The 70,562-nt window shown below is 35.6% G+C and overlaps 8 protein-coding genes and 1 pseudogene across 10 annotated transcripts in view; 3 read left to right on the top strand and 6 right to left on the bottom strand.

Moving 5' to 3' along the window:
• LOC145619397 (root phototropism protein 3-like) overlaps positions 1-1,541 on the bottom strand; it is a 3,732-nt gene extending 2,191 nt beyond the window's left edge. The window contains exons 1-3 of the mRNA XM_081674080.1: positions 1,024-1,541; positions 795-864; positions 1-31 (exon numbers count right to left, since the gene is read on the bottom strand). The exon at positions 1-31 is cut by the window's left edge and continues 1,283 nt beyond it. Coding sequence (XP_081530206.1) covers positions 1-31; positions 795-864; positions 1,024-1,136 — 214 coding nt within the window. The 5' untranslated portion in view covers positions 1,137-1,541. The remainder of the gene's footprint in view (positions 32-794; positions 865-1,023) is intronic.
• A 3,509-nt stretch (positions 1,542-5,050) lies between these two features.
• Positions 5,051-8,067, bottom strand: LOC145620159 (uncharacterized). Its single transcript, XM_081674794.1, has 3 exons — positions 7,307-8,067; positions 6,620-6,932; positions 5,051-5,452 (listed from the first exon to the last, which is right to left on the bottom strand). Exons 1-3 carry the CDS (start codon positions 8,065-8,067, stop codon positions 5,051-5,053), a joined length of 1,476 nt encoding a protein of 491 aa, XP_081530920.1.
• Positions 8,068-13,595: 5,528 nt separating this feature from the next.
• On the bottom strand, positions 13,596-18,249 carry LOC145620500 (serine/threonine-protein kinase PEPKR2-like). Its single transcript, XM_081675186.1, has 5 exons — positions 18,130-18,249; positions 17,934-18,010; positions 16,777-17,816; positions 16,083-16,379; positions 13,596-14,242 (listed from the first exon to the last, which is right to left on the bottom strand). Exons 3-5 carry the CDS (start codon positions 17,516-17,518, stop codon positions 13,869-13,871), a joined length of 1,413 nt encoding a protein of 470 aa, XP_081531312.1. The 5' UTR covers positions 17,519-17,816; positions 17,934-18,010; positions 18,130-18,249; the 3' UTR covers positions 13,596-13,868.
• A 4,077-nt stretch (positions 18,250-22,326) lies between these two features.
• Positions 22,327-26,306, bottom strand: LOC145620832 (pentatricopeptide repeat-containing protein At5g09450, mitochondrial-like). The gene is made up of 3 exons (XM_081675550.1): positions 26,174-26,306; positions 25,805-26,093; positions 22,327-23,448 (listed from the first exon to the last, which is right to left on the bottom strand). The coding sequence occupies exons 1-3, from the start codon at positions 26,206-26,208 to the stop codon at positions 22,552-22,554; spliced, it is 1,221 nt and encodes a 406-aa protein (XP_081531676.1). The 5' UTR covers positions 26,209-26,306; the 3' UTR covers positions 22,327-22,551.
• Positions 26,307-26,638: 332 nt separating this feature from the next.
• On the bottom strand, positions 26,639-32,072 carry LOC145620674 (putative CRM domain-containing protein At3g25440, chloroplastic). Its single transcript, XM_081675380.1, has 5 exons — positions 31,875-32,072; positions 30,678-30,987; positions 29,620-30,027; positions 28,304-28,854; positions 26,639-27,646 (listed from the first exon to the last, which is right to left on the bottom strand). The coding sequence occupies exons 1-4, from the start codon at positions 31,985-31,987 to the stop codon at positions 28,306-28,308; spliced, it is 1,380 nt and encodes a 459-aa protein (XP_081531506.1). The 5' UTR covers positions 31,988-32,072; the 3' UTR covers positions 26,639-27,646; positions 28,304-28,305.
• A 2,264-nt stretch (positions 32,073-34,336) lies between these two features.
• LOC145620955 (dihydroorotase, mitochondrial-like) lies at positions 34,337-45,629 on the top strand. Its single transcript, XM_081675698.1, has 10 exons — positions 34,337-34,415; positions 34,572-34,660; positions 34,771-34,952; positions 35,771-35,907; positions 36,453-36,618; positions 36,709-36,825; positions 36,982-37,142; positions 37,409-37,604; positions 41,982-42,041; positions 45,158-45,629. Exons 2-8 carry the CDS (start codon positions 34,578-34,580, stop codon positions 37,598-37,600), a joined length of 1,038 nt encoding a protein of 345 aa, XP_081531824.1. The 5' UTR covers positions 34,337-34,415; positions 34,572-34,577; the 3' UTR covers positions 37,601-37,604; positions 41,982-42,041; positions 45,158-45,629.
• Positions 37,593-40,343, bottom strand: LOC145620954 (putative RING-H2 finger protein ATL53). The gene has a single exon (XM_081675697.1). It carries the CDS (start codon positions 40,067-40,069, stop codon positions 39,029-39,031), a length of 1,041 nt encoding a protein of 346 aa, XP_081531823.1. The 5' UTR covers positions 40,070-40,343; the 3' UTR covers positions 37,593-39,028.
• Positions 45,630-52,207: 6,578 nt separating the features above from the next.
• On the top strand, positions 52,208-53,832 carry LOC145621538 (uncharacterized). The gene is made up of 5 exons (XM_081676269.1): positions 52,208-52,517; positions 52,608-52,691; positions 52,941-53,023; positions 53,150-53,352; positions 53,580-53,832. Exons 1-5 carry the CDS (start codon positions 52,309-52,311, stop codon positions 53,676-53,678), a joined length of 678 nt encoding a protein of 225 aa, XP_081532395.1. The 5' UTR covers positions 52,208-52,308; the 3' UTR covers positions 53,679-53,832.
• A 1,744-nt stretch (positions 53,833-55,576) lies between these two features.
• On the top strand, positions 55,577-60,714 carry LOC145620921 (protein-S-isoprenylcysteine O-methyltransferase B pseudogene; annotated as a pseudogene). Of its 2 annotated transcripts, XR_014108321.1 has the most exons (3): positions 55,577-55,684; positions 56,853-57,693; positions 60,425-60,714. The product of XR_014108321.1 is annotated as a protein-S-isoprenylcysteine O-methyltransferase B pseudogene, transcript variant X2 (transcript). The 2 variants fall into 2 exon arrangements; XR_014108320.1 differs by lacking the exon at positions 60,425-60,714 and having other exon boundaries at positions 56,853-58,032.
• The last annotated feature ends 9,848 nt before the right edge of the window (positions 60,715-70,562 follow it).

Genomic DNA, 70,562 nt, shown 5'->3' with positions numbered 1-70,562 from the left:
TTAATCTCCCACACCGCGAAATTAAAGGGTGCTGCAGGTTGAGGGATAATGAGTTGAATTTTCAATATTATGACCTTGTTCATTAGTGTAACATAATCATAAGCTACAAAAATAAAGCAATCAAGCATTCAAATTTATAAGTTAAAGAGAATTGGTAAATATGACCATCAAACCTAGAGCATTTAAGTTCTTAAATCTTCTGTTGTGACAGATCTGGTGGATCTGATGCATGCATGCAGTCTAATGATCTAATCTATCCATTCATGTGCAAATTATTGATTACAGTTGGAAGTTGGAACAACAAACTTCACAATAATATGAAAGGATCGGGATTCTCTCTAGTAATTAGACGGAAAATGAGTAGAGGGTTTGGGGACAATTTTCGAAAAAAAGTCCCCCCGCCCCTCCCAATCAGGAACGGAATGGTCCAATAACTTAATAATGCACTTAATAGGCTCTCATCTCATTTTCTTATATGTGAGATACAAATATCATTATCTGCAAAAATGAATAAATAAAAATTATAATAAAATTGGCCATAAAAAAATAGAAAAAAAAGGGATTTAATCATAGATTAGCCAAAATATAGTATAGTTTTATCCTCTATTACCAACTTGTGGTTGGGGTTAGAAGTTAATACTGTATGCAACAGCCTAATATCTACAGTTGAAAAGACAATTAGTAAAATTGATTGAAAGAAATGAGTAATCAATGATTCAATGTGAAATTTACACCAATTCCAAAAGAAAAAAATTTAAAATAAAAATCATGAACACAATATAACAATTAATTACCTTGTGTAAGTGAAAGTTAACTTCACTAATTTGGACAAGAAAATCACTTGGAACATCAGTTGCAACATACCTTCAAATACAAAATAAATTGAAAAGAAAAAATCAGAAACTACTTCAAACAAACTATGACAGACAGACTGAGACCAAGAAAGGATTATTCCCTCAGTCAAAATTTAACAGTCATGCTGATAGTGTAATTTGAACTAGTAACGCGACAATTAATACATACCATGATTGACCTCTTTGCTCAAAGCCATCAGTTTTAACACCATGTTTGGCAGAAACATGAGCTCCATTTCCATACTCTCTACCTCCAAGAGACTCAGTTTCAGAGTCCCACATACTGAAACTTAGAAAAGCTAAGATTTTTCTTATGAAAATGAAGAAAAATGAAGAAATAATACAAGAGAAGTAATCAAGAAATATAACATGAAATGGGAAGTTGTAAACATGGGCAATGTTTGGAATTATTTAACACCCAGCAAATAATTTCTTGGAATTTTTCACTGATTTCTTTCTCAAACTATTTCTGCAAAATACAGGCTGTTGAATGATGGGCAGAAATCTGAATAATTTTTCATCTAAAAATTCATCACTTTTTGATATGAATTTTTTTTTTTTAAAATTATAAAATAAAGATTGTGTTTTTAATTTTGCCCTGTAATTGGAGCAGCCATAAGTGGGAGAATTTAGCTTTTGCTTTGTCTGTCTTTCTTATGGTAGCTTTTAGTACTTAGTAAATTGTTACCATATTTAGAGCTTTTATGATCACAGAAATATCTTTTCTCTGTTCACTAAAATTGATTAAGATGTGAGTATATTGCTTGCCAACTAGGATTTTGATTGTACTTGTCATACTGTTACAAAATAACTAGATAGGAGTATATTACATGGTCGCATTTTCTTCACCTCATTTATGATGGTTATGTATCTAAAATGACTTTTTTTTTTTTTTCATAATTATTACTCTAGTACTATCAATTTTGTTTGTTATAATTGATTAATCATGTAATTGAATTGATCAAAACATGTTTAAGAAATGGTTGTGTTAATTAAAACTAAAATTCCATCAAAACTTATAATTGTCAATGATTGAAATGAAAATTTACCTAAACTTCATTCTTATTGTAATTTTGTGACTAATCAATATATACCATTCATCTTGGTAACATCAGTAATTTTCTCCTATTCGTAGTTTATATGGCTCTTGTGACTAATCAATAATCTTTATCATTATGCCAAGACCTGACCTTATTGATAGTGTGCGATATATAGTAAATGGACAATATGGCACTCATGATAGTAATAGTGGTGCATGTATAGCTTGGAGCTTTGGACACAGTTAATAATGATAACATGGTGACAATTAATATGTTTGGTATTCATAGTAATACCCCATTTGGTACAAAAATTAACTCAACCTTATGCTCAAACTTTAATGCCAAATTCAATTAGCCTTTGTCACCTCAAAAGAGCCACTAATTCATGGGTCCCTTAATTTAAGTCACTTTCACTTATTTCTTAGATAGGTTTTTTTTTTTTTTTTTTTTAAATTTTTTTTTTTTTGAAGGATTTCTTAGATAGATTTACACAATTGGAAATTTTTTTTTTTTAAAAGTTCATTTTCTTTATTAATTTATTTTGCTTTAAGGTGTTGTCCTACTTTGATATGGCTACTTGAATTATGCCATTTTATTTTAATTTTCTCTGGTCTATCCTCAGCTATATCTTTCACAATTCATTCATATGTATATTATATTGTTACAGAATTTTCAAATTGATGGTGAGATTGGGTTTAAATGTCACTATGACAGAATTTATGTCACAATAATATTTCTCTTTTTAGATTGAGTAATTCTATTGCTATACTGTACAGTATCAATCAATTAAGGGTAAGGTGAGACAAACAAAATTAGTTATCGACTACTCTGATAAGTTATTTTCGTTATTTTATAAACAAATGTTATAGTTTATCCAATCCCCATCATCTGCTTCCAAAATTAAAAATTACATCACGCGTCTTATTCCTCATCTTCATTAATATATCACCACAACCTTGCCCCTTTCAAGCTATATACCCTCTAAAAAAACCTCTCCTTATTCTACATTTACTTGTATTATACATTTATTATTATGACTTTATATGTATCGTGTATATGTCAATCAAACAACGATTATTCTAAATTTCTATACAACGATTAATTAATTAATCAAGCTAAGGCAGATGTATAATTAAAAGGTAATTAAGAAGATGGATGTCGAACATTGAAACCATTAAATCAAATGGACGGAGAAAAGTCACGTAAAGAGAATAGAAAAGGCACGTCCATGCCTTAGTCTAAGCAGACACTAGATTTGTCCTATTAGGCATTCCACACTCGTGGGATAGTTTAAATAGTCATGTCACAGTAACAATTAATCAAATCAACAGTTAACAGCCGTCAAATTTATAATATATAAAAAATTAATTACTCCTTCCGTACACCTTTTAAAGTTACGTACTTCGTTCTCTTGCGAGTGAAAATTGATCCATGATCTTTTGAAATCGGGAGAAAAACTCTATCCACTTGAGCTCTTAAGCTATCCCTCACTCTCACGTACTTTGTACTTTGTAGTAGTTTGAGATTATATATATATATATATATATATATATATATATATATATATATATATATATATATATATATATATATATATATATATATATATATATATATATATATATATATTATTGCATTTGTTAAAGATTATTCCATTCTAATTATGAAAAATAGTAAAAACATGAAAATCAACTAATTAATAATAAAAAGATATTTCATAATATACCCTGCAGTTAAATAAGATCTTATCGAATTTAGTTTAATACGAAGTATATTTTAATATGTAGTGTATTTTATATCAATTTTGTAATTCTATTCTTAAAATATTTTATTTATTGTATAAAATTAATAAATTAAATTATTGTTTAAGAAGTGTATCAAAGACAAATGACTTTTTACTAACATAAGGAGTACTGTATAAAAATTAGGTATAAAAATTAGAATTTTATATGTATACCTTTTTTTTTTTTATATATGTATACCTTGAACCTTGAAATATCCTCCATTCAAAGGCCATCCAAATCAAAACTCAAACTCTCAAAGGTACATGGGATAATTTATTACTTTTGGGCCCATCATGCCATATCAATCAGTGAACTCCCTTAAATGGGCTCCAGTCCAACCCGAATACTTATAATAGTAGCTAGAAATTTTTGACTTTTCACATGGGATGTATAAATGAGACTATGAGAGTGAGGGATAGCTCAAGTGGTTAGAGCTTTCTTCCCGATTCCAGGAGATCCTGTATATTTACTTCCTCAGTATTTAAATAAATAAAACGTTTTTTCAATTTATATTGTATATATGTCAATGTAAAGTCTTTACTGATAATATTTTTAATTAGAATAAGTAAAAACTATAACAATTGAATATTAATAAATTTTTCATTGAGACGATTCCAATAAATATCCACAAGACTATATTTATTCTTATGTATAAATCACAAACGTTAGTAATTTAAATTAGCAGATGAATAGTGCAAAAAATCAAAATGTTTTAATTATTTAAATACGAAAGGAGTAACACTCATAATTGTTAAAATATAATTTTGAAAATAACGTATTGAGATTATATTATGATTAATTTGTTTTGTTATAGCATTTTCTAAAGAAACCATACAATTTAGACATAAAGTAAGAGCAACATTATATAGAAGAAGCATTACAAGTAGTAAAATTTTTGTTAAATAAAAGTTACAAGTAGTAAAATTTTTGTTAAATAAAAGTTCAATATTTTAAACATGGTCCAAACAATATAATTAAAATTGGTTGGACAGCGGGCTATTTAAGTTATAACCATAGAGTACGGTGTAGTAGTCATTATACTCATCAATTGTCACAATAGTGGTCACATTTTTCTTAAACTATGGCAAATTGGCAATTAAATGACAAAGAGACGATGAAGTAGTAAGTAAAAATATAGCAAACCACTTGGTGGTGCAATGGTACATCAACTATTTTTAACTCGTATTTCAGCATCATATTTTTTTTTTCAAGGTTTTACTCTAGTTGAGAATAACTTTGTTACCTCGTAGCAACATAAAGATTGAATTTCATTATCCTATTTCCTATATGTGTACCGCACGGCCTAAAATAGTATAATTAGAATAGAGATTCAATTTACGATCTCAGAATTGGTCGTAAACTCATAAACATATCACAAATTACAAGTACAACCCATACTTGTTTTAAAATTTGGACTACTATTAGTTGCTTCTTCTACCTTCCTAAGTTGCACATCCTTTAACACAATTCTTGCCCATTCTCTAAAATAAGTATCATTGAGTCCGATCTTACCACCCTTAAAAATAGACATACATCGACGATCATCCTCGGGATAGGGACAAGGTTCACCATTCGGGTCACGGTATGCACCTTGATGTTTCATACCGGACCAGCTTGCAATCCAGTGATAGACATATTGGCCTACACCGGCTAACTTTAGCCAACCCTTAGGAAAAAACTCCATAACACTACTATTCCTGTCCATTAGGAACATGTTGGTTAATTGGGCACCATGAGGTGATACCAAAATATCTGTTATGCTCATCAATTCAACCTGTCATCATCAAAATCAAGGCATACATAATTAATTAGCATTGATCACTCATATTAAATTTTTGCTTGTTTTATTTTGTCAAGGTATACATATGCTGTATTATATAATGGAGATATAGTCGTCCTTCATTTTTGTTTTTGTACAAACTTACAAGTTGTAACACACCACTTTGACACGCACTTTGAAAAAGATATTAAATTAGATAAATGGGTGTTAAAATAGTGCGTTACAAGTATTGAAAGAAGCCAGAGATAATATATGTACATAGCTATACGTATAAGATCTCAATTATTATGACTGTTAAAAATTAAGTATTTGTTGTTGGATGGTTTATTGTTGTGTTATATACTTATATCAATATATTCCACTTCATATTAAAGGCTTTACCTACTGAGTAAACCAAATTCTAATTGTAATTAATAGATTGATCATTTATGGTTGATAACTTGTATGATATGTACACTATTTTAGTGTGCTCCAATAAAAAAAGTGCAGTGAATAAGAAACCTATAGGTCACTTCCAATTAATCCTAGCTCTTTGGCAAAGTATATTAAGTGCCGGATTCACTAAAGTACATGGGGTGTCGGCAAACACTCCATTAAAAAATGATTTAATATTCTTTTTTTTTATCTATTGAAGTGGTCTATGGTCACTTGACAGTTGACAGTTGACAGTCTTGACACCCTATGATCATAATATCGACACTCTGTCTTCAAAATCCTGAACCCACCCTTATTTCACCCATTGAACAATTACAATGGTCACATTTGCTATTGTATGATACTCAAAAAAACCGCCACCATACTTAAAGTATGAAACAGTAATTTATCATCAAACTTTATACAAAATGCCCCCCTTTGGATTACATTCAGCAATCCAACCCTTTTTTTTTGTTTTTTTTTTTTTGGTTTTTTGTTTTTTTTTTGTTTTTTTTTTGTTTTTTTTTTTTTTTTTGAGATTGCAACATTGCAAGGCATAGACTTGTAAACACACTATTTCTATGGCTCTATATATGCCTCTAAGCCCTCTATAGTCTATATCGACAATCACCGTTAAATTTTGATAACCAGCGTAATAATATAACTACCAACTACTGTATCCGTCCCTAAATGCTATATAATTGGAAATATTTGCGACTAGAGGTATTAATATAAAGAAGGACTAACCTGTTGACAAAAGGTGAGATTATTAGAGTAAGCTACGAATAATTGGCAATTGGTAAACTTGTCACATTCAGTTTTAAAGAGGTCAATAACAGCCGCATCGTTTGTGAAAGATCTAGCCCCAGTCCTCATAAATAGAGTCATCCCAATTTCATGTGGCCTACGATCAAGGCTTACATTACAAAACATCCTTGCTTTGCACCTTATTAGATCATACGTTTCCATCCTTCTTTGCCTTGACATCCCTCCCTCGTTATGCCTCATTACCACCGCCTCTTCGAAGCATACCGGTTGCTCGTCTTCAACCCCGTCAAACCTATTAATTCATCATCAAATCCATACAAAACAAATTTATTAGATTATGAACACATGTTATATGATCATTTTTAGTAGTTACTAGCTAGATAGTTAGTTACTCTATAATTAATTAAACTCCTTCAATTTCACATCTATTATTCTATTTGGCTCAACCCTTATTGGATTGGGCTTCAACACCAACGTTTTGACTTAAGCCACGGTCCAATAGTGTATAGACCATTTTAGCTTGTGGTCTAATCCGACCCTATTTTAAGCTAATCTAATAACGTGCAGTTCTGCATTTTAAAATTGCGACTCATTCAACTCATGAAAATACGAAATCATGTTGAGTCAATGATAAAGAATTAATATGCGCAATTTAAATAAACTTACACTTCTATATTGATTGGCCCATCAAAAGTGGCTTGCAACACCAAACGTATCCAAAGACCCATCTTAGCCCTAAGTTCACCCCAATGGTATAACACCCATCTAGAAGGCAATTTGCACCCATTTTTCATATGCCATGCTACAAACGGAAATACGGCGGACAAACCATGCCATATATTATCATAATTATAATGATTATATGACACAAATGTTAGGCCTTTCATAAGGGTGGCATTATGAGGTAACGCTTCCGGCCATGCAAGTGCATAATAATTCCATGACCCATCATGTGTGTCATGACCCTTTATGCATAGGATCCTTCCCTTTGAGTCATTTGATGGGAACTTTTGGTATTGCACGTCGCCTTCCTCGTCGCGTGTGTCATACATGGAACTCATGAACCATGTGTGCCCTTGGGCGGCCGTGCTTGAGTATCTTAAGTCCTTCAAGGGGAGGAATGTCACCGCGTGTTTGAGCTTCTCAATCTCATCCTCGTTTGTTGATTTATGATCTCCTAAGGGGGAGGAGGAGCTAACCTTCTTGAAGGACTCAATCGACGGAGGGAATTGAAGAGAAGGGATTTGGAAGAGAAGAAACATGGTTAAACATATGAGTAAGATGATTATAGAATGTTTTGGTGAATATTTGAAAGGTAAGTTGTTGTGCTTGCTTTTAGGGTTGTAATATTTAGGTACCAAGGGAGGAATATTATGAATATTAGAGGTATGTGTGTGTCTTTCACTAGTTTGTGATAAATTTTCCATGGCGGCTTAGCTAGGTACGTACATACATTCAGATTCCGGATTTGTTCTCACTTATGCGCACCCTAAATCATCGCCCTCACATATTGTATATGTGTGTATGCTAATTTAAAGTGAGGAAGAAGCTTTGCTAATGAAAGTATGCATATATAACGTGTAGTAAGAGCAAATTAGGGGTGGTTGTTAATACATTCTTCAATTTTCGAGGGTATACATGTGGTTAATATAGCACTACTCACCCTAAACTAGCGAAAGAAAATGGTAAACTTCATGTGCTAGCTAGCAAACCTCGAGGAAATTCTGCAATTGGCTTACTTCTTACGGAAGTATATACTTTATATAACTAATCAACTTGTTAAGAATTATAGGGTGTAAAATAGATTTATCGTGATATGAACCTAACTAAATTTGTGTTTACTTTCTTGCATAGAATTTTTGGTGCTACTTTACTGCATAATGAAGTATAAACGTTGTTGTCATAAAGTTTAGAATTATTTCCATTAGTGCATAGAGAGAGTCAGATAATCACAATAGATACTGATGTAAACACGATTTGATCACACGTCTTTAGTATAACTCTCAATATTTTAACCAGACGATACTCACGTAATTATATCAAAATCGAAGACATTTGCTGATCTAAATATATATGCGTTCAATCATTATTTTACCCCAAAAACAAAGGAACTAAAAATGGGATTGGCCTAATTTAGTTGTTCTTAGTCGGATTAGGCCGGCAGTGCAACACTCTTGCGACCTTGCGTCCTTGCCCACAAAAGTGAGACAAATAGTTAGGCCTTGTTAGCTTCATTTTCATGAAATAAGTCCAATAGTTGAAAGTTTTTGTTTCAAATTTTCTTAGCTCAATTTTAAGAAGTTGTTAATTTTCTTAGTTTAAATGTCACCCAATTATTAGAAGTTGCTAATACTTAATTTTTAGAAGCAACATGCAAATGCGTCTTTTGAATCAAAATTAAGTACTAAGGAGAATTATATAACTTGTACCCATGTTTTTTACGCTTATGAGCTTGTCTTGTACTTCCTCCGTTTTTTTTTTTTTTTTTATTTGCATCACTTTTCTTTTTGGGGAGTTTTTTTAAAATGCATCACTTCTATTTTTGATAACTTTATACTATATTTTATCATTTCTCTCTCTTACTTTAAACTCCACTCAACTTATTTTATCATTTCTCTCTCTTTCATGGTCCCCACTAAAATAATAAAAATATTTATCATCTCTCACATACTTTCTCTTTCTTGGTCCTCATTATACTTTTTTAATAATAATTTATTCACCCACTCACAATAGTATATTACTCTCCTAAAACTTTGTACAATTCAAAGTGATGCAAATTTAATATATATAAATAAAGTAGGTATTTTTTGGGAGCATTCGGCGCGTCACATAAGAAAAGGTATTATTTTGTCAAATGAAAAATTAGATTAATAATTTATTTTAGAATTAAAAAATTTACTCGCCACCTAAGCAAAAGTGACGAATAGGATTTAAGAATTTTGCCACATAGGTAAAATAATGAATAGTAAATAATTTAAATTAAATTATTTAAGCAAACTTTTACTTATTTTTTTTTACATATATGGATGCAAATTTTTGATCGCAAATATCTTTAATCTCTCCCTAGCAAATCATAAAAGTTTGATTTAAATATGTACTCATCAAGACGAATATAACTAAATCTCATATGACTAATTCCCCATAATTTTTAATAGTTAACAGATTATAAATGAAACTAACATTTTAAATAGAACGAGTATATATAAAAAAAACGCATATGCAAAAGACTTATTTTAATAAAATAAAAATAAAAATAAAAATTTGTATTTTTTTTGAATTAAAAATTTAAATTGTCACCTAAGCAAAATTAATGAATAAGGTTTAGGATTTTAAATTCAAGCGTCACGTAAAATAAATAAAACAACGAAAAATAACTTTAGTGTTAAATAAAATTAAAAAAGATATTAAGTTTTGCAAATACTTACCGGGAGGAAACGTCTTTCTCAGATCTGAGTGAACCTTCCTTATGTGCTTCCCAAGGCATTCCTCAGTAGCAAAACTCCTGCCAAAAATACAATTAAGAGTTTAAGACTTAATGTTTAAAAGATATATTTAAAAACCTATAGAAACTACAGTACACTATAACCTCATACAAAGCATACAGTCAAAGCATACAAGACCAATTGTTATTCATATATCTAATGGAAGATTTCATAAATATATAAAATCTTAAATTAAATAAAATGATTTACTAGAACATCCTTAACCCCAGCTACACTGATGAAATGGATGGGTATAGGATTTAAGTTAGCTACGAATATAATATATACGTAATTTTATGTAATTTGTTAATTAATACACATATATATATATATTTATTTGTAATTTGTTGTAATTTTATGTAATTTGTTAATTAATACATATATATATATATACATACATATATACATACATATACATACATATATATGTATAAATGTATATATATATGTATATGTATACATATGTATATATGTACATATATATTGTGTCTTTTTAAGTGTTACACTTCTTTTTTTGGCAAAATGCTACATTAAAATATTATATCTCTCTCCTCTCATGGTCCCACCCAAACCCACTACTACTTTTTTATTATATCTTTCCTCTCACATTCATTACTTTTCAATAAACTATTAATCCCACTATCTTTCTTTTACAATTTTTTAATACTCCAACTACCCCGCTTACCTCTTATTTTATTTAAGTCAATTAAATTGCCTTAAACTATGTGCCGGTCAAAGTGTAACACTTAAAAAACACGGAGGGAGTACTAATATACCAATTTCAGCCTTTAATCGCGCTCCATCTGATGGCTCACATCTCACCCGTTTTCATTAATGGCATTTTTGTAATTTTGCGAATTTTAAAACTTTTTTTCCAGTTTTTTTAACTTTTAAGGCAATTTCATTTACTTTAGGAAAATTTCACATTTGCTACCAGGGAAAGCACCATATTTCACATTTGCTACCCCTTTAAAATTTTATTTTATTTTACTACCACCTAAATCAGAGTTTTTTAAAAATCACTACCACTTAACGGATCCGTTACGATTTCCGTTAAGTTTATTAAAAAAATAAAAAAATAATTAAAAATTAAAAAATAATTAAAATAAAAAAAATAAACCACCCTCCCCCTCCCCTGCCACCCCTCCCCCCCTGCCACCCCCCTGTCCTCCCCCCCTGCCGGCGTCCGGCGCCCAGAACTTCAGCCGGCGCCGGCGCGTACCCACCCCCTCCCTTTCCCCCACCCCTACGCAGCCAACGCGAACCCCCCTCCCCTTTTCCCGTTCTCGCTGCCCCGACCAACCACCCCAAACCGAAACCAAAACCACCCCCGGAATCAGCCCCCAACCCCGTTCCCTCCACCGAATCGACCCCCCTCCCCTTCCTCGTCCCGCCCACTCCCCTCCCCCAAACTACTCCTCCCTTGTTTTTTGCCCCCCCAAAACCACTATAACCCATTCGAAACCACTCAGCCACCGTCGACCTCACTAACCACCCCGAAAACTGATCCCCTTCCCCGACGACCCCCCTCCTCTGTTCTCCGACCCAAAACCCAAAATCCAACCCAAAAACACAAAAAAAACCCAAATTCGTTCATCCAAACCCAAAAACCACCCTAAACGAAACCCTAAAACTTGTTTAGGGTGGTTTCGGGCAGGGGGTTTAGGGTTGGGGTTGTTAGTTTTGGGTGGGGAGGGGAAGGGTTTCAATTCCGACCAATATCGCCGGCGTCGGCTGCAGCTTGGGCGCTGGCCGCCGGTAGGGGGAGGGGGGAGGGTGGTTGACGGGGAGGGCTAGGGTTTTTTGGGTGGGTGGATTTTAATTTTTTTTATTTTTTTTAATTTATTTTTTTAATTTATTTTATTTTTTTTAATAAACTTAATGAAAATCCTAACGGATTCCGTTAAGTGGTAGTGATTATGAAAGTTAGTGTGTTTCGGTGGTAGTAAAATAAAATAAAATTTTAAAGGGGTAGCAAATGTGAAACATGGTGCTTTCCCTGGTAGTAAATGTGAAATTTTCCTTTACTTTATGACTGATTTCATTTACTTTTTCTTACTTTTGATTTACTTTTTAGAAATGAAACTGGCAATGACTTTGTAAAGTTGAAATATTACGAAAATACTATTAATGACACGGGAAGAATATGAGCCGTCCGATTAACATGATCTAAGGGCCTAGATTTGTTCCTAGTTCTTATTCTAGCCTTGGTTCTCATTATAACTAGGTTATATATATATATATATAAAGCTGGATGTTTTTTTTTAAAAAAAATAGCTATATGTTCTTTACAAAACAAATATATGTGATGTTCTTTATAAAATAGCTATATGTTCTTTGCAAAACAACTATATATTTATTCCGCCTTTTTTTTAAAAAAAAAAATCCAGAGCATCTGCCTGCAGGGAAAAAATTTCAGCTATATGGCTCTATCATGGTTTAGTCGTTTGGCCTTCACTCTTTTATATTACCCCTTTTCAATGTTTTCACGGACTATATATTATACTTATGTATAAAAGGTATTCGGATAATGTTAATGTATGAGTTATGAAGACACATGGTGTTAGAAATTTGTTGGTGAATTATTCAAATTTTTGAGGATTTGGATGTTACCTGGTCATTAAAAGTTACCCCTATTGCTTATTCTAACAATTAGGGAGCTTTTGCTTAGAAGAGACGAGGAATCTAGTGTAAACTGAATTACGAGTATGATTTAAAGGAGAAAAGAGCTTGGAGTATTGAATTTCAGGTGTTCCATCGGATTACTGTAGAGTGAGGACCTGCATTCTGAGTCTTGTTCCGCTTGGTAGAAATGGAGATTAACATTAGTAAAAGACCAAAATTAGAGGTAGCAATCATAATGGATGTGTGGAGAAGGCACGCAAAGGATCTAGGCCCTAGTGAAGGCCTTAGCTGACAATCAAGGTCCAGGTTCATGTGAAGGTATAGGCAAAGTTAACATGTTCAAGGGACTGCACACAAAAGGGTATAAGGAAGGTGGTTGCTGGTAGATAGGGGTGGCAATTCGGATCAGCAGGTCGGGTTCGGGTCAGATTTCGGGTTGATCGGGTTTAGGTCGGGTTCGGGTTTCTCTCAGTAACTTCCGGTCGGTTTGGGTCAGTTTATCGGATTGTGTCAGGGATTGCCAGCCCTACTAGTAGACGATAATCAAGGTTCGGTAAAGGTAGCGACAAAGTTGATGTGGTGAAGGGACTGCACTGCACATTATCAGTGAAGTTACTCAGTGAAAGGACTGGACTCAATTGCAACCACGGGCAGGTTGAGGTGAATGAAAAGGTTTAGGAAAGGTCATCGGATTAATGGCAGTAAAGATGACCAAGCACTCAAACTACATAAGCAGACATTGTTTCATTTTTCTAAAGTTCTATCCTTCAATCTTTCTCAGGATATAAACAGCTGCGAAAATGACAGCATATGGAAAAGGGACTATAATGCACAAAAGAGTAAAAAGATGCACCCAAGGAAAAACAGTCATGTAATATTAACTTTAAAGTTACATTATAACATCCTATTGGTAACTGTCCTTCAGCTAGTCACATACTGGCACGAAAATATGCACACATTACAGAAGAGTCAAAACCCGCTTATCGAATAATAAAAGCATTAACAGGTAAGATTAATACCATAAGGGTAGTCCTAAGTTCTGATTTAAGCTCTGAGGTGGCTAACATTACCTTAAGTTAACCCCAGTAGCTTAAAACTGTTTATCAACACTTTAGAAATAATCAGAAAGCTGTACAGAGATTAGTTTTTATATTAGACGAACACTCATGTGAAATAGAAATAGTACTCGGTGGGTGGCATAACCTAATCCTCTTAGTTTCAGTGATGTTCATGCAGGAAACTGCAACTGCAAGAGCATCCACTAATCCACTGTCCTCTTCCAACTTGCATGAAGAACTAGTCGACCTGCTTGTCGACGAGTCATTGTCTGAGTCAACTCTGTGTGAATAAGCTGGCTTGTCCTGTTTATTTTCTGATTCATTCCTTTTTTTTACAGTCACGTCACGTGCAGTCATCCTTCTACTTTTGCTCGGTGTTAACTTAAGGGTCAGTGTCTTCAAAGGTGGATCAGCATAGAACAAAAGCCATGGATGTTCTGTCACAAATAGAGCATTGTATTAGAGCACCATAACATGAGCACACACAAGCAAATTCACCAATTAAGTTAATAATGGCTTTTCGTACCATCACACTTATATTGTCAAATAGAACAAATAACTGAAGATAAAAGAGATGGAAATAAACAATCAAAACATGACCAGCAGTTAATGGATTTTACCCTACCTAACATTAAGAAGCTGGGGTGAGAGAGGGGGAGAGAAGGGGGGGGGGGGGGGGGGGGGGGGGGGGGGGGGGTTGAGGAGTAAAGATGTTTCCTCTAGGACAGGCAATAAGAAGTGATAAATAATCGACTGGGGGTAGTAATGCTTGAAGGAGGATGCCGTGATGGGACTATTACCCTTATTTGGGGGGTAATTCTTATACCTAGGCCCCAGAAGCAGGGGTGTACTTAAAAACCCTGAATTGGGGGTAATCTATTACCTTCTCTTCCTCTCTCTTTTTCACCAAAATTACTAACCACCTCCACCCATTCTCAGCCTCTTTATTACCTCCCTTCTGCTCATCATGATTAATTGCATTCCAAGCAAGCCTTAACAAACAACTTTTTTCCTCATTTCTTAACTTTGTGGAAAATAAGAAAATGTGCTAAATCTTATTGACTTGTGCAATCTCACTATCAAAAGAAACACTCTAAAGTTGAATTACTCGACTCGCAGAGTCGCAGCAACCATAATGGTTGCAATCTTCATTATTCTAGTTGACAAGCATACATAACTAAACAATGAGGAGCACAATTAATATCAACCCCAAATATATCTCATTTGCTACAGCACCAACATCATCAATTCTTCTACACCGGCAACCAAAAATGACCAAGCATGCATAAATTCCAAGAGTGAAAACAACTTTAGCATCATAGATAGATTTACCATCCTCCCAACTAGCCAATAGGCCCAATACCCTAGATTCATACGTAAGCATCATAACTAACTCAGCTTTAAATCTGCAAAAAGTTTAGCTGCCTCCAGTTCACCTCTCATAGACTGTCACCATCTCCACTGCAAACATGCTCCGTAGCTAGTTAACTTGATTTTACAAGCTTGAACTATCAGTCTAACCAACTACAATGATAGTCTAAACACTCATAAATATAGATATAGTGACTCGATACTAAACAAGGAGGTGCTAACTGCCTCTGTTGACGGCTTCCTCTCAAAAACCTCCCCTCCCGAGTCCCACTCAAACAACTCATAAATATGAATTAGAAATGGAAACATAGGATTCGGTCACAATTTATGTAGCACATAAGCAGATATGAAAATGGGAAAGGATATGGAAACATAAAATTTGGTCTTAACTTACGTGGCAGAGAAACAAATATAAAATGGGAACAGAAATAGAAACAGAAACTCATTAAAGATCAGATGATCAAGGTGAGGGGAAGGATTACAAATACTTGAGGATAATACTAAGAAAAGATTTAGTATCTTTCAAGGGGCCCTTTTTTTTTCTTTACCACTGATAACTCTGCTATACATATATGTACTCGAATAGATCTGCCATCAAATCTACAAATTGAACAAGAAAGAAAAAGGAGAAATCTACCGTAACTCTAAATATAAGATCCTCCAATTTCTAGTTTGTCATTTATTCGCATCAAATATCTGTGACTATTGTCAATCTAAATGCCTAGAAATAAATTAATAATTAAGATATATGTGGAATGGAGTGCAATTGCTTAATACATCATCACATGACCAATTCTAGGGCGAACAGCTGAACACATTTTGGATGCAAGAAGCAACCTGTGAAACAAGCAGAAGAGGGTTCTAGACTTTGCAGTGGAAAGACCAATAAGAAAGACTGGAACTTACTTAGTACTTCATCGGCAGATAGTCTTGTTGAAACATCTCTTGTTAGCATACGAGCAATTAAATCCTTAGCAGGCTGTGAAACTGTTATCCATAAGCCACTATCAAAATTAAGATCCACACTCTTGATGGACTCGAAACAAGCTTCTAAAGAGCTTCCTTGAAAGGGTAAAACACCAATCAAAAGTGCATGAAGAAGCACCCCAGCACTCCAAATATCCACCTTTTCTGAATATTCACCCGCCAAAATTTCAGGAGCAACATAAGCCGGAGTTCCAACCACACCAGACAAGCTCTGACCTGAAAGGAGACATTAAAGAGTAAAAAAATTATATATTGCATTTTTTTCTCTCCTCCCTCTATCCAGTCATCCCCATTCCCCCCTAGTGTATGTATGTTGATTGGAGAGAGATGTGATCATGTGAACAGCAGATAATTGACAAACATACCACATCAACAATGACATACATGACACGAACAAAATCCAGGATTGCCACTTCTTCGAGTCACAACAATATGACCTCAGACTTCATACCTTTGTAGAAATTTACATAAAATATACGAAGTATATTTAAGCACAAATCATACGAATCGAAAGTGATGCTTATAAAGATGACCATAAATTGCAATGAAGAAGACCTAACATGGCAAGCTCTTAAATGCAGCATCAAGCATAATAATTTATGAGCCCACTTACCATTAACAATCCTAACTGCCAAGCCAAAATCTGCAAGCTTCAAGCCCCCTGAGGATGTAAGAAGAACATTCTCTGGCTTTATATCACGATGAACAACACCCATATCATGACAGTATTTGATGACCATAACAAGTTCTCTAAGTATGTTAGCAGCCTGCTGCTCACAATATCGCCTTTCCCTTGCCATTTGGTCAAGCAATCTCCCGCCAGGGCAAAATTCCATCACAAGATAGAAAGATTCAACATCCTCATACACTGCCTTGAGTGTTACAATGCCCACATGTCCAGACAAATGTTGCATAATCTCCACCTCTCGATGCACAGGTTCTTCCCCTTTGGCTAAAGTTTTACACGCAAACACCTCACCACTTGCTTTGCTCCAGCACATTCTCACAGACCCGAATTTCCCTTTCCCAATAGTAGCACCCAAATAATAATCCTGCTCAATCTTTTTCTTTCTTCCTGTTCTGGTAGCTGCATCTATACAACCTATTTTTCTTTTAATACCTCTCGTAGGTGACCCAGAAGGCAAGCTACCGTAAGGTGGAGCAGTAACGACACCACTCACTCTACTCTCGGACAATCTACAATCATCTCTAACTACATCTTCCTTTCCCCTTTTTCTTAGCCTAGAGTAATCTTCCAACGATACATGAGACCTATAATATGCTATTGACGAAGTATATCTCCCACCATTCAATAGCTCCTCAACTCCCTTCCTTTTCTTACTCGGCGACTTCATCTAAATCCTAAATTACTAAAAATCATTCATCAGTCCACATTGTCAATTACTCCCTACACTCACCCTAACTAATCAGTAATCACTACTCAACTGAACATTGTTGCACTTATAACAATTAGCAAATTACATCAAACTACAAATTAAATCAAACTAATGCTATAACTATTTCATCAATAAAATGGACATAATTTTCTGAAAAGCAAAAGTTCAGAAACCAAATTCTTTCTTTATCATTGTAGCAAGAACCCGCCACCAACCCAAAGCCAACGCATCAAAACCCTCCATTGTTGATCAAATTCTGAAGAAAACCCAAAAAAAGGACCCAAATCAAAATACTAAACTACCACAATAAATCAACAATAAATCCCACAAAAAAAGAAGTTAACTTGAAACAAAAAGAAGGGTATTAGCCTACCTTGAAAATCAGACAACTTTTTATTTCTCTTAGTAACACCCATTTCAGATCACCAACTCAGTAATTCTTCCACAAACCTATACAATCAAACAACAACAAAATCAACAAACCCAGAAACAAAAGCAAGATTATAACATCAAAGATCAATCAAATGAACCAAAAATCAAAAAGAAAAGAAAAGCAGGAAAGAGAATACCTTTGATAGAAGAAGAGTGAAAAGAAAGGTAAGTGAAATGAAGAGTGTAGAAGAGAAGAAAAGAGTGAGAAAAAGGAGTATGAGAGGTGCTAATAATTACTGGGAATACTGTATTCAGTGAGTACGGTAGTCTTCTTTAGTGTATGTCTATGGTGGGGCTTAACGTTTAATTTTTCATTTGCTTTCTATGAATTTCTTCTCAATGAGAAGTTTAGGGCTAAATATAAGGGGATTAAGGTGTATCAAATCGGATTGAGGTGTATCAAATCGGATTTTCCTATAGTTGATTTGGTTAGCATAACACTTTAACGAGTGGATGATTGACCTATAACGACTTTGCGAGTTATTGGTTTTGAAAAATAAAATGTTTCTAGAATACTTCTCGTGTTTTTATAATGAGAGCTCTGATTTATTTTGTATTATAATGATAATTTGAGGCAGATTCATTCTGAGTGGAGTTGTGTCACGTGAGGATTAAATTGGTAAGGTGCAATCGGTAGGAAATTAAATGACGAATGTGTTTATATAGCATGTGATATGCATTTTTTTTAAAAAAAATAAATTTAATTGTGATGAATTTTAAATTGATGTGCATGCTTTTAGGAAATTTGATCAACGCATAAAATATTGCACTTTTAACGAATGAGATGAGAATGAAGATTATATATTTAGTGAATATTAGGGACCATGGTGAACATTTCGGCAATTTTTATTTCCGGGCGAAAAAAAGTCAAAAATTTCAAAATTGAAGACTATTATCCACACTTTTTGAGGAATTTTGAAGGATTCGGGAGCCTGTGTCAAAAAGTCTTGTCGTCCTAAGGGATACATCTCGAGGTCATATTATGTCGTTTGGAAGCATATATGACCATTATATATTGTCATAAACGTCCGTGGTAGGTTTGAGTTAACGAAATCGGTGCAAAACGTAAATAGGTAAATTGACCGTTTAAAGGCAAATTGGATGGTTCCACCCACCCAATTGGACTCCCGAAGGTTATTAGGGACCATGGTAAACATCTCGACAATTTTTATTTCCAGACGAAAAAAAGTCAAAAAATTTCTAAAATAAAGGCTATTATCCACGCTTTTTGAGGAATTTTGGAGGATTCGGGGTCCGATGTCGAAAAGTCTAGTCATCCTAGGGGATACATCTTGGAGTCATATAATGTCATTTAGAAACATATACGACCATTATATGTTGTCATAAACGTCTGTGGTAAGTTTGAGTTCACGAAATCATCGCAAGTTGTCAATAGGTAAATTGACTGTTTAAAGGCAAATTGGATGGTTCTACCCACCCAATTGGAGTCTCGAAGGTTATTAGGGACCATGGTAAACATCTCGGCAATTTTTATTTCCGGACGAAAAAAAAAGTCAAAAAATTCCAAAATTAAAGGCTATTATCCACACTTTTTGAGGAATTTTTGGAGGATTCGGGGCCCGGTGTCGAAAAGTCTTCTCATCCTAGGGGATACATCTCGGGGTCATATAATGTCATTTAGAAACATATACGACCATTATATGTTGTCACAAACGTTCGTGGTATGTTTGAGTTAACGAAATCAGTGCAAGTTGTAAATAGGTAAATTGACCGTTTAAAGACGAATTGGATGGTTCCACCCACCCAATTAGACTTCCGGAGGGTATTAGGGACCATGGTAAAATCTCGTCAATTTTGATTTTCGGGTGAAAAAAAGTCAAAGTTTCTAAAATTGAAGGCTATTATCCACGCTTTTTGGAGAATTTTAAAGGATTCGGGGCCCGGTGTCGAAAAGTCTTGTCGTCCTAGGGGATACATCTCAGGGTCCTATAATGTCGTTTGGAAGCATATTTGACCATTACATGTTGTCATAAATGTCCGTGGTAGGTTTGAGTTAACAAAATCAGTGCAAGTTGTAAATAGGTAAATTGACTGTTTAAAGGCAAATTGGATGGTTCCACCCACCCAATTGGACTCCCGAAGGTTATTAGGGACCATGGTAAACATCTCGACAATTTTTATTTCCGGGCAAAAAAAAGTCAAAAAAATCCAAAACTAAAGGCCTATTATCCACACTTTTTGAGGAATTTTAGAGGATTTGGGGCCCGGTGTCGAAAAGTCTTGTCATCCTAGGGGATACATCTCAGGGTCATATAATGTCGTTTAGAAGCATATATGATCATTATATGTTGTCATAAACGTCCGTGGTAGGTTTAAGTTAACGAAATCAGTGCAAGTTGTAAATAGGTAAATTGACCGTTTAAAGACGAATTGGATGGTTCCACCCACCCAATTAGACTTCCGGAGGGTATTAGGGACCATGGTAAAATCTCGTCAATTTTGATTTTCGGGTGAAAAAAAGTCAAAGTTTCTAAAATTGAAGGCTATTATCCACGCTTTTTGGAGAATTTTAAAGGATTCGGGGCCCGGTGTCGAAAAGTCTTGTCGTCCTAGGGGATACATCGGGGTCCTATAATGTCGTTCGGAAACATATATGACCATTATATGTTGTCATAAACGTCCGTGGTAGGTTTGAGTTAACGAAATCGGTGCAAGTTGTAAATAGGTAAATTGACTGTTTAATGGCAAATTGGATGGACCCACCCAATTGGACTCCCGAAGGTTATTAGGGACCATGGTAAACATCTCGTCAATTTGTGTTTCTGGGCGAAAAAAGTCAAAAAATTCCAAAATTAAAGGCTACTACCCACACTTTTTGAGGAATTTTGGATGATTCTGGGCCCGATGTCAAAAAGTCTTGTCATCCTAGGGGATACATATCGAGGTCATATAATGTCGTTTAGAAGCATACATGACCATTATATGTTGTCATAAACGTCCGTGGTATGTTTGAGTTAACGAAATCAGTGCAAGATGTGAATAGGTAAATTGACCGTTTAAAGACGAATTGGATGGTTCCACCCACCCAATTGGACTCCCAGAGGGTATTAGGGACCATGGTAACACATTTCGGCAATTTTTATTTCCGGGCGAAATAAAGTCAAAAAATTTCAAAATTGAAGGCTATTATCCACACTTTTTAGGAATTTTGGAGGATTCAGAGTCCGGCGTCGAGAAGTCTTGTCGTCCTAGGGGACACATCTCGGGGTCATATAATGTCGTTTGGAAGCATATATGACCATTATAGGTTGTCATAACGTCCGTGGTAGGTTTGAGTTAACAAAATCGGTGCAAGTTGTAAATAGGTAAATTGACCATTTAAAGGCGAATTGGATGGTTCCATCCACCCAATTGGACTTCCGGAGGGTATTAGGGACCATGGTGAACATCTCGGTTATTTTTATTTTCGGGCGAAAAAAAGTCAAAAAATTCCAAAATTGAAGGCTATTATCCGGGTTTTTTGAAGAATTTTGGAGGATTCGGGGCTCGGTGTCGAAAAGTCTAGTCATCCTAGGGGATACATCTCGGGGTCATATAATGTCGTTTGTCAAATAAGTAGCAAGAGTAAAAAGGGGAAAGTTTTTGTATTCATAATGTTAGTAATAATTATTCATATCTGTTTACAAAATTGAAAGGATAATTGATAAAATCTTCTTAATTGTTATAATTCCATAATCTATAATTTCTTAATTGGTGACAATTATTTGAAGAATTAATGTCATATTTTAACTTGTCAATTATGACTGACTTGTCAATGATGAGTTTCCATTTAATTGTAATTATCATCATTAATATTTATCATTAAGAAAATAAGAAATAATACTGTGGCTCATCTTGTTGATGGGATATGGGTGTTAACTCTGAATATGTACGTTTGGGTTCCTTTCTCCAAGTATTATCACTTTGACGGATTTGGATATTGCTTAATTACTATGCATGCTCTTTTTTTCCCGTCTTTTTTCCGGCATTAACATTTGAGCTACGGAAGGTATTATTGTTATTTTAATAGGACACCAAAAAAATCATCAAAATATATACTCCATATAATGAACACAACAAGAGAATGAGTGATAGCTCAAGTGGTTAGAGCTTTCCTCCCGGTTTCAGGTGATCCTAGGATCGATTCTCACCCCCGCCCATGTGGTTCTTTAAACACCGAAAAAAATATATACTCCATATAATGAACACAACAAGGCCTCATATGACCATACATTTTCTTACACATAAATCACAATACAATGTTATGACAGAGCAAAGCATGATCCTCGTTCTCTTTAAAAACACATACATTTTTTGCTCATTATTACTAGCTATTCATGATAAGCAGTTTCATTTACCAAAGATGGACAATTCGAAAAAAGAGTTATACTTGTACATGATCGGTGACAAATACATTGAATGTAGATTCTTTCAAAAAACTAATTTATCTGCAGGCATTTATCGAAACTGTCATCAGGCTGGCTTTAAAATCGCCACACCTGAGTAGCAGGACTCATCTGCCTACTTTTCAGTTTTCACCCACCATAGCTGCTTTGTGCCTATTCTGATTCACTGATAGCATCAACTTTCTCATTCAAAAGGTAATGAAGAGTTTCAGCTCTTTCCGTAAATCCAGCTTCTACAAAAGCATTCGCCAATCTATCACAGAGGGCTCTGTCAAAAACAGAAGTTGTGGAGTTCTTCCATTGATCTATTACTTCTTCTACTTCTTCAATATGACCTAGCATCAAATATGAAGACAAAATGGGAACAAAATTGCGACCAATCATCTTTTGTTTAGTCATTCTTAAGGATTTCCATATCTGATCAATCATATCCTTGTTTCCAAAGCCAGCATGAAGTAAGATGAGGAAATCATAGGTAATCCACTCTCTCTGAGTAACGGTCTTTTCAGCTTCTACAAGAGAGCTACCCCCAGAGCTGGAAAGTTGGCCCGTTGTAACATAAATGTTAGTAAGGTTTTGGTACCTCACCCAACCATCATCAGACTGAGGATCCTGGCTCATCTCAGAAAGAACGCTTCTGACACCATCAATGTCGAGAGTTGCAGCACAAGAGCTTATCCAAAGGTTATAAGTAAAGAGATCTGGTGCCACATTATGGCGTTTCAGCTCTTCAATAACTTTAGAAACCTTCTCCATTTGACCCACAGACATGTACAAAGTCATCATCTCGTTGTAGGTAATGGCATGGAAGGATAGACCTGACTCCATCATACGCTGAAAAAGCTCCTCGGCTTTATCAGTTAATTTAGCACATGCATAGGAGTGGAGGAGAGCTGTGTATGTTTCATTTGTTTTAGCATCATGTGGAAGACCTTCAAAATATCTTTCAGCAGCATCAACCCCGAAAACTTTTGTCATCAGATCAAGGCGAACAGCATAGTCAGAATCAGATAACTTGAATTCATTATGAGAAACCATCCATTCTGTTATCTGCATGGTAACAAACCATTAGTTAACTGACCATTGACTCAAGCATCACGAAACACTTAAAAGTTAAAAAAAAAATAAAAAAATAAAAAATAAAAAAAAAACCCTACCATGTATATTAGTCAGAAAAGGTCAGAACAAACTCAATTAGCAACATAAAAACAGAAGAAGAAGAAAAAGCAATAAGAAAGAAAAGCGTGTTCTTTCCCATAAAATGAAGCCAACATTCACATCAAAAGGCAACGGAAACAATGAAAATCATTGGATATACCACAGCATAATTGAAGGCTAGCAGTCATATTTTAACAGGAAGATTAGAATCATTGGCCCTCTCTTATATGCCTAATAATATTGGCAATGAACCTTTTTCAGTCTCATTTGTGACAGCTTTTCACAGTGAAATTATACCATTCATATAGAAAGTATGAGGTTTAGGAACAAATGGTTAGCAATAATAAAATTCAGAATTAATTAACATTTTGCAGCACAGATTTCCTACCCAAAAAAAATAAAGAAAAGAAAATAAAATAAAAGCTAGTTCACATCTCGGGACTACTTATTTTCATAGTAGCCATAACAAAACAAGAACTCGTTAAACATCATTCTTACAGCTTACTTGTTGCCCTGATGACAACAAACTAGATCACAATGGGCAGAATCAACCATAATTTCTCTTTCATCTATCTTAAAACAAAGATTTCGAGACCTATATTCTAATCAGACATAGTCAGAGGGAAAAAAATTATCTCAGAATAGCTCACACAAGTTAAAAGTCATTATTTTGATTTCTTCAGTATCACTGTATCAAGGCCTATCTACCTTGCTCATATAACCATTCTTGATATCCTAACATTACCATCAATAATGACCCATTCTAGATTATGCTTCATGGAAGTCTGTTAAAAGAAGCCTCCATACCACTCCAAGTCAATAGGATGTTAGAGTATGGACATATAGGCTCTCTGACTCAAATATGTAAGCATAGCTGCAGTGCATTTGCCATCATTGATATTCTTCCCACAAAAAAAAAGCTGGGAGACAATGACAAAGTTGAGCACAACCAAAAAAAAGAGCTACAACATGTATTGATACCAAAGTAAGGATAGAAAAGTAAAGTCAGCACATTCCACAGCAGCAGTATGTACATCCACTAGCAGGTTTTAAGATATTTTCCCCAATAAAAAGGCACTGTCTGATGGAAACTATGGGTGATTTCTGGTTTCTTTATCCCTGAGTTGTATACTTAAACTAGCTTACCGGGAACTTTTATATTTTAACACAAAATACTCACGTTGTATGATAACGAAGACAAGGTCAAGAAACTCAAAAACTTCAAGTCTTCAAAACGGATTTTCTGAAAAGTTCACAAAAATAGTTGAAGCTGTTGATGCCTAAAACAAACAGCACACTCATATGGCCAATTTTAAGTAGTACAGGCTTAAAATCATATAGCATAAGAGTGTATACTTTAATTTCTGTGCCAAAATTAAACAGCTTGTGTTTCCTCTGAAACTATTTCTTCAAATAAGGAAGTGATATTCAGAGTATTTATTATTCACAGTAGAAACACCATGAAGCTTCAAATATTACAACAATTCTAACATAACCCTCAATTCAGCAACATTACAAAATTGGGAGTAATACAAAACAAGCACACCATCTAACACATAGACCATACATAGACATCATAGTAGGACCTCTCTTTGTAGGAACCTGAATCACAGCCATATTCAAAGAACTACTGTAACTTCATTGGGTTTCGGAATCAAGACAAAAACTTTTTGAGTATCCATAATGATGTGGAAGCAAGTTAGAAGCCTTCTCTTGCCTTATTTAGACTAACACTTGCAACATCATCGTATGAAGTAACGTTATAAAGATCCCAAAAACTCAAAGCTAAATCAATTCTTATACAACTCATCTTACAGACCCAATGACATAATAGTTCTACTATACTTCAATATCTCCATTATAGAAGCTCTATGTTCCAGCATAGTAATCAACCAAATTGGTACCCCTTCACCCAAACACAATATATTATATGAAATCTAGCTATCCTAATTCCTAACTCAATATTTTAATCAACTCCGAAAGGTGACAACTTTCTCCGAACATCTCAAACGACATCACATCCTACAACAATGCGACTAGTCTATATTCTATATTATTGGGTTTAATTCACTTTTACCACCCAAATTCAACTCTTAAACTATGTTTCCCTTCATTTGCTTAATTATATTATTTACTCACAAAATAGCTTGAAATTCTAGTTCTTAATAATTCAATGCCATAAATTCATTACATATATAAATGATAAGCTGAAAACACCAAAAATTCAACAAAAATACAGGAAAAATACCTCAAGAGCGTGCTTGTAACGATTAGATTTACGAAGGTCTCTCGAAATTTGACGGAGTTGAGGGAGAGTGACGGAATTGCCCTCATTGATCCATTTCTGAATAATATTAGTGGCGCTTCGTTTAGGAAGTCGAAGACGGAAGATCCGACTCTTCAAATCGTCGGAAATTTGGGGAGAAGAATCTTCAAATTCTAGGGTTTCGGATGTTAAAGCGTCGGAAGTTGAATTGGAACTCAGAAATTTCACATTGATTTTGGTGTTACTGCTATTTGTAATTGTGATGATTTTTCTGCAAAAATTGAGATGAATGTTTGAGAAATTGAGCTCAAAGTTGAAAATGGAAGATGAGAGAGAAAGAGAAAGAATTACCGTCTGAGATGGAGGAGGAGAGAGCGAGCTGCCATGGCGTGGGTTGATGCTGCACGGTGTCACTATTGCTGGCCTGCTGCTAACTTGCTAGAGTAGTTCTCGTTCGGAATTTGCGATTCCGAGCCAATAAGATCTCATATGACTATTACGTGTATTAAATACAAAGTATATATTTTTTTTTTTTTTTTTTGAGAAAAATATACAAAGTATATCATGACAGTTTAAATGGCATGTTTATTGAAACAAGAGCTATTTTTGACTCAAGGTAGAGGGTTTAAAGTTATAAATCATATACGAGTATTCATCAATCTTAACCACTAGGTTAAAACCTCATTGGCTGAAGAGAGCTTAGATGAATAGGTGTAAAATAATGTCACTTTAATCAAGTTCCATTGTTTCTACCTCATTTGTATTGGAATGAAAACTATTGTGCTCATTAAAAATTATCTTTATTGAAAATGAATTTTACAAATTAACTCATTTTCACTAAGTCAACTCTAATTTTGGTAGTGTGGATTAACCTAACTGATTGTGAGATTGATTTTTCCATCAAAGATACACATATTACAACTTCAAGAGAATCTTTCAAAATATTATTCCGAAACAAGTATGATAGTTGTTATCAAAAGTCAAAAACTGTCATTAGGCAGGCTAATAAGCTACGTCTCAATACCACTAAAGATGGAGGATTCATCCATCTATGCTCTTCTCAAGACCCCAGGTAGTCTTTTAAGTAAAACCTCTTAACTAACATGACTGTTTACGTTCATCGATGATATCAGGATTCCTGTTTCAGATTGAAACTTTGAACACTTTCTGCAGATCCAGCTTCAGCAGAAGAATTCACCAATATTAAGGTTGTCAAAGTACAGTTCTCAGAGGAAATTGCAAAAATTAGGGTTGTTGAGGTCTTCCCCTGCTGATCTATGACTTCAGTAGCATCTTCAGTATTCCCCCACATCATGTATGTTGACACAATAGGCACATTTCAACCACGTTAGCTCAGTTATCCTCAAAGATCTGCGTATCTAGTCAACCGCATCCTTGTTTTCCAATCCAGCATGCAATATGACGAGGGAATTAGAAGTACGTCATTATCCGAGTAACACTGTTTCAGCTTCTACAAAATAGGTAAGGTGTCCTGTGGTCACAAATATAATTAGCATGGTTTAGATACCATCCAACCTTCATCAAATTATGGATCCTAGCCCAACTCAATAAGAGTGCTTCGTACAACATTGATGTTGAGAGTTACTGCACAAGAACTTCTCCAAAGGTTTATAAGTTAACAGATCTGGCCAACCTTTTGGAACTTCAGATCTTCGCTAACTGCAGAAACCTTCACCATTTGCCCCACAGACATACCGAGTCATCACTTCACTGAAGGCCATGCAACTGAAGGACAAACAGAATCCTTGATTTGCTGAAAAAATTCCTCAACTTTGACATTATCATGGCCATCCACTCTGTAATCTGAAAGTGTCAAAGCATTAGGAGTTAGAGCACTAGCCATTGATTAAGAAATTCAAACTTACAGAAAAGCAACTTCATGTAATACTCTATCAAAGACCACCAAATGAACAGCAAAGTTTAATCCCCAAAAGGTGGGGTCGACTGCATGAACCTAGAATTTATCTCTGGTGGTCATCCACAAAGATCCCCTTCCTCCATCCACTTCTATCTAGTGCTACACGCGCTTGACAAGTAAAAACTAAAAAGTAAAAAGTTTCAGCAACAATCTACCATAAATGTGGACTCCATTTGCCCTTCATAGTAATAACAAAAGCAGGAGATCGAAAAGCTCAGTGTGAAAAGATTACATCTCAATTTACTAAATACTCCTCAAAACAGCTATACAGAAAGGAAGAGGAGCACTTTATTGAAAAATTGATCAATACAATAAAATGTAAATATGTTCAAGAAATTGCCTGCTTCCAATTAATCAAATGTTGAGAGAATCAGAGGATCAGCAAGTTAATGTTGCGTTGTTGGGCATCTTTATACACACACTGACACACATCATGCATAGCTATATGACATATATCCCTAAATGTAGATCAAAATGATTTCATGTGTCAAAACAGCAGAAAAGGGAATTTCCACAACAGACTTGTTATCTGATTGTCTTACCTTCATCGTCTCTTCTTTTTCAAAAGTTCAGCTGCTCGCAAAAAGACCTGGTCAACCTCATCAAAATCAGCTAGGTCAACATTCTCACTTGATATCTCGGTCTTTTCTGAGTCTACTGACATCTGACGGAGATCTTTCGCAAATGTTTCTGTGTCAGTAATCTTGGCAGGTAATTTATCGAACTCATGTAAGTATAGAGGTTGCTCTACATTTTCTGCACTATCTGAATCTGTCTCAAAAATGTCAGACAAATCTTCTGAATCTGAGTTCACGCTTTCATCTGTGAATGGATCATCATCCTCCACAGTTTTATCATATTGATCCATCAATTCTCTAAGTTTGTCTGAAGGGGGCGACTCCAAGCTTGGTAAGGGAGCAGAAGAAATATCATGCATATCAGGTGATATATTTGTAGGATTTTCAGCTAGCTCGGAAGCATGATTCTCTTTGTTTCGAGCCTGTGCGCGGAGCAGCTCAAGTTCCTGCTCAAGTCTCGGAATATATTTTCTAACAGCCCTCAAAGAATCTCTATATTGAGATTTATCCAAGGCCTACAAAGAATTAAACATTCATCTATTAGTGAGCTAAGAGGCACTCTCCCTGATCTGTCCATAAAATTATGCCCAGCAGCATTACAACAAAATTATACTTCTGATTCTGAGTTTGTCAAACAAGGCTATAGAGTAACTCAATGTTCAAGAAGAATATTTCAATAATTAAAAAGTCTGGTTTAAAGATATGAAAATTAAAGATTTTCAAGGAATTTCTACACAACAGGTCATTGTAGAGCAACAGAATAATTTAACACAATGCCAAGTTCTTCAAGAAAGCAAACATCACGTATTGCATCAAACTGTTCAATGAAAAGGCATAAAAGTCATGTACGAATGAATGAAGTATATATGAGGATTACTAAGAGATGCTTAACAGGCTTGTGTACATTTTCACTAGTATCCTGAGCTTTGGTTGGATCTTTATGAGGTACCCCATAGCTTTGATTGTTATACTCCGTACTTAAAATTTTCCTAGGAATGAAAGTTTCACTATGTACATAATGTACCCATTGAATCTTTGACACAACCAGCAATTTGCTAGCATAATATGAGGCAAATTGAAATTTTATTATACACTCTACAGCCTGATATTATGAACTAAAAAATTATCTTGATGTAGAAACGGACAACCAACCAAGGAGCCCTAAAATAAAGAAACAAAAAAAAAAAACACCATCCATATCGTAGTATTTCTTTATGCCAAAAACCTGATTCATGATATGAAATGATCAAACATGAGAACATTACAATAACATATATTACCTTCTTCCTAGGAAGGGTCACACGTGGTGACATTATTTCTGCTGGAGGTTGTGAATAGTTCTTTCCCCTGTACATGATTATCGTGTTCTCTTCTTGAATGTCTAGTACGATTCCACCAGTCAATCTTGCTAATTCAGTAGCTATCTCCTTAACTTCTTGAGGAGTGAATGTCTTTACAATTACTTGTAGTGTTTGGTGTTTCTTCCAATGTAAATGCATGTTGAGGATTACACCTTGGTATATCCCTCTTCTACCGACAGGAACATAGTTCTTGCACTTGAGGCCCATCTTCAAAAAGTAAAAATGCTCTTCTGGCGTCAACACCTCGGGATCATGAGTTGCCTCTGACCACTCTTTTGGCTCTAATTTCTTCAGTGCCTCAACAAGTCTTTCTTCTTTTTTCCTAGCCTGCACTGAAGCTAAGTCAGAGACAGCTCAATTATTTTTGTTTTGGGGGAAGGGGGGCTGTGAAAAAGCATGAGCAAGGGCAAAGAATACTGTAAGCTAATTTGTATACTCAAGCAAGCTTACGAGTGACAAATTCCCTTTTTGAGATTTAACAACCAACATGTAACAGCTAGATGAAAGCATAATGTTTGAAGACGGAGTCGGCACAGAACAAAAATAAGCAGTTGCTTCACCCTTAATAGAAATACATATGTCAAACCCTTCCATCCCCACTGCTTCCCTCTCTTAAACTACGCTTGTCATGAGAGGACAGAATTATAAAAAAAAAAAAAAAAAAAAAAAATGCAATGTGCCATACTTGGAAGTCAATACACACACATTATAAAGGATGTTACATTGCACAGAAATTCAGTATAAGAATAAGATTATGAGATGCAAAAGTTGTAAGAACATCACTCTTAAGATAGAGGCAAATTCCAACATCCTGTATTGGGATTAGTAAATGTCACATGACGCAGAAACATCTTCCTGTTTAAGCACTTTTCGTTCTTTTGTATAACAGTAATAAAACATTGAAATAACAAGCATTGAAATGTTCAAATGCAGAACAGCAGAAACGAGGAAAAGAATGGAAGAATGTCGCAGCTGACCTTATTTAGCTTGTATAAGAGCTTTTCTTCAGCAGTCATCCTCTGATGCTCCTTCTTCTTCTTCCACCTGAAGTGCTTTAGCCACCTTACAACTGCTCTCTTTCCTTTTAGTTTTTTCCTCTTTACCTTTGTAGAGGCATCCTGTGAAGTAGAGCTTCTCTCAGATTTCTTTAAGGTATCTGCATCAGTACTAGCGCTGTCCAAAAACAGACTACTGTGGAAGCCTCGGTAGCTTGAAATAGAGGAAACTCGAAGGAGTGACCCTAAAGGAGGATCTTGGACGAAATCCTTGGGTAGAACTATAGGGAAGCTAGTATAAAATGAGACATTAGCATAGCCACGAAAGCAACCTACATCAAGTTCAACACATCCCAAACCCACAAAAAGAAAACATATGGTGTATTATAAGATTGAGAGTTATCTAAAACAACCGCACCCAACATTATCATCCTGAAATCCTGATCCATTTCATAGTTTGAAGTAACAACCTTTTAGCGATGATACAGACAGCAACAATAGGGAAGATTTTTAAACCACTTTCCAAACATAGACAACAATGACCCTTTGGTGTCACATTATCTCAATCCCTCATAATTAAGGATCGAAAACGTTTCAGTATATTAGAAGTAAAATTAAACTTGCACGCTTTTGCACCACATAATTTAGACAGAAGCACATAGTAACAAAACAATGGTAGTAAATCATTAGCCCAAATTTATAAAACATGACACCTTTCTCAAAACATCTTAAAATAGAATACAAGACCATTACTTTCATACTTTGTGACCATTACTTTCGGACCGAGGGAGTATGTGATTTGTGTGAAACATAACTACAATGCTGCGACACAAGCTTCAGAACCCAGGAGTCAAAATATCCAATTAAATTTCCACTAAATAAGCATCTCATCTTAATCCAAAAAATCCTTCCCAATTTACATGTAAACATTAATCCCAATGTACCCAATACAATCACAAGAAATGATAACATAAATCATATCAATAACAAAAATTAACCCATCATAGCAAATAACCTTAAGCAAATCAAAACATAATTAGAACCCAAATTTAAATCCCTCAAACAGATAGAACTAAAGTAACTAGTATAATCAAATGCTAATAAAACTTGTAAATTAATTAAGAACTGGTTTAATAAACAACAAGAAAGCGCAAGAGTGAAAGGAGAGAGAGAGAGTACCAGGTTGTATGGAGAAAAGGGGAGTTGGGAAAAAGAGGGTTGCGAGAAAAACGCCTGATTAGAAAGAGGATTGAAGAAGAAGAAGAAGAAGAAGAAAGCGCAACCCTGCGCATTTTCTGATGATGTGCTACTTCCTCTGCCGCAACCACCTGATGCGGTGGTGCCCTGCTTGCTGCTACTATTGCTGCGCTGCTCTGCTTTTCCAATTGGGGTTTGGTTTTTTTTTTTTAGTACGTAGTATATAATTTAAAGGGTATCAATGTAAATTCATTGTTACTTAAGGCATGTTCACATTTATTGAAATGAGCTCAGCTGAACTGAACTGAACTAAACTGAACTGAACTGAATTGAGCTGAATTGAATATTTTATGAGAGAAGGAGATTATGAGCTCAACTGAACTGATTGGTGCTGAAATGGAATTAAGTAAATGTGAACAGACCCTTAATTAAGATTAACTCTAGTTAATCATTTAATAATTTTTTTAATATTCATTAATGTTGTCATTTGTTTAGTAATATTAATTTGTGATTACCATTGATAATTAAAAATTTCAAACTTTACCATAAAAAATAAAAGTTTGAGGTTCCCAAAGAGAATTTTCCAAAAATAAATTAAAGTTTTAAACCAATAGAATAATGACACGTGCCTAATATACCTACTAATCTGGTCACCAACCGGTTATAAACTGTTTATAGCGGATACTCTCCAAAGTTTGTATTATTCAAAAATAATAAAAAAATTAACTTATTTTTAACGAATTGCTAAAATTTATACTTTCTTTGTTCTTTATTACTTGACACATTTCTTTTATCACGCTTGCCAATGCAAAACTTTAACGGTCTTTTTTACTTGACACGTTTCTTTTATCACGCTTGCCAATGCAAAACTTTAACGATCAATAACTTTAATTCTCTATAAGTAAAAATTGTAAAATTTACATATTATAATATTACTTATTGAGACGAATTCAAGAAGATCTTACATGAATATGTCTTTCCTTGCATATTGTTCACAAAAAACGGTCAATGGAGGAATGAGGGATGATGAATAGTGTAATAATCAAAGCGGGTCAAGTAAAAAAAAAAACGGAAGAAATATTAATTTTGACAATTTTACCTTTTTTACTCTTTTGGTAACATTATTTAGGGGAAAGACATACTTCTTAGGATTATAGGGTGATGTCACTTGCTTATAAAAGTTCTACGAATTTGTATTGCTATTATAAAGTGACTCATTTTAGAATAGCTTCTTAATATCCAATGAAATATGGAATTGACTTTTAGAATTGTAGCAATGTGTTGGTATATATAGTCCCCCCCCCCCCCCCCCCCCCCCCCCCCCTCTTTTGGAGAAGTTAATTGAATTCTTATGCACTCCGTGTTTAGAAAAATTAATTTAAAAGTTTAAACTATGACCAATAAAATTATGTATGTGAATTTTTCTTTAAACTTGTTATCTAATTCCCATAAATAAATTAAGAAAAAAAAACAAAACAAAAACAAAAAAAAACCCTGTTATTTAATTGTTAACCAATCTGATAACTGTAGTTGTTTAAGTATAAAACATATGAATTTTTTATGCCAATCAAATGGTTTCTTATAGTGTTTTGAATATTTGCTGATATTCAACCGTTCTTCCCTTCAACTGGAATGGTTGCTTCTTGCGGGTGTCAAATTATTTTAATCGCAAAAAATATGAGTTTCTAGATGTATGCTTGAATACTAGTATGAAGGAGGTTGAATTAGGTAACTTTCGAATGGATTGGATTCCATGTGCAATTTATATCTTAAAATGTTGTGTAGTGTTGGAACGCATGTTGATTAGCCGCCATAAGAATTACACGTGGGATGGGGAGTGGGAGAGGTCCGGTGATTGTTTTTTCTCAACAAGAATGTGCTTATATTCGTTCTGCATTGCAAGGAAATGCTCTCTCTCCAAGTGCAGATTTGATAATTCAGTAAGTTTTGCATTGCATTATTGGTTTATTTAAGGGTGGCAGACTCATCGAGTTCAACTCTCACCAAATTGGAGAATGATGTGAATTTGGCGCTTTAAACATCATCATCAATGGATCTAGGAAAGTGTTGCAACTATAAAGAAACGGAGGAAATACCTAATAGGAAGAAAGGGATTGTCCCATTCTTTGTTCTCGTTATTTGTTTCACTGTACATTAATTAATATAGTTAAATTTAAAGAAATAAGGATTATCCGACTTTGATGTATGACAAGTTAACAACTAAGTTCAAGTTGCTCCATATTTTTTTAAAGTTCAAGTTGCTCCATATTTTTTTTAAAGTTTAAGTTATTGGATTCAAATAGACGAAAGCTAGGTAAACCTTTAAATTTAAAATTATACATAATGCGTACGTACTCCGTAGTCCATAAAAGGAAAAAATACTATTCATTAAAAAATACAAAAAGACAAAACTACCCTTGTGTAATTTCAAACCCCTCCCTCTCGTCTTCCTCAAAATTCACCCTCTCAAAATCAATTCTCAACTGATGAACAACTCATCAGTTATCACTCTCTTTTACTAACGTAAGATCCAATCACATCCCACAAATTTCAAACTCCCACCTTCACCAATTTAGAGTTTATTATTACTCTAATTACTTTAATTAATCGCATAATTAGTAGTATAAAATTACAGTCCAAATCAATATTTGTTTGATTAATTTTGCATAATTATTTCAGCATAAGATGGAATTAACTCTAACACGCCCTGATGATTGGCACCTTCATCTCCGTGACGGCAACCTTCTTGCTGCCGTTGCTCCATTCAGGTAATTATTTCTTTTAAATACTCCCTCCATTCCTGAAAGTTCGACTCGCTTTTCATTTTAAACCCGTTTTTATAAAATTGTAATACGAAGTATGTTTTTATGTAATTCAGTGCTACACATTTTGGGAGGGCAATTGTAATGCCAAATCTAAGGCCTCCAATTACTACTACAGCTGCTGCTGTTGCGTACCTTGACTCGATTTTGAAGGTTTTGCCTTCGAATAGCGAATTTGATCCTCTTATGACACTCTATTTGACTGATGCTACTACCCCTAATGAGATCAAGCTTGCTAGTAAGTCTAAACTTTTGGTTTAGGTGAAATTGATGTTGTTATTATTGGGTTTGTTTGTTACTTCATATGTTAACGGCTCGTTTGGTAGGCGGTAATGATACTAATAAATGATAGGAATGGACATATGGTAACGAATTTAAGTGTTATCTTGTACGGAAAGTCCCATGTCAATATTTATGATTTGAAGATTCATTAGGAAACATTTTTTTCTTCATTTAGTGCTTGTTATCAATCAATTCTAGAAGTGGGTTATGGGAATTTTAGGAAGAAAATTGATATTTGTGGCGGACAAGCATTATCATGGACATTGATGCGTGTCTCTTTCAACTTATAAGTTATAACCCAAGAAGTCCTTAGTCATAGAGGCAAAGAGCTGTATTTTCTACTAAAATTATCTATTGCTTTCCTACCTATATGGCTTCATGATCCCTACCATCATTTCATTTTCCTTCTCCGAATTTTATTTCCTCATCCATGGCCTTATTTATTTTGCTTTGATGATATAGTTTGGCGTATATGCTTTTGAGAAGACTAGAACAGTCTGTTCCATTTGGTTCTAGGTGTTAATCCATGGAAGATTTTGTTTGGCATTTGTTATTCACTTGAATGTGAAAAAAAGCTGTTTAATGTGCTTTAATCGGAATATTGTTTGTATTATTCTTCATTGGACGGTTTGGATGGACTTCGCCGTTCTTTCCCAACTAAAATAGAAAAGGTAGTATCTTAGCCTTCCCAAAGTCATAGGTTGGGTAATGAAGTGCCTAATTGTCAAATTTAAGTCTGTTTTTGATTAGTATTTTGTCTAATTATTTTGACAGGAGAAAGTGGGGTTGTTTATGCTGTCAAGTTGTACCCTGCTGGTGCAACAACTAACTCACAGGATGGTGTTACTGATCTTTTTGGAAAGTGTTTGCCTGTGCTCCAAGAGATGGCTGAGCAAAATATGCCTCTCTTGGTAAGTTGTCTATCAAAATAAATGCAGCGCAGGGTCTGATGTTGTCTTTCTTATTATCACTTATAAAGCAAATGAAGAATGAAAATTTGTTGATTATATACTCGTATTTAAAGCTTTCTTTTACCTCCTGGAATGAACCATGATTATTAAGCGAAAGAGATAGTTTTTCACAAGTTGAGAAACTAAAGTACTAAAGCAAATCAACCCCGTTCTCCCCCAGTTCAAGCAAAAGGTCTTGCCACTCTCTCTCAGGGGGGAGGATCAAACACATTGTATTATTAAAAGTGCTTCACATTGTATGATAAGAATAATTTAAGATGAAGTTATGAGTTTGTACCTTTTCAATTCTTGACAGTCTTGATACTTGAAAATGCTTTTGGTGTGCTTTAATTCAACATTCCTGGAGCTACTTGCATTACTGTATGACAAATAATTTCATGATGGTATTGCAGTAGGTGACTGTTTATTATCTCTTTGCCTAGTCTACAGGCATCTGAATGAGGTGACAATATTATGTAAGATTGAGAGTTTGTGTTTTTTAACAGGTCCATGGGGAGGTTACAGATCCTGATGTGGATATATTTGATCGGGAAATGGTATTTATTGAGACAGTTTTAAGACCTTTACTACAGAGACTTCCTCAGCTAAAAGTTGTGATGGAACATATCACTACGGCTGATGCTGTCAAGTTTATTGAATCATGCGATGAAGGTAAGTTTATCATTTTCTGTAATTTAACTAATTTTCTTTTAGTGCCGAAATCAACCCGTATATTAATCTTGCTCCTTTTACAATTATCAGGGACTGTAGCAGCCACTGTGACTCCACAACACCTTGTTCTGAATAGGAACTCTCTCTTCCAAGGAGGCTTGCAGCCACATAACTACTGTCTTCCAGTGCTCAAAAGGGAAATTCACAGTATGTGCTTTCTAATCAGTAGTGAAAAAAAAAAAAAACCTTAGGATGTGTAGTTTGCTACAACTAATCAAACAATGAAAAGCCATGACATTTGCTCTGTTGTTTCTTTCTCTGGTCTCCGCATGCTCTGATTGTATCTTTTGGTTGTACATGCAGGGCAGGCACTTGTTTCAGCAGTAACTAGTGGGAGTAAAAAATATTTTGTTGGGACTGACAGTGCTCCTCATGAGAGGTGGAAGAAAGAATGCTCTTGTGGATGTGCTGGAATCTTTAATGCGCCTGTTGCTCTATCACTATATGCCAAAATATTTGAAGAGGTATGCATTCATAATAGAAGTAGAAGTGGCACCTTCAGAGAGGGCTAGGTTATGCTAGACGAGTCTCCTTGTGAGATTGAATTCTCTGTACCAACAACAAGCTTTTGATGAATGATTAGTGTTTTATTTATATCTTTTCTAAAATTTAAACAAATTAGGTAGTAGTGGGATGCTCTTCCTGCCTGCATGATGTTCAATCATATAGTACTCGTATTTGCTGGTAGACTTGTCTGGAAGTTCATCTTCTGCTTTCTTTGCTCATTCAGGCTAATGCACTTGACAAGTTAGAGGCATTTACAAGCTTCAATGGTCCCGATTTCTACGGTCTTCCAAGGAACACATCTAAGATTAAGTTGCTAAAAGAACCACGGAAGGTCCCAGAGTGTATATCTTTCCCATTTGGAGAAATTGTTCCTATGTTTGCTGGGCAAATGCTTGATTGGAAGACATCCTCTTGATACTGTATGAATCCCCATCTATCTTTACTGTCTTTACTTTCCGTTTCATTTTTACCTTCTTAATTTTTGCAATTTCTCTTAAAACATTGAAGTTTCTGAATTTATTGACTCACTTGTATGTAAGGATGCCCAAACATTAAATTTGTGGGGAATCTTGTGAGACGCCTCACCTCTTTAAGCAGGAAATAATAAAGGGCACTAATTATGGGTTCCATTTTATTTCGGAAAACTTAGGGCAGTCAAGCAGTCATTACGAACAATATGAAGAACCTTAGTTCATGTCTGTGATCTGAAATCAGTAATCTGACAGGGGTTTGATAATGGGTGGTGGGGGCAATATGTCTTTGATATTGCCAAGCACTCAATGTCTTTATCACCCTGATTTGTTAACCTTTGTACTGTTTTTTTTATTTTTGCTTTTTTTTTTTTTTTTTTTTTTTGGCTAGTACAAAACATTTTTATGTCTGTCTTTCTTGCATCGAGTGTTGGTTATATGTTGTACATAGATGCGTTTAGTGGTAGCCTGGTACTTTGGTAGGTCTAAATTATTCAGATGTTGCAATGATTTTACTCCTATGTGAACTGTATGGTATATCTTCCAAACTATTGATTGGCCAAATTTATCCATGTATGTAAGAGCATCGAAATATGATCATTTGGCAAGGTGGTATGAGATCAATAACATGTTGAATAATCTCATGCTTTTTTGAGTACCGAGTATGTACCCCTGCTGGAGTGTACACTATAAGCAACTATACATGTGAGGTCGTTGCATGATGTGCACACATCTGTGCTGATGCACCTGCTTTGTGCATGCTGTCTGTGCGACCTCTATATACATTGCATATTGGAAATTTTAAACTATGTTGTGGGATTGAAACAATTCTCATTACATACCCCAAATTAAGTACTCATACAAAGGTTTAAGTGTTAAGGTTAGCGTAGTAATTTAGAGGAAGTAGAAGTCGTTAAACCAATGCTTAAAAAAGGTTCAAAAGGCAACAGCTAAACTAGTAAAAGTAGTTATGCTGTAGCTTCACATTCTTATTCTCATTGATGTAGAAACACTAATTAAATTAGAACCTAGTTCAAACATCATACTCAAATGACAAATCATAGGACAGAACTATTCTACCTGTTTTCTAGCTTCATACTTGCAAGTAACAAAAATGATTTTGTACTCTTGTTTCCTCCACCAACCAGGACGTTAACATCAAAGTCCTGCATTCTCCTTGGGTGTTTCCTACCCTTCATATCTTATTCCATATCCCATGTCAAAAGATCACGAAAATTCCCAACTAAATCGAATTACTTGTCAAGAAAGAAGGATATATCACCCCACTCCACCAGATTTTGGGACAAGTATGTATGGTTAACCCATTACGACGCAAGGGTATATATACTTCCATGTATTGTGTTGATCCGAAATCATGAATTTGGACTTGGTCTAATATTACAACGAGATGAAAAAATCTTTCCGCTGCAAGAAAGTGATCTAGTCACCAAATTAGCTGCCCCTCTTTCTAAAGACCATCTTTGGGAACAGCTCCCTTTACTAATTTCCTCCAATTTTTCTTGATCTTTGTCTGAAGTACTATTTTCCGTGGACTCCTCCAAATTATTCCCATCAACTCCCTCTTCTCCACTTACGATACTAATTCTCAGAACCTCATCAGAGGAATTATCCTCTGTTGCTTCCTCCTCTGTTGACCATGAGGCTGATGTATCCTCAGCCTTCTGATCATGACCGTGATCGTGATTTTGTTGATCAGGTGGAATAATAGGAGCACGGCAAAGTGGACAAGTAGTGTGTGAAGAAAGCCAAGTATCAATACAAGGTACATGAAAGGCATGATTACATTTAGGCAAAACTCTCAGTACATCACCTTCTTCAAACTCTGCCAAACACACTGCACAGTCACTTTCCTCCATTTCCTTCCCATACTTGTGGACAGCGATGGAGTTGATAACCGTAGCAGGGAGTCCTACGGTAGGGATGCACCAGAAGGGGTTGAATACCACCCTGCTCACATGTTCATCATCCCGAGAATCACTCCCCACCCTTCCTCCTCGTCTACTTCTAGGCCTTGTTTGGAGAAAAGAATGACTATTGGGAGCGTAGAAGTGGAAGTATAGTTTGGTGTAAAGAACATAGAAGATGATTAAGAGGAAAGTTGTGGCTAAAAGTATAAGCATGGAGATGAGAAGAGGAGAAAGATTATGGGATTTATTTAGTTTCGAAGGGTTATAGTCTTGAGGTAAGGGGAGATTTGTGAGGGGGTATATGCAAAGAGAAGGGCAGATTGCCAAACAGACCTCAGGGCAGAAACCAGAGTAAAGTGGTGAGGTTGTATTTTTTTCAGAGTGGCAAAATTGTAGGCATGTTTTGACTGTAGTATCAGTGGTAGTCGCGGAGTTTGAGTTTGAATTCGAGTTTGCGAGTTTTCTGTGACTGTGTAGAGAAGCCATGGGAATTTGGAAGAGTAAGAGAGGGGTTAGAATTTTTGATAGGAGTTTGAGGTGTTGGAAAATTTTTGTGGGGGAAAACTATATAGGGAAAAATTGGGTAGGAGACTTTGAATGAGAGACAGAGGTTAAGTCAACTTGGCTGCTCATTCACGGCAACCAGATACTTACTATGTTTATATATACATATTTATAATTTTATATTAGTGTGTTTGACTTCATAATCATATTACCATTTCTTTTTTCAAATATAGTAAGATATTTTCATAGTTTCATACATATTTGATAATTGATTTTTATCAGTACTGATTATGAAAAATTAATAAATTACAAACAAAATAACCTACTTTATATTTTGCTTAGGATTATAACTACCTCAAAAGCCGCTTTATATTGTATCTTTCTTAGCTAAGTTCTTGCTTTTTTGTTAATATTATTAGGTTGTACGTATTGCTTTTGGCATGCAAATTTGTGATGGTTTTACTCAACCTAATCCAATATTGTATCTTGTATGTACCGTCATAAGAGCAGAAGACAAAGACAATTAACAAACAAAGCAATTATAAGAAAACAAAAGTTCTAAAAATTATAATTCAAAGTTTTAAAAACATCATCTTCTAAAATCATTCATATCAAGCTGTATTATGCCCATAATAAAATAATTAATGTAATAGAGAATGATATCAGCAATTTGCTCGTGAAAATTACTTTGTGGAAAATTATTTAGAGTAGTTGTTAATTAGGAATAATATCTTTATATGTCTTGTTTTGTTTGTTATTGTATTGCTTACGTTTGCAACGAAGATTTTCAATGCTTTTGAATATTTAATAGCTACTAGTTCTTGTTGGATTTTTCACTTTATGCATTATACAATGACGTTATGATGATAACTTTATGAATATCTTAGCATAAGATGATACTAGTATAGTAAGCTTAGTAGTTAATAGAGTAAATGAGTAATAGTTAATCAGACACTGTCACATTCAGATATTAGTCTGCTTAATTATGCATTTAATAAAATCTATCCTAGCTGATGAACTTTACAAGACAATTTCCAGATTTCAATTCCGAGTTATTAAAGGTCCGTTTGGCATCACTGTGGTTTTCTGTTTTTTGGTTTTTTGTTTTTTAAAAGTATATTATATATATCACATAATGAATCAAAAAATATTTAGACTTATTAAAATCATGATAATTTTGAAAACTGACAACAAAAAAGTGGAAACACTTTTTTCTTGTTTCCTGTTTTTGGTTTTTAGTTTTCAAAAAAACAGGAAACAGAAAATAAAAAATGATGCCAAACAAGCCCTAAGGTTTCGCATCGAATTCTAGTTTAGATTTAAGCTCAAACTAATTAAGTTTAAGGTCCTTGAGCTTTGTTTGAATTGAACTCAAGTAACTCTTAACTAGTCAACTAGGAGGATTAGAAGAAAAACTTGTATTGAAAAAAAAAAAAATGCTAATATCCAATCCTTAATGATCTTGTAGCAAAAAATTGCCCAAAAGGTGTAAAGTATATAGTCAAACATGGTTACTGAATTACTTATCCTCCATAGACTCCCTCTACCTTTCCTGCTACAAAAGTGTCATCTTCATCACCTGAATCGGGAAGATTCATCAAACTGCCATTTCTACTTTCTACCTTATCTTCGTAACTCTCTGCAATGAAGGTGAAAAAACTAAAGGTTAACTATAAAGCATGAAACATTGATCAAGCATACATGTAACGTCGTAGGGGAGAAGGGGGAGAATGTAATACAGTAGGATGTAGGATGAAAACAGTACATGAAATTGATCAATTCTTTATTCAATTTTATGCTTTTGTTTTTAAAGTGTTAAAGCTTGAATCTTAACAATGATGGATAAAAGCTAACCTGAGGTTTTTGTTCTTCCATTTTTTATGTGATTTACAAGGCATTGTGCATGGAGAATGAACTCTGATCGCCGCTTGCGCTTTTCCTTGAGGCATTCAAAGTAAGTGCTATTCTTCAGGTTCACATTGTGTCTAAAGTTAATTGCTATCTTGATGTTTTCTTCAGTTATCACCACTTCCACACAATTATAACCTGGTGTAAATTTATCATTCTCACCATCATCAAGGTATCTGATGTAACAAAAATATACACTTAACTGTGAATAATTTGATCATATTGCATAAAATACAATCAGAAACATACAAAATTATGAGAGAAGGAATATAAAAACTCTTACTTTTCAATTTCTTGTTTCAATATCTTGATTTTTTCCTCGTCTAATGAAACTACATCAAGCTCTAGATAATCATTCCAATCAAATTCAGTCTTGTAGTTGATTATATTTTTGTTGCATAACTCTGAATTTGGATATAACACTTCCTCTTGCATCCCAACTTTTGAGAAGGTTGATTTCCAAACACCAATTGTTTTGACCTCTACCTATGGAAAAAGAAGTAAATAAGAACCTCCCTTAATCATAGTAAGTAAAGATTTGTTGCTAATTAAATTTGAAGTATTTATTGAAAGTTGTAGAACTTACCATGTTTCCATCAATGACACATAAATCACCAACATCGAAAGGGTGTATAACGTAGGCAAACATGATCCCTTGAAATAGGGTCTTGCAAGCATCTCCAAATATAAAAGTTGCAGCTAACAATGGAGATGCTATGATGACTAGTACTTTTGTGGAAGCCAACCCAGTTAGAAGCAACCACATTATGAAAGTAGCAACAATCAAAAGCCAGCTAATTATCTTGTTTAAACAATCAACAACCTCCTTGGCACTACTTAATGTATTTGCGAGGAACAAACAATTGTTGCATGCCCTTTCCTGATCAATGTACACAAATCAAGCTGTTAATCAATTAAACACTAACAAAGATGAAATGGCATAAAAAAATTGTCCTGATCAAAGAATTGGCCTTCTGATTTATTTGACAGAGGTGTTTACTCTGTCTAATTTTGAGATTACCAAAAGAAACTATCTGGTTTAAATCCCAAATCGAGGTCACCAAAGATAAATGATTAAATTCCCATATAAAGTTTCTAATAAACTCCAGGAGTACCTAATGTAAAACTCCACAAGCTAAGTACTTAAATTTTAATTCCCAAATGGAGAGAACTAAAGAAGACTGATGAAGTAAAAACCTACCATCCAAACACGAAAATTGTCAGCTGATATTTCTTGTGAGGAACCCACATATTCATGAAGTTGATCTTCAAAATAGCCCCAATCATCCTTTTTTACTATAGCATCCTCGGATGAATGTTTGGTTTCATCATTTGTATTGTTTCCAACTTGAATAATTCGCTTCAGATTTTCATTGATACTCCTGCTTATCAGTTAAAAACATGAACAATATTCTGAATAAGTTCCATAATCTTAAGTAAAAGGTTATATACAAAGAACAAAAGAGCATTATGGGATAATGGGCTCGTATGTATTTGTGGTAGGATGTTTGGAAGACATTGTTACCTAAGGAGATGATAGGCTTGATAAAATTGTAACAGAAGGTATTAGTGTAAAATCATTTTGCATCCTGAATTACAAGGGTTGAGGCTTAGGACAATATAACAGATATCACAGGTAGATTAGAGGAAGAAATGTCCCTTACCCATGATCATCATCTTGACTACGGCTCTTCAAATTTTCAAGGATGTCACAAGAATACTTCTCCTTTAACAATGTCTGTTTCGCTGTCAAAAAGTAACCAGCAGCTTGCTGTATGCAATACAGAGTAGGAGTCCGACCCTCCTGTATCAATAAGTCATGCTTGACTTTTTTCTGCTTCTTCCTCAACAATTTCTTTGCATTAACTTGTTTATCTCCCCACTCATCCACATCGTCCAATTTACTTAGGTAATGAGCGTGTAAATTCATTACCCTAGTAGGAAACAAGGTTTTACATAGATGTGAGACAAACTGTCTTAATCTCTGGTCATCCGAGTCATAGTTTAAGATGTCATAGTTCCACAAAGTTTCATCATCTTTGCACTCATACAGAAGGTTTAAGATGTCGTAGTTGTGGCGACCTATCATGCCAAGGAAAAACAACTGTTTCCCACCTTCCAAAATTTTAGAGTTTAATCTGTTATACGCAGAACTAGCCTCCCATGATAGCAAGACACAAGTTTTGACCAGCCAAAGAAAGGAGCAAATTAAAAGACTGAGACAAGTCCAGGTTCCGAAATCCAAAATGTATTTGGCCTGAGGTGTTTTGTTTAGCTTGGAGCCAAAATAAGACACCCAAGTAATTAAAAGCAGCAATGATCTTAATATGAAGTTGATGCTGCGTTTCATTCCGTTGGCCCAATACATTAGATATTTCCCTCTCAGGAACTTTTCTATTATAAAGTACTGACGTGATTTTGTATTAATCCCTGGTTTAAGTATTTTGTGACAAACTAACTTCCTTAGCAACCACACTATCATATAAGTAGACAATGTGATGACATTGTAGCCAACGAGAACGAATATTGATACCTCAATCCATTTTTGAGTGTTCAGTCCAAGTATCTTGTGGTGCTTAAAGGTGGAAACACGTTTCATAACCTCAGATTCTGCCAACCAGAAAATGAGACAGTCGATTATTTCAAGCACTGCTTCAGGTATTATTAGGCCACTTTCTGTGTGATCCAAGGGGACTAATGGTAATAAATTAATGGCAACTACTGAAACAAAACAGCTCAAAATGTAGATGCCGAAGATAACATAATATAGGCTTACCCAATCTGCTAAAGTCAATCCTAACAACAGAACATGCTTTAGCCCTGAGATATTTTTAGGTACCCAGAAGAAAATCCATAACATAATCAGAAACACCACCATATCTATGAGTATCCAAGCACGGATGAAAAGCATAAGTTGAACGGCTTTGTCATAGGCATCACCGTGACTAAAGAACTGTAGTAACCTTATAACTAAAAATGACACCAATAGCAGTGGTAACGCGACAGTGGCAGCAATAACTGAGCAAGTAATGATAAGGCCTAAAAAAACTGCTACAATCATTGCAGCTACACACAAATAACAAGCACATATAACCGGTAGCAAAAGTATAAATATTATCTTACATAGTACCTCAAAGCATGAACATTCTATCTGTTCTGCAGATGCTGAAGAAGCAGCTGAAACATCATCTGAAATGTTTACAGAGGTATGAGAAGTTTGGCGGCGGCATGTGGGAGTTGGTTTTTCAGGTTGAATCTCTTGAATTTTAGTAGTTTCAGATTCTGCAGGTGAAGCCGAATCAGACCCCTTTGTGGGAGTTGGATTTTCAGGTTGAATCTCTTGAATTTTAGGAGTTTCAGATTCTGCAGGTGAAGCTGAATCAGACTCCTTTTTCGGAATCTGTTGGTTATACATCATTTATCCTGAGACTACTTACTGCTACAAGAGAGCAACAAATCTAAATCTAGTAAGATTTTGGGAAGACAAAGTTGAATCAGTGACTAACTGATTGTTGGAGCTTAAATCGCTTCTACAGTTCTACCTTTATCAATCAGCTATTGTATTAATTCCTTAAGATTTTTTCCTTAATTACTTTATTTATGTATAAAGTATACAACATTAGTACACCCACACCTCCTCCCCCCGAAAAAAAGTTGTCACATTTTGAATTTTGATAATAGTTTTATTTTCCATCCGTTTTGCCTTAACTTGAATTAAGTTGTCGAGGCAAGATTTATAAAAAATATATCAAATTCTAAAAGCTAGTACAAAAAAAAAAGGCAATTAGCAAAAGGAGAAGCTGAGAAAATGCTTAGAAAACGGGTAGTAAAATAAGAAGATAAAGACACTCTTAAGTAGTCTTGGCTCTCCACTCAAAAAGGTTGTGGTCTTGCATACATATACTAGTATAATGTGTAAACAAGCAATTGTCCCATTCTCCCAACTCGCATTAATCTATGCGAAACCTTAAGATATATTATCCCTACGAAGTTTGCTAATATATTAGAATTTCGGATTTTAAATGCATAGCATATTTTTATGCAGAGTTTAGAGTTTACTCACCATTGAGATCACCTTTTATCAAGCAAAAACTTATAGGTCTTGTACTATGTTCTTCATAATAGATAAATTAAACGAATGGTTGCACTGCTGTAGTGTTGGGTTGATAATATGCAAACAAAGAGCTAAAAAAATTCATCAAACAACAGGAAGAGTCACACAATGCATTATCTTATACTCCGTATTAATTTAAAAAACACACTTAAAATTGGTCGAGCTTCAAGTTTACTTGTTTAGATAGCATTCGGTTGAAAGATTCTCAAACCATTCGCCATCGGGCCTCAAAACCTCAAAATTTCCTTAAAAAGCGTGGATTATAGCCTTCAATTTTGTAATTTTTTTGACCTTTTTCGCCCGAAAATAAAAATTACCAAGATGTTAACCATTGTCCCTAATACCCTCCAAGAGTCCAATAAGGTCAGTGAAACCATCCAATATGCCCTTAAATGGTCATTTTACCCGTTCTTAACCTTAAATGATTTCGTAAAATCAAGTCTACCACAGACGTTTATGACAACATATAATGATCATATATAGTTTCTGTAACACCCCAATAATTCTCCCTTTTTCAAACCACTTACTTTAAATAAAATAGTGGAGAATCATTGACGTGCTACCACCACGTGTTAAAACGTTAAGGCTTTATCAAAATATCGCAGCGGAAAAACAAACTTAAGTCTTTAAAATAACATAGTTTAGAAAATCAATAAGTCAAAGCTTACAAATTGGAACCATATAAGGCCCTTATTTAAAACCATACCAATAATCAAAGTCCAAAACATAAATGAAATAGCAAAGCATAAATAAGTTCAACACAAGAATCGAATACTCTCAATCACACCAATCCCTTGACAATGCGTTTGTCAAATCCCTGAACTTCACATCATCAAGCTAACCTGTGCATACTGCTCCCCAATAATACAAGTGTAATAATTGGATCATCACAGGGTCATTGAAAGGCGAAGGCCATGACCAAAAGAAAACACACAAAAGCACGCAATCAGCAAAGCTGAGTACATACAAGCTACAACGCACAAAACCTGGCACGCTCAACTGATTGAAGTAAATAAACATACAACTCGAATTCATTAATCAAGACTCTACACTTAAACAATTCAATTGACTCAACATACTTACTAACCAATTCCAAACACTTGACTCTCTATATTTAATTTAATTAATTTAATTTGGAGTAAGCAATAGACCAGGTTGTCCAATCCACCAAATCATTTTGGTCCCAAATGACCATTTGAAATAAAAGTTTAGCGCGATGCAAGAATGGGCGCGACTCCATTCTCACAAAGTTAGTCTAGGATCCCATCTAACTTTCATTATAAAATAAAATGTAAATACCAAAAGAGAAGAGGACATGTTGATCAAACAAGCCTCGAAAAGCCACGGGCTACCACCGTGTACCCCAACCCATAATTGTCAATACTCTAGAAGTGCACGTTTTTCAGAGTTTTATTGCTCATCCATGTTTCACTTTACGTGATTACAATTTTAATTAATAGCCGACTCAATCAAGAAGACCATACATAACAATCATACATCAATTCATTTTTAATCTTATTTAGGACAATGGTGATCACATCACAAATTGACCTTTAATTCTATAAAACTTCCAAATTATCCAAAATTGTTGAACATAGTCAACTCACCTAGCCATTTCGGTTTAATCCACCTTTACTCAACATACTAACAAGTTATGATTGAGTAATAAATAAATAATAATAACCTTGTGGAATAATTAATAAATTCATTCCACTTAAACCATTCAATTCCAATCATTTAATAATCCAAATGTGGTTAACAAACCAATCCAATTTGTATCAACATTCCATACAAACATTTTATCAAATATAATTCAACATGTTTGCATCCATAATTCCATACAAACATAATCAATTCACCAAAACATGTTTCATAAACATAAGCACATGAATTAAATCAATGTGTAACCAAACAATTTCCATCAAAGTGTTCCCTAATCATGAAACTAAGTTCTTTCCTTTCGGTACCTAACATGATACTACTTATAACGAAGTAGACATGTACGTACCTCGTACAAACAATCCTTTGAGCCACTTTTAATCACTTAAATTTCTCCTAGGGAATAATCACTTCCTAGAAAACAACCAACAATTAATATTACTATCCCAAGTAATTTTCAACAATATAATATGATGAAAAACTTATTAAAATAAAATAAAAAACATATTTATATGCTTAATTAACTTTAAACATAATTAATTTTATTAATCAAAATCAAGGATAAAATTTTAAGCATAAAAAAAAACTTCGTTAAAAATGAAAAACTGCCCGAAAATCATATTTAAAGGCAGGATTTGGCCACGAGAGGGTGGTGCTCACTACCAAACGTAGTGATTCTTTCTTAAAACATCGTTTCCACATGGAAAACACTACTTTTTTGTCAAAATCGGATGAGTTCAGAACCTGATCGGGATTAAAACGGGATTAATATTAACGAACCGAAATCTAAACATTAAAACACGAATTTACGAGTTCAAAATAATCTGGAATTAAGTTAAACTAATTAGTAGTTATAATCACCAAAATTTCAAAACATCATTACTATAAAAGCCCTAAATCAATTGTTCATAAAAACCCTAAAATCATGATTTTTCAATAATTAAAACCCTAGGTTATAAAATTTACAAAATATGAAAATTATAACATTTATAAAATCTGAAATTATAAAGTTTAATCATCAAAATACAATTTGATACTAATTAAATTGATTTCAAACAATAAAATCAAAACCCATAATCAATAATTATAATTACACAAATTAATAAAACAAAAGAGAAAGAAAATAAGACTAACCTTTTGTGTGGGGAAATTTTGGGGATGTATGGGGTATTTATAGGAGAGAGAGTGGTGTAGGGTTAGTTTTAAGATTGGGCCTCATAAAATTAATGGGCCAATTAAAAAAGGAAAGTGGGTTTGGTTTGTTTGTTGGACATAAATTATTGAAGAAAGGTTCATAAAAAGTTCTTTGTAATAAAATCGTTTATCAACCCCAAAAATATTTTGAAACTTTTGAAATTAAATTTGAAAAAAATACAAATAAATATTATGAATAAAATATAATTTCATTAATAATATATTTAAAAATACGGGGGATTACAGTTTCAAACGGAATTATATGACCCTGAGATGTATCCCTAAGGGTTTCAAGGCTTTTCGCCACCGTGCCCCGAAACCTCAAAATTTCCTCAAAAAGCGTGGATTTATAGCCTCCAATTTTGTAATATTTTGACCTTTTTTCACCCTAAACTAAAAATTGCTAAGATGTTTACCATAGTCCCTAATATCCTCCGGGAGTACAATTGGGTCGGTGGAACCATCCTATATGCCCTTAAACGGTCATTTTACCCGTTCACAACTTGAAGTGATTTCGTAAACTCAAGCCTACCACGGACGTTTATGACAACATATAATGATCATATATGGTTTCAAACGGCATTATATGACCCCGAGATGTATCCCTTAGGGTTTCAAAGCTTTTCGCCACAGCGCCCCGTGACCTCAAAATTTCTTTAAAAAGCGTGGATTATAGCCTTCAATTTTGTAATTTTTTGACTTTTTTCGCTTGGAAATAAAAATTGCTGAGATGTTTACCATGGTCCCTAATACCCTCCAAGAGTCCAATTGGATCGGTGGAACCATCCAATGTGCCAATAAACGGTCATTTTACCCGTTCACAACTTGCAGTGATTTCGTAAACGCAAGCCTACCACGGACGTTTATGACAACATGTAATGATCATATGTGGTTTCAAACGGAATTATATGACCCTGAGATGTATCCCTTATGGTCTCAAGGCTTTTCGGCACCGGGCCCCGAAATCTCAAAATTTTCTCAAAAAGCGTGGATTATAGCCTTTAATTTTGTAATTTTTTTGACCTTTTTTCTCCCGGAACTAAAAATTGCCAAGATATTTACCATCGTCCCTAATACCCTCCGGGAGTACAATTGGGTCGGTGGAACCATCCAATATGCCCTTAACGGTCATTTTACCCGTTCACAACTTGAAGTGATTTCGTAAACTCAAGCCTACCACGGATGTTTATGACAACATGTAATGATCATATGTGGTTTCAACTGGAATTATTTGACCCTGAGATGTATCCCTTATGGTCTCAAGGCTTTTCGGCACCGGGCCCCGAAACCTCAAAATTTCCTCAAAAAGCGTGTATTACAGCCTTCAATTTTGTAATTTTTTGACCTTTTTTCTCCCGGAACTAAAAATTGCCAAGATGTTTACCATGGTCCCTAATATCCTCCGGGAGTACAATTGGGTCGGTGGAACCATCCAATATGCCCTTAACGGTCATTTTACCCGTTCACAACTTGATGTGATTTCGTAAACTCAAGCCTACCACGGACGTTTATGACAACATGTAATGATCATATGTGGTTTCAACTTGAATTATTTGACCCTGAGATGTATCCCTTATGGTCTCAAGGCTTTTCGGCACCGGGCCCCGAAACCTCAAAATTTCCTCAAAAAGCGTGTATAGCCTTCAATTTTGTTATTTTTTGAACTTTTTTTCGCCCGGAACTAAAAATTGCCAAGATGTTTACCATGGTCCCTAATACCCTCCGGGAGTACAATTGGGTCGGTGGAACCATCCAATATGCCCTTAACGGTCATTTTACCCGTTCACAACTTGGAGTGATTTCGTAAACTCAAACCTACCACGGACGTTTATGACAACATATAATGATCATATATGGTTTCAAACAGCATTATATGACCCCGAGATGTATTCATTAGGGTGTCAAGGCTTTTCGCTACAGCGCCCCGGGACCTCAAAATTTCTTCAAAAAGCGTGGATTATAGCCTTCAGTTTTGTAATTTTTTGACTCTTTTTGCCCGGAAATAAAAATTTCCGAGATGTTTACCATAGTCCCTAATACCCTCCAAGAGTCCAATTGGGTCGGTGGAACCATCCAATATGCCCTTAAACGATCATTTTACCCATTCACAACTTGAAGTGATTTCGTAAACTCAAGCCTACCACGGACGTTTATGACAACATGTAATGATCATATATGGTTTCAAATGGAATTATTTGACCCTGAGATGTATCCCTTAGGGTCTCATGGCTTTTCGCCATCGTGCCCAGAAACCTCAAAATTTCCTCAAAAGCGTGGATTATAGCCTTCAATTTTGTAATTTTTTTGATTTTTTTCGCCCGGAAATAAAAATTGCCGAGATGTTTACCATGGTCCCTAATACCCTCCAAGAGTCCAATTGGGGCGGTGGAACCATCCTATATGCCCTTAAACGGTCATTTTACCCGTTCACAACTTGAAGTGATTTCGTAAACTCAAGCCTACCACGGACGTTTATGACAATATGTAATGATCATATATGGTTTCAAACGGCATTATATGACCCCGAGATGTATCCCTTAGGGTTTTAAGGTTTTTGCCACCGTGCCCCGAAACCTTAAAATTTTCTCAAAAAGTGTAGATTATAGACTTTAAAGTAGGGAATTTCGAAAGAAAGAAAAAAGAAATAATGAGAGGAGAGGAGAGGAAGATAATAATAATAAATGTTTCTTCTCATTCCGATCATATGTATTGTTATCTTTCTAAACAAGAGATTATCCATTTTCGCTTTCTTCCTCCTTTCCTCCAAATTTTTTTGTTCTAATCACATTTTAGAGATAGATCTAATTTTAAAAATTCAAAGAAGATAGCAAAAAAAATATATACGCAAGTACTCCTAACGACGTGACAAAGAAATGAGCCGTATGAGAGAACATGATTACATGAAGTATATAATTACTTAAATTAAATTTCCATTTTAGTAAAATTTTACGTATGAAATACAAAGATTGCAAGAAAGATTATTAATATATAGTCCAAATTAGGCAATACATGACTTGCAAGTAACATAATTTATATTTCAAGTTACGAGTTTTTTTGCTTAATTTTTCACATAAGCCATGCATATCCTTAAAGCAATCCATCATAATTGATTATATGTAAACTGTATTAATATATCACCCAATTTAACACGCGAACTAGCTAGGCCATTACTTATATAGAAGCTTCATACAAACTCAAATTTTATATTATCACGCTATATTCATATAAATACGAGTGTTACATGATTCTTCCAATTGTACCAAACTCGAGTTGCAACGTAGTTTTGGCTAAGAAGATCAAAGTTGGTTGTATTGTGGATCGCGACTTATTTGTAACGTGTGCAAGGATGAGAAACAATCTAGGATCATACAAAATGCGCGGTTTAATGGAGCTAATTCAACTCTATAGAGCGAAAACAAACAATGCATTGGCTAATAACGCGGTTTTTGCTAATTCTAGGCGAAGAATTGGAGATAATAATGGCTCTCTTGTTAGTGTACAATCAGCTGGAGGTAGAATTGTTCGTGCTGAAGGTGCTTCTACTTCTGGTGGAACGTAAGATCAAATAATTAAATTACCAATGTTTTTTAGCTATTTTATATCGCGATATATCTTAATTTGTTATTAACGTAATTAATTATGCAGGGGAGGAGATGGAAATTCAACACCACCGTCACATAAACCACCTTCTCCTAAACCACGGCCACCACCAGCTAGGCGTGTTTCGTGGTACGTTTATGTTACTCCTTCCTTTTCCCGAAAAGTAATGTTTAGCTAGTCGACGTTTTAAGTATTTGTATGATTATATACTCATACAAAATATATCAGGAGGGGAATATTCTATGGATATTCTGTATCAAATATGTTATCATGCAAAACATGAGACAAATGTTTTTTTTCCTACGTATGATTTATACGATTTATATGAGGATGTCAAGTGTAAACACAATAACCGAGTTTGTTGTTAATTGTGTGCAGGATAAAAATGGTTTTAGGCTCTATGTTTTCTCTACTGCTAGCATTTTGGGCACCTAAATGGACTACTCTTCTAAGAATAGGAGGTAATTGATATTTATAAATTGAATACATCAACATGATTTAACGTTACATAACAATCTTTATTTATTTCGTTTTTTGATGTTGAATAAAATTATTATATATGATCAATTGATTATCAAATACATTAGGTGAGGCGGAAGTAGTGTTGAAAGAGGTAGAACAAGTGGCGGAAGTGGTAGAGAAGGTGGCAACCGTGACGGAGAGGCTTTCGGAGGAGGTGGCTAATGAACTTCCTGATGGTAACAAATTTAAGGAAGCAGCTTTGGTCGTTGAGCATGTTTCAGAGGAGGCTGCTAAGGATGCTCACTTGGCTGCAGAAATCATACATAAGGTAAACACGTACGATATTTTTAGTAATTACGTACTATTAAGGCCATATTTAATTATTTATGAGCATGATTTTCTATAAATGTCAACTAGTTTAATTGGTTAAGTTTCAGGGTGATACCGTGGTATTCTAAAGAGGATTTTATGTTCTGTATGGCAACCATGTCACTGTATGAATTTTGACTTCCTTGATGTAAATAAGTTTGATTTTGTACATTATATGATGTGCAGGTGGACGTGATGAAGCAAGACTTTGAAGACGTGGAAGAAAAACTAGAACCCTTTATTGAAAAAATTGTACATGATAAAAAGTCTTACAACAAATTGTAGCAAACCAAAATTATGAAAGGCACAATGCACATAGTAGCCTAAGAGAATATTCATTACAATAATATCTCATTGTTTTCAATAATTTAACTATTCCATACTTTAAATTATGTTGATCTTTTAGACGCAAACTCATTGTGAATGGATTAAATTTGTTTTGGATTTAAATTCTGTCAGTATTACACGTATTTAGACAATTTGGATACATCGTACATATTAACATATACTTGGCTTTGTACTACTCCGTATTTTGTATCATATGATAATTTTAAAGCCTCACCTTGAGAAACATCTAGATTGCTTTTGATTAAATCTGTAAAATATAGCTCTTACTAGTTTTTTTAAACAAAAATTTTCTTGCTTCTAAGCTATGACTTTGAGAAATCAAAATTTGTCATAAGATTTCAACATCATGCCACTATGAAAGAAATTTATTGCTTCTACGCTATGAGTAACTCAACTCTAACAGCCTAAGATTAAGGAGGGTTTTTTTTTTTCTTTTATTATTATTATTATTATTATTATTATTATTATTATTATTATTATTATTATTATTATTATTATTATTATTATTATTATTATTATTATTATTATTATTATTATTATTATTATTATTATTATTATTATTATTATTATTATTATTATTATTATTATTATTATTATTATTATTATTATTATTATTATTATTATTATTATTATTATTATTATTATTATTATTATTATTATTATTATTATTATTATTATTATTATTATTATTATTATTATTATTATTATTATTATTATTATTATTATTATTATTATTATTATTATTATTATTATTATTATTATTATTATTATTATTATTATTATTATTATTATTATTATTATTATTATTATTATTATTATTATTATTATTATTATTATTATTATTATTATTATTATTATTATTATTATTATTATTATTATTATTATTATTATTATTATTATTATTATTATTATTATTATTATTATTATTATTATTATTATTATTATTATTATTATTATTATTATTATTATTATTATTATTATTATTATTATTATTATTATTATTATTATTATTATTATTATTATTATTATTATTATTATTATTATTATTATTATTATTATTATTATTATTATTATTATTATTATTATTATTATTATTATTATTATTATTATTATTATTATTATTATTATTATTATTATTATTATTATTATTATTATTATTATTATTATTATTATTATTATTATTATTATTATTATTATTATTATTATTATTATTATTATTATTATTATTATTATTATTATTATTATTATTATTATTATTATTATTATTATTATTATTATTATTATTATTATTATTATTATTATTATTATTATTATTATTATTATTATTATTATTATTATTATTATTATTATTATTATTATTATTATTATTATTATTATTATTATTATTATTATTATTATTATTATTATTATTATTATTATTATTATTATTATTATTATTATTATTATTATTATTATTATTATTATTATTATTATTATTATTATTATTATTATTATTATTATTATTATTATTATTATTATTATTATTATTATTATTATTATTATTATTATTATTATTATTATTATTATTATTATTATTATTATTATTATTATTATTATTATTATTATTATTATTATTATTATTATTATTATTATTATTATTATTATTATTATTATTATTATTATTATTATTATTATTATTATTATTATTATTATTATAAATGTAGAACACTAGAAATGTAACATATGGCCCTTTTTATCTTGCCATTACAATATGGGCCTTTATATGGACCGTTGGCTCTTTTCTTTTTATGGGCCTATTGTCCTAAATCCTAATGAAAAAAGGAAAAAAATAAAATAAAATAAAACCAAACATTATTTTTGCCGGTTTTCAGTGAGTCAAATCGACTCGGGAGTTTGACTCAGTGGCTCTCCTCCGATTCATCTTCTGCTATCACACTCTTCAGGTTTTTTCATCAACAATCATTTTTTTTTTTTTTTTTTTTTATGAATTGTATTATGTTGTTCATTTTTGTTGATTAATTTACATTCTTGAAACTAATAATTTGAATATTATTTATAATCTGCATTTATAGATTGTCTTCTTTATTCATTATAATTGAAGAATACATATATTGATTAGTTATATTCTTTAAAGTATACATTCAATTACTGAAAGAATGGAACTTTAAGGATTAGTAGTTTGTTAAATTGAATTCTGATCCATTATTTTGGTTCTATTTGATATTTGATTTAGTTTTATGTGAAGTTTTGTAATTTTAGCTATTTTTATTTATTATTTGGGGTGTGGAGTGAGCTGCGAAGGGAAAATGATGTAAACGAGAATTAAATTTCGGTCTTAGGGTGGAATTTAACCAACTAAGCTAGTTGGCGTCCACAGTCCACTACATGGGGTGGAATCAAAATGAGGAAATTTGATACAATGAAAAGAATTGTTATAGTGGATTCTATTTATCATGATTCCGCATTTGAAACTGTTCATGTTCTATTGGTATTGGAGATATTGTTGGTGTTGCATTTAAGCTAGCATTATGTTTTTAGGAAAATGTGATTGAAGATTGTATGGGATGAAGGACTAAATATTCACCACCAATTTTCACTTGCATTCTCTTGGATCCCTTGGTTTTGTTATCTGTATATGCTGGTTCTTGTGCTTAACATAAGAGCATTCCATTTAATCACTTTGTTGTATTCTACGTTTGTAGGGTAAATCATGGTTGCCTTTTACAATTACACGAATCCCTTCTTCAGTAGAGTGAGAGATTTGATCCATTTTTAGAAACCCTTCCTGGAAGTATTTGTACATTGATGAAAGATGTGGTAGGCATCTGACCTGTTGCTTTTGATTGTGTCTTATGTATAGTGTTTTCCTGTCCTCCGTATGTTTACTTTCTACATTGATGCATAGTCTTATCATCACACAGTTTCTTATTGTTATGCTGAAAGTGCTGCTGTAGTGCTGATTATGAATGCTTGAGCTTTACCTAAAGTAGGATGCTTTTATATATCCGTGTTATTGTTGCCTTTATGTGTATGCTACATCTGGTGAGCTTAGGTGTGTTATGAAGCTCATGGGGTGGGATTATTAACGAGGATCATTCTTTTGTTTTCAAGGTTTGAGGTGGGGATGAAATGTGACTCGACTCGACTCTCGGTCTTGGTATCATATCTCTACCAGTGTGTCCCAGATCTGAGACTATCAACAATGCTAATGCATTGACATGGTTGAATAAGTAGATCTGAATCTTCTGATAAGGGCCCTCATTGGCTTATATTACTTCACCATCTTTTCATCAAGAAATGACTGAAATCTTCAGCAATACTGCTTGCAGACAATTATCTGAATTTATTGTGGCTATAGTCTTTTTTCATGTTTCGGAGTATTTTTTAGCTGTCTACATTCATGGGAGATCAAATGTGACTCTGAAATCTCTTCTGATAAGCAAAAATTACATTGTGGCAATGATATGCTCGTTGCTTGAGTACTGGCTTGAGATCACCTTCCTTCCCGGATTGAAAGAATATTGGTGGATAAGCAACTCAGGCCTTGCCATTGTTGTCTTTGGGGAAATCATACGAAAAGTGGCAATGGTAACAGCTGGTCATGCTTTTACGCATCTGATTAAAATTCATCATGAGGAGCAACACAGACTAGTAACTCACGGAATTTATGGATTCGTGAGACACCCAGGTTATAGCGGCTTTTTCATCTGGTCAGTTGGCACTCAGATCATGCTGTTGAATCCCATTTGTACCCTAGCATTTGCGGTGGTTGTTTGGAAGTTCTTTGCTGGCCGCATACCCTATGAAGAGTTTTTCTTGAGACAGTTCTTTGATGATGAGTATGAAGAATATGCTCAAAGGGTCCCATCTGGAGTACCATTTGTGAACTGAAACTTTCCTTGTCTATCATGCATGTCTTCATCAGTCAGCAACAAGATTTGCTTAGAATCAGGTTAGCTGTTCTCCAACTTTACCTGAATACTAATAGCTGGATCCTGGATGCTTAGTTGCTTAAATTCTCCTTTGTTTCCATGGTGTAGAACTGTACACATGTATTTTGAGTTTTGGTGTTTCTAGAATACTAAGTATTTTGATTGAGTTGGTAGATAAAGGATGCCATGAACAAACTTTCATGTTTTCTCTCCAACTGCTTAAAGGTTTGGGAATATAGATATGTACTTGATTCACCCTTGTGTTGATACACTCAGTATATGTACAAAACAAGACGAAAACACACAATCAGTGTATTTACACCCAAATGTTGGGTGTGGCTTTTATAAAAACCTTGGCACATTTACTCTCGTGTGTTTTTCTTAATTTGTTTTTCTTGCCACTTTTCTAAACTGCTTGAATGGTAATATTAATAAATAATCATTTACATTTTCCAAGATATTAAAAATGTATATGACTCCCCTGTGACCTTATATCGAGCGGGTGGTGTGAAGTTTGGTATTTGACTTATGGATAAATCCTTAAAGAAAACCTAGAAGAACATGCACTGAATCAAGTATTTCCTGGCAATCCCATGAATCCTTTGCATAGTTTATCAGAAAATGCTCAGGTTTAGGGAAAGGAGTAGCCAAGTAGAGTTATAAAACCCGCTTCTATTGCGAAGTGATTACTTAGGGAATAAGTCTAAGTTGAGTTCACCTAATTTTTGTTACTGATTATTCCTTATGGGATTGACTCACAACTGACCTAATTGCTAAGCCTTATGAAGAGAGATTTATATCACTATCAGATTCTAGATTGATCTCAATAAATCTATGCCTAGATTATTTTGGAATAGTTTATAGGTATTGATCAATAGTAATGCTTGAAGTTGTTAAATGGAAAGAATATATTATGAAGTTGATAAGGTTTGACCTTAAAAGTTAGATTTATCCTATTATATTGAGGACATTGGGAATCTTTGGAGCTGTGAAAGTATGGCTTTATGATAAACAACGAGATTTTCAGGAACAGCAATTGAAACCTGAAGAAATCAAAGTAATCAAACGCATTAGTTTTGCTATGCTATACTGCTATGGAAAATGAAAAGTTGTTTCACACCAAAACTGATACACAGAATGACAGACATTTAGCAGTATAAAATTCACAGTAAGAAAATAACCATAATAAGGATTACACAATAACACGATAATGTAATCAAAATAGGAATACAAATGAAGTTACTTTGCTGAAATAATCAGGGGGGAAGACAAGAATTACATGTAAACTCTATACTCCTTTGGTCTAGGAATTTTGTCCACTTCATACTATGAGTTGCTGATGTGAATCACAATTTATGTCTGTTATATTAAAAGTAGACAAACTTTTTTCAGACGGATCAGAGATAGTATAGGCTACCACCAGTCCCCTGTTACAAAGGTATGTGCATACACCCGAAGGAGCACTTGCTGTTGGGTACGGCAATATTGGCAATAGCTTTTCTTCCCTTAAAAACTTTGAGGATGGCCGCGGCTTAGAATGATTGGTCAAAAGTGATAGACAAAAGTAAAGGAGATATGCAACATATATGACTGTGAGATGTACTGAACTAGATAAGCTGAATTTCAGAAAATCTTGGAGAAGATGATGATAAAATTGTAATACCATGAAAATGATAGCCTTCTAGTCCCCAATAATGTCACCTGTAGATAGGAGGAGGGGGAGGGCAAGGGGAAGGGGGAGGAGTTGGTGGTGCTAAAAAATTGTGTACTGGAGCTCGCTGAGGTGGTGGTGGTGCGCCGACTGGTGGTCTTCGCCGTCTGCCAAGAATCCTTGGCACCCTTTCAGGTCGTCTAGGGAGGGTCTCTGAAATTGGTTGGTGGACGAACCCATTTGGTAGGGAGAGTATTAATCGGCCGTTTGCAATCTCAAGGTACTGGGACTTTGTAGTCAAGACCATACTAGCTAGAATGGCTATTAACAGCAGACTTACCATGTTTGTGAACCCCATTTAATTTCAACTCTCAAAAACTTGTGATATGAAGAAACAAGGACTTTTAATTAGAAACAAAGCTGGTTAAAATTTCATAGCAGGTATGTGAGGCTATTATAATACGGAACTACGTAAGGTTTGATCAGACTTTAAGGACATGCTACCCATTGTTTAGTCTTTCACGTTACTAAGTACAACGTACAACTGTACAAGTATATACTTCGTATAATATGATTTTCTAGGACTTTATTTAACTAATAGTGTCGTTGTACCCACTTGATATTAATTTAATTAGCGAGAGATGCAAACTTGGTCAGCTCAACACTTAGATATCTTTGTTTAATAGATTTGACCACAAATTACTTTAATCACTGTCACTAAGTGAGATGTTTAATTGGAAAAAAATGCCCCTAAGCTCAAAATTAACTCGTAATTTCCTCTCGATTTTTTCTTTATATTTTATATTTTTATGTTTACATAAATACTCATGCTCCATAGGAAATTGCCAGAAACCATCCTTTGTTAAGCTATCATTGTATTAAAGAATTTTTACTATCTACTCCGTATCATCCCTGGCTTAAGCAGACAAATCTTATGGAGTCATGGAGATGATATGCAATTGAATGATAACATTGTCTAGTATTTAATAAAAGTATTTTCCTCCAAAAAAAGAAGGAAAAATGTTGCATATCTGTTTTTTCCTCCAAAAATGCTGACCAGAGCTAATATTGGAGTATTGGACCATATCTGTCTTAAAAAGGCGAAAACCATTGCACTTTCGGTGTTATGCCAATTTTTGACACAGCAGGACTAGGTGAAGGTGGTGGACGACTGGATGGGGCACACTTTGCAGCTGAGGGGTTACAATTATTGCCATTAAAAGTAGCAACACTGCCAATAGGAAAAACACCGCATATTGGATTCTCATGTCTTCTACCCATAAACTTGGCAAATATGGTAATGATTTTAGGCTTATTAAAAAAAATTGTGAAATGTGATTAACTGCTAGTACATCCAGCCTGCTAAACTTTTTTAGTTTTCCATTAAAAAATTGTGGAGATTATATCATTGATTTGTTCTGTGTTCATGATTTATGTCATCTTGCTGTAACCTTTGTGAAAATGAAACTCTTACTTATTGCTTGACCACTAAAGATAATGAAGTTGAACGAGTAATATATTGGAAAATACGAAGAGAAGAAAAGCGTAGCAATGAACCATGATCAGTGATTAGAGCAAAATAACCGTTGAGTAGCAATAATACAGATAGGGTGTAGGAAAATATAACAAGATGATTAAGCCAGGCCATCTAAACTAATATATTCTCGGAGATATAAACACAGGAAACATACTATGACTAGTGCAAAACAGAGAAAAATATAGGAAAGATAGGTGACAGTGGTCGTCAATCTATTCTTCTGGTTGAGGCTTCAGTGTAGGATCCTAGTCTGGTGGTTCCCTAAACATCCTCAGGTGGGGATGATCGTTGAATGTCTCAACGTCAGAATCGTCTACTGGAGTTGATGGTGAATTTCAGAAAATCTTAGGAGAAATTAATGATAAGATTGTATTAAATTACCATGAAGATGATAGCCTTAAAATCCCCAATAATGTCACCTGTAGATAAGAGGAGGTGGTGGTGCTTGTTGCATTTGTCCTGGAGCCCTCTGTGGTGGTGGTGGTGTGCCAACTGGTGGCCTTCGCCGTCTGCTAACAGTCTCTAGCATCCTTGTGGGTCGTCTAGGGAGGGTCTCTGGCACTGGTTGCTGGACAAACCCATTTGGCTGGGAGAGTATTAGTCGGCCGTTTGCAATCTCAAGGTACTTTGTAGTCAAGGCTATACTGGCTAGCAAGGCTATTAACAGCGTACTTGACACAATTTTGATCCTCATTTAGTTTCAACCCACTAACTAATGAAGAAACAAGGACTTAATATAAAAGAAACAGATTTTGTAGCAGGTGTATCAGGGTTTATAATATGGAGATAGGGAAAGTTTAATCAGAATTTCAGGGTAAGTTACCAGTTGTTTATTTGTTTTAGTTTTCATTTTACAAACAAGTATAATGTTATTGAATTTTCCTGAAGTCTATTTAATTAATTGTGTAGTTGTATCCACTTGATTTAGAATAAAATAAGCAAGAGCTGTAAACTCAGTCAGTTCAACACATTTTTTCTCTAAATGAAACGTTCATTAAAAAAATAAATGTCCCTAAGCTCAAAAATTATGTAAAACAACTCATTACTCGTACCTCATAATTTCTTTTTATTTAGGAGGGTAATATTTCAAATAAGTGTTATGACAAATTCATCAACATTTCTTAGGAATTTCGTCATCCATCGCAATAAACAAGTTGCGAAATGTGACTGACTGATAGTAATAAGAAACAATGACTGAAGTATTACTTAATTAGTTTAACCAGGCATTTATTGTTAGAAACGCACTACAGTACATAAGACAGCTGTTTGCTCTTCATTTTTGGAATTTCAGAAAATGTTAGGAGAAAATGATGATGGTAAGATTGTATTACAGTGAAGATGATAGCCTTAAAATCCCCAATAATGAATGTCACCTGTAGATAGAAGAGGGAGTTGGTGGCGCTTGTTGAGTGTATCCTGGAGCTCGCTTAGGTGCTGGCGGTGTGAGGACAGGTGCTCTTAGCCGTCTGCCAACAGTCTTTAGTATCCCTGTGGGTCGCCTAGGGAGGGTCTCTGACACTGGTTGTTGGACAAACCCATTTTGTAGGGAGAGTATTAATCGGCCGTTTACAATCTTGAGGTACTGGGACTTTGTAGTCAAGGCTATACTGGCTAGCATGGCTACTAAAAGGAGACTTGCCACAAATTTGAACCCCATTTAATTTCAACCCACGAATCTTATGAATTTGTAGAAACAATGACTTATGTTTAGATACAGAATTGGTTGGAAATTTCGTAGCAGGTGTGTGAGGGCATTATAATATGGAGTTATGGAAGGTTTGATCAGAATTTCAGGACAAGCTACCAATTGTTTTAAGTTTTCCATTTAACAATTTGCAAGTATAATATAATTGATTTTTTTCCTGGAGTTTATTTAGATGATTTTGTAGTGCACACTTGATTTAGAATATAATAACCAAGAGCTGTAAACTCGATCAGTTCAACATTTTTTATTAATAGATTTGCAACGAAACTTGGTTAATCCCCATCTCTAAATGAGATGTTTAATTGAAAAGATGTCCCTAACCTTAAAATATTATGTAAAATAACTCATCAACTCATAATATTCTGTTATATCAGTACTTAATGTTCTGGAAGGTAAGCTTTTGAATTGTAAGTGTGATGTTAAATCTCATCTCTTCCCCCCCCCCCCCCCCCTTTCAGAATTTCATCATACATCACCCTCCTACTTAAGCAGACAAATATTAAGTTGCAAACTTGCACATATATAATCTTGCTCTAAATTTGGTGAAAATTAAAACACCTGCTTAGTGCCTGACCACTAAATTAATATTATGAATTTGAACAAGTAATAAGTTGCTTTTTCAAAAAGAGTACACGTCAAATTCTGCGTAGTAACATATTGGAATAATAAAAATGGTAGAGAAACGTTCGTTGCGACAAACCGTGACTAGTGATCAGAGCAAAATGACCAAATGAATAGCAGTACAGATAGATAGGATGTGGGGAAAGACCACTGATTAAGCCAGGCCATCAAAAATGCCATATTCACAGAGAGCTACATGCACAGGAAACGTACTATGAGTAGTATATATAACAATGGTGAATGGATTCACAGAGAGCTACATGCACAGGAAACATACTAATATACTATGAGTAGTGTATATAACAATGGTGAATGGTTTGATAAGGTGAGACTTGAGAACACTAGTAGAGAAACTGCACTGTAGATTTCAATAGAAAACTGAGCTGTGGGTCTGTGGGAATTTATTCTTCTGACGGTGGCATCGGTGTAGCATCCTCTTCTGGTGGCATTGGTGTAGCATCCTCTTCTGGTGGTGGTGAAAATGATGGTGGCGGATTAGGAGCGACCACAGGATCTGAAGACGGAACAGTCCCCTCCAACGGTGGAGAGGAGTCGTCTGGTGGAACCTCCGGAGATGGTTGTGGATTGTCATTGATATCACCATCTGAGTCTGAAGATGGAATGGTCTCTTCTAAAGGAGGAGGGGAATCATCTTCAGGCGGTGGCGGATCATTGTCATTGCTCATAGGAACTGGCGTTGGATTTATAACCCCTAATGGTGCTGGAGGAGTGGAATCATCTTCAGGTGGTTCCATGATTGGAGATGGAGGTGAAGGGGGCACCATGGGAGGAGTAGGTGGTAAATCTGGTTGGGAAATGTTAAGAAATAACAATGCTAAACTAAACACCTTAGCAGGTGGCAACTCCGAGGTTGGTGCAAGCGCAGGCGGCATGGCCACTTGGGGTTGGGATTTGGTGGTAAAAGCCATAGTTGCCAGTATTATAACCATTAATAGTAAACTTACCATACTACTATGCCCTGCCATTTCACTTGTATTCTGATCCCATAAAGTTTGAGACTTTATATGACTCTTGGGATGGTTTAACAAGGTCATTATTCCATCAAAATTGCCTTAAATTACATAAAATATATGTGTACAGAAATAAAGACGTGATCTTGGTTTCAAAAAAAAAAAAAAAAAAAAAAAGACGTGATCTTCTCTTTTCATTCATTTGACTTGGAAACTGCGAGTTTTAAGTGCCTTTCCACAAATCAATTAAGAAGAGAATTAGTAGTAGTGAACTAGCCAGCTTAATGACTGAAATGTCAATTGTGAAATGAATGTACAAAAATAGACATATAAAAATTGTTTGGGTCCAATTTAGTCCAATTGGGCCTAGTCATTAACTGATCCAATTAAAAGCCCAAGGTCAAGGTTCAACTCTCCAATTGTGCTAAAGTCAAGATCAGTCCACAAGGCAAGTCAATTGGGCCAAGGCCCGCTTCTCCCACATATGCCAAGGTATAAAAGCCATCAATATTACATTTGTACATATATTCACACAAAGCCTCAAGCAATTAATTCTCTTGCATAGCTTTCTCTCTACACATTGTACTGACTTTAGCATCGGAGGGGCCTTCCTCGGCAACACCCCCGAGGCTAGTTTACGTGTGTTTGCTGTGCAGGAAATCCTCGGCCCAACGTCACTTGGACCGAGCCCAGTCTTCACCACTTCATAGGACCTTCGGCAAGGTCCCATTGTTTTCACCCGAAACAATTTGGCGCCGTCTGTGGGGAAGACTTTCAAAAATCTTTTAAGCCAATTTCAATCGTTCTACCACGATCTTAGTTTTCAATGGCTAAGAATCGCAAGAACAAAATCGACGGTGCTTCTCCTCCGAGAAAACGCCGAAAATCACTAGGAGAGGGTCCCTTAGAACGCCCCACTCCTAGCCTGTCTCCTCCTCGAGATAGGAGCCCCTCCGCGGGACCCGACTCTCATGAGGAGCCTAGAGAGAGATCCGAATCTCCTATCATCCAGTCCAATCATCCACCGAGCCCGCCTCGGTCAAATGAGGACAACAGGTCCACTCAAAGGACCCAATCTCATGCCCGGAGCCAATCCCGGAGCATTCACACCCACTCTCGCTCTCAGCCGAGGACACCCTTGACAGGGCCCAACTCGGAGGAGGTAGTGAGAGCCTTAGCGGTCCTCATGGAAGCCATGAAGGCCCAGAACATGCCACCTCCACGCGACCGAACCCCTCCGCAAACCAGAAACCAGCGGAGGAACCTCGGCCAGGAGGGGGGGAAACTCTCCTCTTTCAAGGAGCTTGGCGAATGGGAGGAGGATACCTGGAGAACTGAGAGGGAGAGAAACAGGAACTCTCACTTCTTCAGGGAGTCTTCCACTCAGCTCACTACGAGCAGAACCCATAAAAGCAGCAGTTCTGCCTCTCGTCCAGAAACTGCTTGCCGAAGCGTTCACGACCGTCTTGGCGATAGGGAACGGAGCGTGCACAGCCGCCTTTCCTACCCTGTAGCCGAGGCCCAAACCTCCCAGCCAGGGACGAAAACCACTTCTACCTCTCTGAGAGGGCGGAGCGCGGTCCCTTCGGCTGGGAATAAGGGCAAAGCCGTAATGCTGCCCTCCAGTTCTCCATTCGAGCAATGGATACTGGAATCTCATGTGCCGACGGTTAAAATCCCGTCGCACATTACTTATGATGGAACTTCGGATCCGAAGGACCATATTGCCTCATATGAGGCTCACATGCATCTCTGCCCCAGGTCCGAAGCGACTTGGTGCAAGTATTTTCCAACCACTCTCAAGGGGGTCGCGCAAGCGTGGATCTCCAAGGGAGTTAAAGAAGGCTCAATCACTGGGTGGGACGATCTGTCCTCCAAGTTCAAGAGCAAGTTTTCCACGGCAAATCGCCGAGAGAAGACTACAGCAGAGCTCATGGGCCTGCAGCAAGGTGAGGCCGAGAGCCTCCGAGACTATCTGACTCGCTTCAGCAACGAGTCATCCAGCATTTCTCAGCTGGATCAGGGGCTGGCAGTTTTCGCCCTTCAGCACGGTCTCAAAACTGGGCCGTTCTTCGACTTCATGGTCGTGAATTCACCCAGGACCTTGGAGGAGGCATTGAATGCTTCGGATAAATTCATCCGAGCTGAAGAGTGGAACAAAACAAAAACCCAACCTCAATCTGGGGGAGGGAAACAAAAACAAGCACCCTCGTTTGAAAGCCAAGGCCAGAAGGCAAAGGGAAAAGCGAAAGCCTCGGAACAATCTTCGGCCAACGAGTCGAAGAAGGAAAAACCTGCTCCTTTCGCGGGCAGATATGAATCCTACACTCCGCTTTCTCTTCCGCGCGCTAAGATCTACAGCGTGACGAAGGAGGAGCAGAGTTACAGGAAACCGAGGCCACTCCCCGAGTGGTATCAGCGAAAGAATAAAAATCAGTGGTGTGAGTTCCATGAATCACCGGGACACAACACCGAAGAGTGTTTCCAGCTGAAGGACCAAATCGAGGATATGGTCCGGAAGGGATACTTGAAAAAATATATCGCGGATCACCGCGAGAAAAAAGAGGCTGAGAAGTCCGAAAAAGACTCTCGGCAAGAAATTGACTTCCCCCGAAAGAACAGCAAAACTGCGGAAGGAAAATTCCCTCCAATCCATGTTATCTCGGGAGGAACATGCTCTCGGAGGGAGCCCAAGCGCACCTCAGGGCTCTGACCCACCAGGTGAATCATGCTGATATTCAGCCACCCCAGTCACCGGTGCCGAACATGACGTTCACAGCCGCTGACTGCTGGGGGGTGACGTACCCTCACGAGGACCCGTTGGTGATCATCGCCACGATGGCCAACCACGACGTCAGCAAAGTTCTAGTTGACGGAGGTAGCGGAGCAAATATTTTGTTCCGAAAGGCCTATGATCAAATCAAGTTGAAGCCCAAGCACTTTACGCCGGTGTCCTACCCAGTATCCGGATTCAATGGGGCTTCAACTTATCCTGATGGGAAGGTTCTACTTCATGTCACCATCGGCTGCGATGAAGCAGCTAGGAACGTCATGACTGAATTTTTGGTCATCGATGCTCCTTCAGTGTACAACGTGATTTTGGGGAGACCCATAATTCACGAGATCCAAGGGGTCGTCTCAACTTATCATCAACTGATGATTTACGTTTCATACGCCGGCTTCCCCGAAAGGATCCAGGGCAGCCAAAAGGAAGCCCGAAGGTGCAACTACCTCAAGCCATCCACTAGTCGCCCAGACGACGACGATGAGGATGAGGAGGAGAAAGAAAAAGAAAGAGAGCCGAGCACAAAAAAGCCGAAAGGTCTAAGTGCTTCGGCCCAAGGTTCTGTACCCAAAGAAAAAGGGTTAGAAAAAGAAAAGGCTAGCTCTTCATCTGAGCCGAAAGACTCAGAGAGCCAGCCAAAAAAGAAAAAGTCTGGGACGCCTGCTGATATAGACAGCAAGCCAGATTGTGAAGAGTCCAGTCCATCAACAATGGACCTGGACCAGCAGACTGAGACGGTCGAGTTGACCGAAGGAGATGCTGAGAATCGTGTAACAATAGGGATGGACCTTGATCCGAGCACCCGTTGTGAACTTATTCAACTCCTCCGGGACAACAGAGATGTGTTTGCTTTCTCGGCAGCATATATGCCCGGGATAAGTCCAGACCTCATCTCCCATAAGCTTAACGTCAACCCAACGTGTCGGCTTGTTAAGCAAAAGAAGCGGAATTACTCCGCTAATAAGAACCGAGACATCGCAGCTGAGGTCAAAAAATTGCTGGACGCAGGCTTCATCGAGCCTTGTCAATATCCAGAATGGCTGGCAAATGTGGTGATGGTTTAGAAGGCCAATGGTACCTGGAGAATGTGCGTTGACTTCACGGACCTAAATAAGGCTTGTCCGAAGGACTTCTATCCCTTGCCGAGGATCGATCAGCTAGTCGACTCGACGAGTGGCCATGCCTTGCTTAGTTTCATGGACGTATTCTCGGGGTATTATCAGATCTTCATGCACCCCGACGACCGAGCAAAAACGGCTTTCGTCACGAACGCCGGGGTGTACAATTACAAAATGATGCCCTTCGGATTGAAAAATGCAGGGGCAACTTATCAAAGGCTGGTGGATCAGGTTTTCGCCGATCAAAAAGGCCGAAACATGGAAGTTTATGTTGACGATTCAATCGTCAAAAGCAAAAAATCTGAAGACCATGTTAAGGACCTGGCTGAAACCTTCACCACCTTAAGAAAACATCAAATGAAGCTGAATCCGAAAAAGTGTGTCTTCGGCGTGAAGTTAGGGAAATTCCTTGGGTTCATGGTCAGCAAGAGGGGGATTGATGCCAATCCCTCCAAAGTCAAAGCAGCTCTTGATCTTCCTGAGCCGAAAACAAAGAGGGACGTTCAACGGCTCACCGGAAGAATGGAAGCCCTCTCGAGGTTCATTTCCAGAGCTTCGGACAAGGGACTACCTTTCTTCAAAGCCCTGAAACTCCCAAAAACAAAAGAGCTCGTTTGGGAAGAAGAGCAAAAATAAGCCTTCAAGCAGCTTCGGGAGCATCTGGCTCAACTCCCGACTCTGGCTAGCCCAGTGGAGGGGGAAACCTTGTATCTGTACGTGGCTGTCAGCCCAGCCACCATCAGTGCAGTGCTGCTGAGGGAAGAAAATAAAATTCAGCAACCGATCTACTTCGTTAGTTACACTCTGACGGATGCCGAGACTCACTACCCTCAACTCGAAAAAGTTGTCTTTGCAGTAGTGGTAGCTGCTCGGAAATTGAGGCCATACTTTGATTGCCATCAGATAGTGGTCTTAACTGATCAGCCGCTGGAAAAAGTTCTCGGCAAAGTGGAAAAATCCGGTAGGCTGGCCAAGTGGGCTTTCGAGCTCACCGAATTCAGCATCAGCTACCAGCCGAGAACAGCCATCAAGGCTCAAGCTCTAGCGGACTTCTTGGCCGAATGCTCGTACCAAGAGACGCTAGACGATGAAAACAAAATCTGGACCGTTTTTACGGATGGATCATCCACCGTAAATGGTTCGGGGGCAGGGGTAGTGATAACCTCTCCCGAAGGCAAATCCTTCGAGTATGCACTCAAATTCTCTTTCAAGGCTTCGAACAACGAAGCTGAATATGAGGCAACAATCGCTGGCCTAGAACTGTGCATCTCTCTGGAAGCCGAGCATGTCTGTCTGAAAACAGACTCTCAGCTAGTCGCATATCAGATCGGTGGCAGCTACGAGGCCAAAGAGCCCTCCATGATAGCTTATCTTGCCAAGATCAAATCAGTAATTGCAAAGCTGAGAACCTTTGAAGTGCAGCTGATCCCAAGGAGTCAGAATGCTCAAGCCGACGCACTATCCAAACTTGCCAGTTCAACTCTCACCGAGCTGAACAGATCTGTATATGTGGAAGTGCGCCGAGAAAGAAGTGTCGACGAAGCACTTGAAGTGTGCTGCGCCGACCCAGAGCCCAGTTGGATGGACCCCATCCTGGCTTTCAAGCTTCAGGGATAAATTCCCGAAAACAGAATTTTGGCCTCCAAACTGAAGAGAACTAGCTCAAGGTTCATCGTCTTCAGGGGAGAGCTTCTGAAAAAGTCCTTCTCAGCCCTATTGCTGAAATGCGTGGGACCAACAGATGCAGATTACATCTTTTGGGAGATTCACCTCGGCATCTGTGGAAACCACATTGGGGGAAGGACCCTAACCCACAAGGCATTGAGGGCCGGATATTACTGGCCCACCATGATCTCAGACGCTAAGGAGCTGGTCCGAAAATGCGAAAAATGCCAAAAATTCGCACCAGTCATCCATCAGCCGGCTAGAGACCTTCAGCCGATCCTAAATCCGCTCCCATTTGCCCAATGGGGGCTGGATATTTTGGGACCCTTTCCAGATGCACCTTACCAAAAAAGATGGTTAATAGTCGGCATAGACTATTTCAGCAAATGGATTGAGGCTGAAGCAGCTTCGAACATCACAGAGCAAACTGTCAGGAAATTTATCTGGCAGAACATTATCACCCGCTTCGGTATTCCGAAGGTTTTTGTCTTTGATCATGGGAGACAATTTGATAATTTACCGCTGAGGCGGAACACAGACCAGTTCGGCATCAAATTGGCATATTCAGCAGTGTGTCATCCACAAAGTAATGGCCAAGCCGAAGCTGCAAATAAACAAATCCTCAACGCTTTGAAGAAAAGAGTTGAAGATCAAAAGTCCAAGTGGATGGAGGAACTTCCAGGAAACCTCTGGTCACTTTGGACAACTGAAAAAGAGGCAACGGGCTATTCACCTTTTGAGCTGGTGTATGGTGTCGAAGCCGTTCTTCCAGTGGAAATTGGCTCTGAAAGTTTACGAGTGCACCACTTCTCGGCTGAGAACGAGCAACTTATGAA

Source organism: Chenopodium album, chromosome 27 (assembly GCF_948465745.1).
Source record: "Chenopodium album chromosome 27, dcCheAlbu1.1, whole genome shotgun sequence".
NCBI classification, from domain to species: Eukaryota; Viridiplantae; Streptophyta; class Magnoliopsida; order Caryophyllales; family Amaranthaceae; genus Chenopodium; species Chenopodium album.
Note: the sequence above shows the minus strand (reverse complement) of the source record. Positions and strands in the feature narration are given on the sequence as shown.

Bases quoted from the DNA above. Each gene is read 5' to 3' on its own strand.
- LOC145620955 (XM_081675698.1), top strand. From the start codon at position 34,578: ATGGAATTAACTCTAACACGCCCTGATGATTGGCACCTTCATCTCCGT. The intron at 34,953-35,770 runs GTAAGTCTAAAC...TTATTTTGACAG, and splicing joins TAATGAGATCAAGCTTGCTA to GAGAAAGTGGGGTTGTTTAT. The intron at 36,826-36,981 runs GTATGTGCTTTC...TTGTACATGCAG, and splicing joins GCTCAAAAGGGAAATTCACA to GGCAGGCACTTGTTTCAGCA.
- LOC145620159 (XM_081674794.1), bottom strand. From the start codon at position 8,067: ATGGAAAATTTATCACAAACTAGTGAAAGACACACACATACCTCTAAT. The intron at 6,933-7,306 runs GTAAGTTTATTT...ATGAATTAATAG, and splicing joins GGGCCAATCAATATAGAAGT to GTTTGACGGGGTTGAAGACG. The intron at 5,453-6,619 runs GTTAGTCCTTCT...TGATGATGACAG, and splicing joins ATCTCACCTTTTGTCAACAG to GTTGAATTGATGAGCATAAC.
- LOC145621538 (XM_081676269.1), top strand. From the start codon at position 52,309: ATGAGAAACAATCTAGGATCATACAAAATGCGCGGTTTAATGGAGCTA. The intron at 52,692-52,940 runs GTACGTTTATGT...AATTGTGTGCAG, and splicing joins CCAGCTAGGCGTGTTTCGTG to GATAAAAATGGTTTTAGGCT. The intron at 53,024-53,149 runs GTAATTGATATT...CAAATACATTAG, and splicing joins TACTCTTCTAAGAATAGGAG to GTGAGGCGGAAGTAGTGTTG.
- LOC145620832 (XM_081675550.1), bottom strand. From the start codon at position 26,208: ATGGCAGCTCGCTCTCTCCTCCTCCATCTCAGACG. The intron at 26,094-26,173 runs GTAATTCTTTCT...CAATTTTTGCAG, and splicing joins CTCCTCCTCCATCTCAGACG to AAAAATCATCACAATTACAA. The intron at 23,449-25,804 runs GTATTTTTCCTG...GTTACCATGCAG, and splicing joins GTTACAAGCACGCTCTTGAG to ATAACAGAATGGATGGTTTC.
- LOC145620954 (XM_081675697.1), bottom strand. From the start codon at position 40,069: ATGGCTTCTCTACACAGTCACAGAAAACTCGCAAACTCGAATTCAAAC.
- LOC145620674 (XM_081675380.1), bottom strand. From the start codon at position 31,987: ATGCGCAGGGTTGCGCTTTCTTCTTCTTCTTCTTCTTCTTCAATCCTC. The intron at 30,028-30,677 runs GTCAGCTGCGAC...GCTTCAGTGCAG, and splicing joins TCTTATACAAGCTAAATAAG to GCTAGGAAAAAAGAAGAAAG. The intron at 28,855-29,619 runs GTAATATATGTT...AATTCTTTGTAG, and splicing joins TGACCCTTCCTAGGAAGAAG to GCCTTGGATAAATCTCAATA.
- LOC145620500 (XM_081675186.1), bottom strand. From the start codon at position 17,518: ATGAAGTCGCCGAGTAAGAAAAGGAAGGGAGTTGAGGAGCTATTGAAT. The intron at 16,380-16,776 runs GTAAGTGGGCTC...GTCTCCTTTCAG, and splicing joins GGCAGTTAGGATTGTTAATG to GTCAGAGCTTGTCTGGTGTG. The intron at 14,243-16,082 runs GTAAGTTCCAGT...TATTTGTGACAG, and splicing joins ATCTGCCGATGAAGTACTAA to AACATCCATGGCTTTTGTTC.